Below are 72,089 nucleotides of genomic sequence, written 5' to 3'. Positions count from 1 at the left end.
CTGTCAAAATAACACGAGCGTGCACATATATACACGGGCGTAGGAGAAGCAAACGAAGCAGGACACGGCCGTGTAACATCGCCGTGTGCACCAACACGCCTAAAGAACACAGGCGTGGGCCAAATTTCAGACTCACCCAAATTTGAAAACCACGAAACACACTGGCTGAAATAAGAACACACGGGCCTGCCCCATGGCCGTGTGCCCTAATATCTATATAAACCCCCAGTATTTATCACCCCTTTCCCCAATACCCTAACCCTAGCTGCCGCAATCTCTCCCTCCACCAACCGGCCACCCCTAGCTCTCATTTTCTCTTCCCTTTTCTTCCTCCTCATTCCCCCTTTCCCCTTTTTTTTCCATTTTCTCCCCTCTTCTCACCTTTGCGTGCACCGACTGCGAATTAGACGGCCTCACTTTCCACGCCCGTAGCCGACCCACATCACCATCATCGATGACCGCACCACCTCTAACCAGCGACCCCGTCCACTGCCAACCATTATTTGTGGCTTCCTCTTTTACCCTCAACCATTTTATTTATTTTCATTTTTATTTACTTCTTTGTTATTTCTTGGTTGTTTTTCCATTCTAATTTTAGTTTATTTTTCTTTACTTAGTTCCTTCTAACCTTCATTATTATTGTTTTTTATTTTATGTGTTAGCATTACTTTTATTAATTTTCATATTTTTTATTATCCCTACTTTGTTCTAATTCTCTGTTTTGTTTGCTTTATTTGAGTCTTTGTTATGTTTAATATTAGGGAATTCTCTTTAGGACTATAGTTTTTTTTAGATTCTATTTTTTTGACTCATAGTTCAATATTAGACAATATTTATATTCTATTATTTCGCAGGCACACTATGATATTTATATTCTATTATTTCGCAGGCACACTATGACAAATACTATAGGCAAGAAGACTGCCGTCCTCACCTCAAAGAAGCGAAAATGAGCAGCATTCCTCTTCGGCTCCTATCACCGAGATCCGGTACCTATTCTTCTAATTTCCACCGGGACCCCAGGAGGAACTATTTCAGATACTACTGGTCAGACCCCTAGGTGTGGGTCGTTGCATTGACTGGACCACCCTAGAGCAAATCCAACTCGCTGACGCAGTTCGAGCTCTCCTGACTACTGACCCATGGGGGCTCTACTTCGAGATCGTCGAGCCAACATATCTCGAGCTCACATGAAAACTCTGTTCGACCTTCTACCTTCAAGCTGCTATGATAGAGTTTGATGATCCTGAAATAGTCTAGTTCCGTCTCGGTGGTTTAGTTCACCAGTTGAGCGCGCTTAAGTTCGATGTCGCATTAGGAGTATATACGGAGGAATTTATGGACGACGACGACTTCGACAGTCTTCATCGCCACATCCACTATTCTCCTTCAAATTGCTGGAAGGCCCTAATCTCTACTTCGGCCACTTATGACCCTAGCCGCTCCAAGGCATCAACCCTCGCCCCATCAGTGAGATACTTACACGCCATCCTAGCCCACACCCTGACAGGACAGTGAGAGAGTATCGGCGTCGTCAACACTAACGACATCTATTTTTTATAATGCATGGTGCATGAGCACGTATTCGACCTGGCTTATTTCATCACCCTCGCCATTCACCATCAGACAGAGCGGTATAGGAAGAGAGTTATTTCCATCTGCCCTTATGTGACTCGTCTAGCGCTGTACTTCGGTCTCCTCAATAAGGCGGCGTAATCATCCTCCCTCACCCTCATCGGTCAGATGTCCCCATAGGGCATCTCAAGTAAGCTCCATATGAGGATGATCGAGCGACAACGTGGATTTGATCCTTCTCAGTATCGTCTCGTCCAGTCAGCCGAGCAGAAGGACCCAGAGGACATTACTGATGATGTTCCTCCACCTCACGAGGATCCACCATCTCAGCCACCACCTATTCATCGTCCAGTTTATGCGGCTGCTTCACTATTTGACATCTCTGAGATTCGAGCAGCAATGTTTTCAAGGCTTCGATCACATTGATGCAACCTTACATCAGATTTGTCAGCACCTTCACATCTCATCTCCACCCCCACCTCGCGAACCATCTGGCGATGAGGATTTTTGAAGACTTTTATTTATTATTTTCATTTTTATTTTTACTTTTATCTTTATTTATCTTTTAAAATTACTTTTCATTTTATTTCTCTTTAATACTATTTTTATTTCATCTTTAGGTTTTACAAGTTATATTATGTAATTTATGTTTTCGGCCATTTCTTTACGAGTAATCATGCTAATTTATATTTCCTAAAGAGTTATTGATTCTATCACAGTTATGAAGAGCTCCAAAGCTCACTATTACTTAGGAACGTGCAACTCTACTAGAAAAGGTACTTCACAATTGCCATGCCCTGCTCGACCACGACCATAGCTACCACCAGCTATAATATTCTTTTGGCACAGGACTTGTGGACTAACAACCTCTACCACCACCGGAGTATCCTTCTCCAAATCTCACATTTACCTTAGCCGATTACTTTCCATGACTCCAATTCAAGGATTCCATTTAACATTCAGAAAGTTTCACTTCTCTCCCTATCTTATGATCTTATATCTATATTTTTCAGTAAATCTATCTTTGTACATTGAGGACAATTTACATCTTAAGTGTGGAGGGGTTATTTATATCATTATCTAAAAAATCCCTGAATTTTGTCTTATTCTCACGTGACTCACTCATATCACTATTAGAATGAATTTTGATTAATTTCTGATTTTTATTAATATGTCTTGAATTAAAACATAGGCATTTATGCATTTGTTGTTCAAACTTTAAGTAATTAGAGAATCAAGCATGATAAGTTGATTTTTGAGAATTAAAAATTTTTAGGTTATTTCCCTAAGTTTAGGTATTATCTTGAAGTTGAAATTCACAGAGTTAACATCAAAAAGTCATAATTTTTGTGAGATCTTGAGCCTTTAGAGCACATATTATTTTTTCATGATCACTTTTATTGTTGCTATGAGTGCGTCAATATTGATTTGTTATTCTAAGACTTTCTTCGATTATGCATGCCAAGACCACACCATTTGATTTGATATGTCGAGATGATAAAGGCACTTAGGTTTAACCCACTCACTCCATTAAAGTCTACCTTCATAATTAATCCTTAGTAAACCCCCTTGAGCCTAACAAGCCATTCATTGATTTACCCTCAATATTAATTCGTAACCCATTAGTGTTGAAATCCCCTCAATTAATTTGATCCCTATTTTTGTCGAGGTTTGATTTGAATAAATAACTTAACTATGTTTTATTTTTGATAGTTAGTAAAGTTCTATCTTACTTGATTTGTTCTTAAATATATATATATATACATACATACATACATACATACATACATACATATTAGTAGTAATTCTTTGTTTCTGAGCTTAAGTATTTAATTCCATACTCTGAGAAGAAAAACTCAACTCTAGGATCATCTAATTAGGAATGAAATTTGTCATTTTTAGTATTTTTCTAGTTAGGTAATTTTTCAATTCAATTTCAATTCTAACCTTCTCTTTCAGCTTGTGACCACACCCCCTAACCAAAGCCACGTTACAACCCTTTAAAGACCTTTTGATTGATGTAACATCTCAATATGTAGTAGTGGAGATTTGATTTTCACGCAAGCCTATGGTAATAACTTTTCATATTGACTGTTGAGTGCTAAATTTGTTGTCCTTAAACACCTCGAGTGATTTGAGTGAATATTTAGTGAGGATGTTAAACTCTATGATATTTTGGATCAAAGGTGATTACTTAGATGAGGGAACATACCTAGGTTTTCGTGATAAAATGCTCAACTTGGAATGTTTAAAACTTTAATGTTCTTCTAGTTGAATTCTTAATGTATGTTTACTTATGGATTATTTTGAGATATTATTGATAGGAATTATAAGTTGAGAAAAATGTATTCTTAACTATGAATTGAGGATTTTGCTTGAGGACAAGCAAACGCTTAAGTGTGGGGGTATTTGATAAGTCGTAATTTATACATATTTTTATCCTATGCTTAGCACATTTTTGGATGAATTATCATTAGATTTATGGAATTTGATGCTCCTAATCCTTTAATTTCATGTTTTATACTTAGGTGAGCATAATAGAGTAAAAAGAGCGAGAAACGGGCCAAAAACAGAGAAAATAGGCCAACGTGGGAAATCAACACGGCTTGGACTTCCTCACACGGGTATACCACATGCCCGTTCCTATTTAACAAACTTTAACACGGTTTGAAGCACTGGCACACGGGCGTGGCACACGGTCGTGTCCCTGTCGAGCCCAAGTCTAGTTCTATTCAAAAAAGGGCACTTTAGAGGGTTCTTAGGTATTCTAAAGCCTATATAAACACCCTAGAGGAGGATTAAAGGAAGACACAGAGTAGGGGGCAAGGAATTACTCGAAAAAAGCCGATTGATCCATTTCAGAAGCTGGATTCTCCTTCAAGACTGAAGATCTCCCTTCAATTTCCTTCAGGAGTTTTTGGGATTCTTTATGTTTTGTTATTATTATTCTTCTGAGATGTTTTCTTTTACACATATGAACTAAATCCCCTAAATACCTAAAGGGGATGAAACTTAAGACGGATCTTGTTACTATTTTCTGAATTATATGATAAATACTTGATTTGTTCTTAATTATGTATTCTTAATTCTTGTTTTAATATTCTAGGATATTGATTCAAGTGTTAATGTGCTTATTCAGATGAGCAAAAGTCCCTGTCTAAGAGTAGATCTAGCATAATTAAGCGGAGTTGATTGCACCCCTAGACATAGGGTGACATAAATCTGCCGGATTAGGGTCAAACCTAATAAGGGAATCCATAGATCGGGTTAATGCAACACTAGGGGTTTTAATTAGAAAGAGATTTCAATTAATCAACCTAGGGTTAAACGTTGTTAGTCTCGAGAGAGATAATAATATAAATTAGGGATTTCTACGGATCGAGTCCAGTGAATAAATCGTCTAATTCAGAGTCAAATAACAAGTGAAGTATAGGTGGATTCTTCCTTAGGTATTGTCCAAACAATCAGTTTTCCCAAAAGTATTTCCCCAATTTACTTCCTGTGCATTCTTAGTTTAGTTAATTAGTTTAGATAAAGCAAATCCCTTTATTTTTAGGCTAGATAATAAAAAGAAGGTTAATACTAGTACTTTTAGTTCCTGTGGGTTTGACATTCTGGTCTTGCTATAAGTTATACTACTGTTCGATAGGTGCGCTTGCCTTTATCGTGATAATAGTTAGTCTTCAAGTGTGATCAATCATAATAATAAAACTTATTACGCACATCAATACCATTTTCAAAATTGCATTTCAACCGAACAATTTCCATCTTTTTTTAATTTAATTTTGTTTCCATAAGAACCAAAATTCGAGGATTCATGGCCCTCAATTTATTTTTGAGCCTATTGATAGTCCGTGGCCTCCTTAGTCCATGGACATTCCAACTTAAAAGTTTCATTGCATTCGGCTACTCCGCCCTGTAGAGGTAGCCGCTGTATCATGAAGTCCTCCCTTGATGTCATTCAAAGAGAGTGTCATATTACCCACCACTCGTTGTCATTTCTTGCCTTCCGTAATAAGAAATGGGTTATTTTCCTCATCCAACAACAGATCCATAGGCCCATTTTCACTATTTGTAACAACCCGGTTTTAGCTAAATCAAAATAGTGGTTTCAAAACCACAAATACGAGGTTAAAAAATTATTTTAATATTATTTTTAGTGTTTACAGCATGTGATTATATATGTGTGAAAGTTTTGTGAGCTAATTTTATCATTTAATAGTTCAATTTGAGAAAAAGAACTTAATCGCGTAAAATGAAAAAGTTGCATTCTATATGTTAAATGTGCTTAATTGCCATGGCTTATAAAATGAGAAGTCCTTATGATGAAATTAGACCATAGATAGTGCTAATAGACATAAATGGGCATTTATTAAGGTGTTTAAATGGTTTAATAACAAGGTTAAATTTGTAAATTGGTTATTAAGGTATATTAAATAAAACCAAAATCAAAATCATGTGTTATCATCATCATCTAGCTGAAAATACAAAGAAGAAAAGAAGCCAAATTAGGTTTAAAGCTTTCGGCACTTGCAAGCTTGATTTGGTAAGTGTTTTAGCTCGGTTTTTTTTATGATTTCTATGTTTTTGTGATCGTTGCTTTGAGTACTAGCTAGCCCGTACCCTAATTTCTAAATTTGTTGATGAATTTGTGAGTTGCCATTGCTTGAGCTTTTGAATGTTTGATGATGAATAATGAAAGCTTGGTGTTTGATATACATGTTTTGTAAAGTAATTTTTTGACAAAAATGTCAATTATGGATTAATTTGTGAAAAGTGTAAATTGAGGGGTTGAATTGTGAAATAAATGTGAAATATGGGTTGTTAGGGTCCTATAGAGAATTCGGTCAAGCATGGGTCTTAGTGAATTTTGAGTAATTTGTGTTTTTATGAAATAGGGACTAAATTAATTAAATGAGAAACTTGAGGGGCTAAAGTGAAAAAATGCTCAAATATGTGTTTGTGGACTAAATTGAATGTGTTTATGAATAAAAGAGTTAAATTTGACTGTATCTAGATCAAGAAAAGAGGAACTTAGACTTAGAGGTAAGAGCAAAGTATTCGATTAATCGACTAGTTTCGCCGTTTTTACGTCCGAGGTAAGTTCGTACGTGATAAATATTGTTACAATTATGCTTTTAATGCTTTAATATTGCATAAATTGTATTTATGCGATTACGATTGCATACGATGACAAATAGACTATGTTTGGCACTTAGTGTGCGTTTCGAGATAGCTTCGGCTATATACAACACTTAGTGTGCGAATTGGAATAACTTCACTTTTATGTGGCACTATGTGTGCGATACCGAGATAGCTTCGATTTAATGCGATGGCACTAAGTGTGCGATATCATTATAGCTTCGGCTAAACATTTATGCACTAAGTGTGCGAGTTCTTAGAGCATTGAACGATTTCCGAACGATTTTAACGTATTGAACAAAGAGGTGAGAATGAAATAAATAAATATGGGAAAGTACAGGTACTTATGATACTTATGTGGTAGTTGATACTATGTGTATGAAACTTGATGAATTTGTATATACATGATAAATAGTCATGAATTAGAATTGAATGATGATATGAGAACTACTAAATGTTTATTAATTGATGGTTTGTATAATATGAACTGTTGAGTATTTTTGGTACGAACTTACTAAGCTATGAAGCTTACTGTGTGTTATTTGTCTATGTTTTATAGATTATCGAAGCTAGCTTTGTAACAGTCCGGTTTTATCTAAATTGGAATAGTGGTTTTGAAACCACAAATCTAAGGTCATAAAATTATTTTAATATTATTTTTGGTGTTTACAGTATGTGATTATATATGTGTGAAAGTTTTGTGTGATAGTTTTATCGTTTAAGTGGTTAATTTGACTAAAGAACTAAATCGCGTAAAATGCAAAAGTTGCATTCTACTTGTTAAAGTGCTTTAATTGCTAAGAAATTTAAATGTGTAAGTCCTTATGAGGTAAATAGCCCTATTGTGAATTAGTGGATGATATTTGGTTTGGCATTATTGAAATATTGAATTAATTTAAAGGATAAATTGGTAAATAGTTAATGAACGATATATTAAACAAAACAAAAGCTAACATTTGTTAGATTATCATCTTCATTAGCTGAAACTTGAAGAGAGGAATAGCTTAAGTTAGGTTTTCATTCGGCCAAGCATTTCTAGCTCATTAAGGTACGGTTTTTAATCCGTTTTTGATGAGTTCTACGTTTTTGTGATCGTTACTTTGAGTACTAGCTAGCCCATGCTTCAATTTTTGAAAGTGTTGATGATTTTGGAAGTTTCCATTGATGAATTCATGTGTTTTATGATATTTGATGATGAATTATGAAAGCTCAGTGCTTGATATACCTGTTTTGTAAAGTGATTTTGAGTAAAAATGCATATTAAGGATTAAATTGAGAAAAGTGTAAATTGAGGGGCTAAATTGTAAAATAAATCAAATTTTTGGGTTGCTAGGGGTTCTTAGGAAATTCGACTAGGCTTGGGTGAAATTAAATTGTGTAATTTTTGTTTTTGATAAATAGGGACTAAATTGAATAAATGTGGAACTTTAGGGGCTAAAGTGCAAAAATGCTCAAATATGTGTTTGTGGACTAAATTCTAAGGTTATGTGATTAAATGAGTTGAATTTGTTATAATAAAGATCAAGAAAAAAGGAATCCAGACTTAGATCGAGGCAAGAGCAAAGTACTCGATTAATCGACTAGTTCCTTGTTTTTACATCCGAGGTAAGTTCGTACATGATAAACATTATTACAATTATGTTTTTAATTCTTTAATATTGCATAAATTGTATATATGCGACTACGATTGCATACAACGACAAATCGACTATGTTTGGCACTTAGTTTGCGTTTCGAGATAGCTTCGGCTATATAAAGCACTTAGTGTGCAAATTGGAATAGCTTCGGCTATATATGGCACTTAGTGTGCGAGGTTGAGAAAGATTCGGCTATGAAAGGCACTTAGTGTGCGAGATTATAATAGTTTTGGTTATGCTTTGGCACTTAGTGTGCGAGATATCAAGTATTTCAACAGTATCACGTAAAGGAATGAGTTTGGTATGAATTTGTACAGATATGTACATAAAAAGCACAAATCCAAATGGAAGAAGTAATGAACTTGTTCATAAATACTTGAGTAAGTATGAGGAAAGTTTGTTGGTCATCATGATTTAGATATGAATTAGTTCAAATTGATGATTTGTATGTTATGAACTGTTGAGTATATTTAGTACGAGCTTACTAAGCTTTTAAAGCTTACTTGTGTGTTCTTTTCATGTTTTATAAATTATCGAAGCTAGCAGGGACATCGGGGATCATCGGGAACCATCATCACACTATCGACTACTTGTTGATATTTTTGGATGCTTGTAAATATGGTATATTGTAACGCCCCCTTTACCCGAGACCATCGCCGGAGTCGAGCACGAGGCATTACTAAACTTATTTGAGCACTTAAACAAATTCAAACAATTTATATCACACTTTCGGACAAAGCTGTCCAACAAATTCTGAGACAAAAAAATTTATATCTCGAGTTACAAAACTTGAATTCCAAATCCGTAAATTTTCCCCAAATCTAGGCTCATATATCTACTTACTAATTGTTTTCTAAAATTTTTGGTTGGGCCAATTAGTACAGTTTATTAGTTGAAGTCTCCCTGTTTGAGTTAATTTGCTCGACCCTGTGCACTACGAACCAAATTTCTCCATGTACAGAATTCAAATAACCAAACCGTTTGTTTCTATTAAAACTAGACTCAATAATAAATCCATACATTATAGTATGACTCCTAAATATTTTTGTACAATTTTTAATTATTTTTACAAATCAGAACAGGGGAGTTCAAAATCACTCTGACCTTGTCTCACAAAAATTCAAATATCTCCTGATATGAAAGCCTTTTGCTTACACCGTTTCTTCTATGTGAAACTAGATTCAATAAGATTTAATTTCATATTTTATTCAACCTCTAATGAGATTTTCGTAATTTATGGTGAATTTTCAAAGTCAAACTACTGCTACTAACCAAAAACTATTTTAGTACAAAATGTTGACATCTTTACTTCATTTCATTTAAACTCTATACATGCCATACAAATCTTCAAACATAAAAAAAAAGCTACCGAAATTGATCTGGATAGCGTGCTTTGTTGTGTTGATCCAATCTACCAACTTCACTTCAATTCAATCTACATAAAAATATCAAACACACACAAGTAAGCTTATTGAAGCTTAGTAAGTTCATAGGTTTAAAAGTAATGCTTACCAAACATAATATTTCCAAACGATACCAAAACATTTACTAAAGTTTCCTGCGATTCACAACCATTGTTATAATAATTCACATAGTTGAGCTCAACAGTAACAACTACTCGATCTCTTTCATTTGGATCACTTCTCTTTTATTTCTTATAATCAAATTAGGAAACGGCTTACGAAATTGAGTACGCCATTGTTCAGTGCCACGATTCATAACTCAGTATGGTTTTCCTCATTGAAATACCATACCTACATTTACAACTCGGTATGGCCAATGCCATACCTACATTTCTTAACTCAGTATGGATTTGATAATACCATACCTACATATCACAACTCAGTATGGATGATACCATACCTACATATCACAACTCAGTATGGATGATACCATACCTACATTTCACACTTTGCCATGGAACAATCATGGTCTTATCCATCAATTCATCACATGTCACGATACGAACGTACTCAATCCTGCGTTTTTCCTAATTTGCATTTCCACATTTATTCTTTCATTAACAAAATTTACACAATCCCACAACAAATTCATATATAATAACACATTACTTCAATCATTCACAAATAAACATCTAAATTCAACCATATGAACTTACCGGCTAATTTGTAGAAGATATTGAAATTTTAGGGACATTCTTGCAACTTTTTCTTTTCCTCGTTCTTCTTTGGATTCTTGATCTATAATATAAAATATTTCTACTCATTAGCATTTATTTGATTTCTATTTCACTTCACAATTTATGCTGTTCAAATTTTGAAATTGCACTTTTACCCCAAAATTTCTGATTTTCACAATTTAGTCTCTTTGAATTCACCCATCAATTGAACTAATTTTCTCAATTAACACTTTATTTTATCATTATAAACTATTTCAAAACCTTTTGTATTCTGAATTTCAACAGCAACCTTCAATTCACAACTTTTTCACAATTAGGTCCTAAATATCATTTCCTATCAAAATCACTTAATAAAACCACCTTAATATGAAATTAGAACTTAAATTTCATAATAATTCATCATAAAATTCCCTTATCCATCCATGGTAACTTCCAATTTCACCCATAAAATCAAAAACTAATGAATTCTATAAGTGGACCTAATTGTAAAAGTCATAAAAACATAAAAATTATCAAGAAAAAGCAAGAATTAAACTCACATGATGTAAAAATATGAAAAACCAGCTTTCTACAGACCTTCTATGGCGTTTTGGCTGAGAAAATATGAAGAAATGTCTAGATTTTTCAATTACATCATTATTTAACTATTAACTTTTATGCTATTTCCAATTTTGCCCCTTGTTCACATTGTTTTCTTGCTTATTTCATACCCAAACCGTCCAGCCATTAACCTTTGGGTCTAATTGCTCTTTAAATCCATATTTTTAAATACTTAAGCTATTTACTCACAATTTAACAAATTTTGCACTATTTTCAATTTAGTCCTTTTTAATTAATTAGCCATCCAAACGTTAAAATTTTCTAACGAAACTTTAGTACTAACTCAATGAAACTTCATAAATATTTATAAAAATATTTATAGCTCGATTTTCAATTTTGAGGTCTCGATACCTCGTTTTTGACCCGTTTGACCTAATAAATTCTTTTAATTCACTAATTTCACCATTTCAAAAATTCTTCTAAATCCTTACTTGACTCATAAATATTAAATTACTATCTTGTTCAATCTTATTTGTCGAATTTAGTGATCTCAAATCACCATTTCCGACACCACTAAAAATTAGGTCGTTACATATATGGCATGTATAGGCTAGTGAGTTGATAATATGATTTGAGATTTGATATAGCCATAAGATTTGGCTAGTTTTTGTTGAATATGTTGGTATGTATTTGGTCATTTAAGTTGGCCTAAGTGATGTGCATAATGCATTTTATATATTGGCTTGTTTTAGGTATGTTGGCCTTAGTTGTTGATATAGTTTAATGATTTGTTTTTGTGATATGAAATAGTTGTTCATGTGATAAATTTTAACATAATGATTTGATAGGTTTTGAATGCGGAATTGAGTAGTTGAATTGGTTGATGATAGATGGCATGACATGAGTATGAATTGGCATGTTTTTGGTTGCTTAAAGATGTATTGAAATGGTGCTATTTTGGTTTCTATGTGTGCTTGTGGAAAAGGTGGCAAATTGGCTTTTCAAATGGCCTATGTCTATCCACACGAGTAGAGACACGGGCGTGTGTCTCAGCCGTGTGTGACACACGGTCATGTTACACGGCCGTATGTCTCCTAGGGTACCCTTTCGAATTAAGGCAATATACCCTACAGTTTTGACATGGCCTAGACACACGAGCGTGTCTACTAACCGTGTGAGACACACGGGCTAGCACATGGGCGTGTGGCCGGTCGTGTAACCCAAGTCAGTAACCTCTCTAGTTTTCCCACGACCATGGCACACGGGCGTGTCTCTGGCCGTGTGGTACAAGTCAGTATGTATGCCCTATTTTCATACGGCTCGTGACACGGGCGTGTCGGGTAGCCGTGTGAGGCATATGGCCTATTCACATAGGTGTGTGACCCTGAAATCAAAGAAAATTTTCTAAATTTCCTAAAGTTTGTAGCTATTATCTGTTTAGTCCAGAACTACTTCTAAGCATGTTTTAAGGCCTCTTAGGACCTTATAAAGGACAAAGTGATTGAGATGAATGGATTTTAATTATGATTGCTCAAATGTATGATTTATGTTGTGGTTGATCGAAAATACCTCGTAACCCTATTCTGATGACAGATACGGGTTAGGGATATTACAAGCTTGGACTTAGGGATCGTCAAGAAACGTCATCACACTATCAATCATCTTATTGGTATTTTTGAAACTTGTATATATGGTATATGGCATGTATAGGCTAGTTTCATTTTGGTATGTTTTGAGTTATGATATTAGCCATGAGATTTGGCTTGTAAATGTGATGTATATAATGTCTTATATGTTGGCTTATTGGTATGTTTTCCATAGTTGTGGACATAGCTAAATGGTTGTTCATTTGGTTAGTTGTTAATGCTTGAAATATGATAATGTTGTGGCTTGATTATAAGATGTTGTGATGGAATGTTTTGTGATATTAAAATAGGAGATAAAATGTTGAAAAAGTGCATACAGGAGATAAATGAAATAGTTGGTTTTGACATTATGTTTCAATATGGTTTTGGTCATAGTTTTGAGTATTGAAATGGTTGTGAATAAGATGACATGTTTTGATTGCCTTTGAATGTTTATAAATGATGCAAGTTGTTGTGGTTTAGGTATACTTGAGAAGGGTGAGAAATGTGGCTTAAAATCAAGCCTATTTTCACTCCACACGGCTGAGCACACGGGCGTGTGGCTCAACCGTGTGTGGCACATGGCCGTGTGACCCCTAGAAAATAATTAGAGATTCAAGTCAGTCTTGAGCAAGGCCTAGACATACGGACGTGTCTGGTGGCCGTGTGAGGCATACATCCTTGGCACATGGACGTGTGTGGCCATTTCAAAGGGTACACGGGCTAGACACACGGGCATGTGGTTAGCCGTGTGACCCAAGTCAGTATGTATGCCCTATTTTCACACGGCCTGTAACACAAGCGTGCCTGGTAGCCGTGTGAGGCACACGGCCTATTCACAGGGCGTGTGACCCTTAAATGTAAGAAAATTTTCTAAGTTTTGAAAAAAATTTGTATGTGATCAGTTTAGTTCTGAAATTATTTTAAGCATGTTTTTAGGCCTCGTAGGCCCTCTTAAGGGACGATGTGGTTATATTTGATTGATGTCTATATGGAAATACTTAATGTATGTTAAATGTATGCTTTCATGTTGAGATTGATTGGTAATACCTCGTAGCCCCATTTCGGCGAAGGATACGGGTTAGGGGTGTTACACTACTAGCCCCATTTAAACCCCTACTACCCGTATTTCACCAGTTGTCAAAACCCTTATTTAATGTCTTTTGTCCAGATTCTAAAGGAATAAAATTAGGGTTTAGATAAGATTTCTCCACATCACCCCTACGATTATGCCCAATATCTCTCTCTTCCCCTAAATTTTAGACTCTAGTGCCACTTTCCATGTTCATCATTCTACATTCTGAACCGTCTGCTTCATAGAGCCATTTGCTCACAGTTGCGTTTTGTCATCGTACCATCGCACATAATGAGATATCCCACTTAAAAACTATTTTTGAGGGCTCAATTCTGGTTTGAAATGAGCAAAAACTCTCCCCATGGTCGAGCTTACCGCAAATAAAACAAAATAAACTTAGTTTCTCGTACTGAAAACAAGCACAGACTATCCGATCCTTGCCAATCATAATCTTCTTCTTCCTTTTCAACAGAATTGTCACAGCCAATCGGATCCAAATACGCATAAATTTTTGGATACCCATTGTCAGAATATATGTATCATATTCAAGAAACTGACACAAAAAATCCCCAAATTGTTTTGCCATGGTTTCCGTTATCAAACCTAGAGGCAAATCATGTATTTGGACCCAAAATTCTGATAGGGATAACAAAACTAACAACGAATTTCCCCCCGTTTGAATCGTATGAAGGATTAATAAATGATTTTTGAAAAAACATATAGTTCTAGAAAGCACTATTTGAATATCAATGTCATGGAAAAATTGAAAAAGATATCTTTTTTCTCCCAAATTCGAAATACAAATTCCCTCAATAGGATGCCAAATATCATCCATACTATTATGGAAAGATGGAAAATGAACAACACTATTCGTCAAGCATTGTCCCACCAGACTGAATTGATATTTCTGATCCACCATCGCACCTTCCTCATGAAATGCATCCTCCTCCACATCTATCAAATTCAGATTAGCCAGTTCCTCTTCCATCACTCAAGAACGCAAAAAAAAAAATTCACTCCAAAACTATAAACAAAAACTAAAAGAAAAGGAAAAATCCGTATCAATGGGCAGACAAAACCCGTGTCAATAGACGAAAAAATAATATAAATAATTTTTTTACAAATTACAAATAACAATTATTGGACATGTGTTTAATAATATTAAAATAATATAAATCAAAAATAGGTATTTATTTTTGGGTTATTTAGCACTAAATAACAATTATTTACTTTTTAATTATCTTCATCTATAAATCATGAAAAATAAATGGAATGAGATTTAAAATGGAATTTCAATATTTAATATAAAAGAATCAAAGAATTAAATTTTTTTGCATAAATAATAAATTTGTGTTCTTTATAGTAATATGGTTTTCATGAATATGAAGAGTTACTTGTTGCGCAATTAAAGTCAGTTATTGAAGTTGATGAAGAACATCACGATAAATTAATTTCTCCCTCTTAACATTTTTTTTTTTGTTACGGAACCCCAAGCAATGAAGCATATGTATTTTGTGAGTGTAACCCTAATGGGTAGAAAGAGGAATAATTTATAATAATCCCTTTAATCCAATACATACATCAAGTAGCGAATTAACAAGGTTTAACTTCTATTAAAATAAATAACTAAATCACTTTAAATTGGACTACTTAATTTTAGACTTAATTAATTCTTTGATTTTAAGCTAAAATATTACTTTCTCTTTGAGATTCTTTTATAAACATAAATTTTATACATATGTTTGATTGTTTATAATGTCTTATTTTTTTTATATCAACATAATTATTATTACATATTTCCAAAGAATTTGATGTTAAAATGAGAATATTTGCTTTTATTTTTCATTCTCTCTAAGTTGATGATGGGTCTTGCTTGAAAGGGTGGAATTTTAAATAACTTTGCCAATTATTCCATGCCATATTCATTATATCCAACTTCAGAATGTAGAATACCTATTGATAAAGGGCATAAAATAGTTCCAATAATGGCTAGGCTTTTAGAGAACATTATCCGATGCCATTTTTAGTATTATTTATTTTAAAGGGTTACAATATACTTATTAAAAAAATACAATATTGAAATTAGATCCACTTAACAAATAATAAATAAATTCAAAATTTATAACTATTATATATATTTAAATTCGAATATTAGTAGTTCGATTGACATGGACAGTGTTGTCAATACAAGAGAATCTAGGTTTGAGTGCGTTAAATGTATTATCCTCCTATTTATGAGGTTAGAGAAGAGCTATAGATAATTCTAAATATTATCTTTAAAAGAGTAGATATGATCAGAACTTATAATGAAATTACTAAAAGAATGTCAAATAGGAAAAAAAATCTACCCGGTTGTCTATCTAACATTGAAACTGATTAGGATATTTCTTTAATTTGATTTCATTAGGCATTTGGTTTTTTTCTTCTTAGTTTATCCCAACTACTGAGATGTATACATCATCGGCACACATCGTCCTAAAAATCCACACCATTGGCTCTTTTTTAGCAATAACAAGAGAGATTCCATATGTTGCTTGTGGAGTGAGACCTCCAACCTACATTTCCTATTATCAAATAAACACATACCTATCTAAATTTGTTTTCATCTACAATACTATTAATTTGAGATTTAATGGATTCTTCATTTTGGTTTCACCAATACTTTAAATTCTTTTGTAGTAACAAAAAAATTTGATATTAAATCTTTAGTTAACACACGTTTAATCATTGAATCTGCTTTTTTCTTTTAAAAGATTACAAAATATGAATTAATAAAATAAAATCATGTGTCACGAATAGTGATTCAATTGATGATAAAGAAAAAAATATTATTTCAGTTCTTCACCTTAAGAATAAAAAAAAATTGAGTAAATTCTATCGGTTTTGACTCATTGTAGAATAAAGACATAATTATCTAAAATTGTTTTTATATAAAATTCAATATGAAAAATATTAATTTTAGATTTAATGGACTCTTGGTTTTGATTTTACCAATTAAAATAATTTCAATATTAAATCTTTAATTGATACCAGTTTTGAATTCCATCCTTAAGTCTTGCCTTTTTCTCTTATAAAAAAATAATTTATTGTTATTTTTCTTTTTCTAATTATCATACGATTTTGGGGGAAAGAAACAAAGGAAAAGGAGTTCAACAATCTGGAGGAAATAATTGAATTTTGTTAATAAAATGCTTAAAATTATTTATAATTCATCTAACTCTTAAATAGGAGAATAAATGTGCTTCAGCATACTCGAATCCATGCCCTCTTATATCGATAATGATATCAATACTAATTGAACTAAAACTCAATCGACAGAGAAAAGAATCAAATTACCTTCAAAGATTGTTGAAGGGAAACATAATTAAGCTAGCTAACTAGATTTTTTTATATGTAGGAAAAAAAATTCAAAATTGATGTTTACCAACTTTTTTTTTTCAATGTTCACTAAAAAAAATGGTTATAATTAGAAATATATAACAAAAGTGGAGGCTTAAACCAACCAAAACTTATTCTCAAAAAATAAATATAATTCGTTTTAACATAGTGGTACCTAAATTAGTTTTTATAGTACAATTCGTTTTAACACTTCAGAACTTAAAATTAATTTTTTATAGTATAATTCGTTTTAACAGTTTGGTACCCAAATAAAAATTTCCCAATTGAAGTAGTTAAAATTTTGCTAAGTTAAACAAATAATGAGGTGTTAGAATAGTATCTAAATGACAATGAGACGTGTAACAAAAATAGAAAAGGGATTGTATGAAATTGTGATTCTACGTCATCCCTATTCCGAATAAAAAAATGACAAATCAAATTTTTCACTCCTGATTTTTGGCTTTTTCCTCCTTAAAATTCGTTTAAATCCAATTAAAAATGCTATTGGAAAGGGATAAATCTGATTTGTCGTTCTCCTATTGGAAATGTATAAGGATGATGTAGAATCATAATTTTATACAATCATTTCTCAACAAACAATGAGATATGAATATATGATATAAAACATCTTAAAATTTTTAACTTTTGCCTTATATACTTTTCTCTTTTTTACATAAAATATGTTTTTCACCGTCATCATGTTGAATGTATGTATAGATAATATTGTTGATGATTTAATGTCACAAGTCAACCTAACATATTGCATATATGTTATTATTAGTAGTTTCAAGTTATATCATTTAATAGATGTTATTTTTACCTTTAAAAATAGATGTTATATTTTAACGCTTTACGTGCTTTTTTAAAGTGATTTTCACTTGCATATACAGGTGATAAAATTACTAATTATATTTAAAAGTTTGACTAAATTGATGTCATCTATCAACCAGATCCTAAAGTTAGTAGTAAAATTACCAAAAACCCTCTATTTTTACAAAACAAAAACTAACCTAATCGGATCCAAACCCAAAATATTATAATCTATATAATTTCAATTTTACTATTTCAACCTAAGTAACATTAAATTATTATATCAACTTTTATAAATTTATTACACAATTTATTTATTTGTTAAGAACTCAAGATTCTTAAAATATTGTAACAAGCTTAGAAATAACAAAAGAAAAATGTCAAAAATGATCCTAAAAAAGAAATATTTTTATTGTTTTGTTGAATTCAACCACTTAGTGAGGTGAGGCAGTTAATAAATCTCCAATGCTTATGTTGAGTTTGTTATATTGATCAATTTCTACCATTAGCAAGACATAAAAAGTGGTTTCTTTTGGGTATGTATCACTATCATATATTCCTTAGGGTTTTTCTCAAATGAATATAAAAGAAAAAAAATGTTTGTTTTAGTTAGTTGATTTACAATTTAACAAAAATGTGGCACTAAAAATGGTTAATGGATCCTTAATAATGGAACTCCACATGGTTAAGCAAAACACTCTCTACCTGTATGAGGTTGGTTTAGCCACTTGTTTCCAGAAAATGAAATGTGGTCACCAAACCCATTCCTTCATTAGTTTGGTTTGCATTATTGATTGGGAAAATAAAGAGGATGTTATTTAATTGTTTTTAAGGTAAAGTAGATAAAATTGTTTTAATTTTATTTCTCTAAGAAGTTACTTCTTCTAATTTTTCAAAATTTAATAAAATTTAAAACTTTATCTAATTAAGTAACATTGTTAAATCTTATGGTCAAAATTAACCGTTCAACATCTATAGAAACAAATTAGCAAAGATTAGTAACTCAGGTTCATGTACTTATCAACCATTAGATTAACTTTTCAATTTTTGTAAAGTATAATTAGAATAGAGATAGCGGTTCATAATTCTACTATAATTTTGTACAATAATAAATGCATTTAAAATTTATTAGATCAAAGTTGATTCAAACAGATGTGAAGTAGCGAAGAATTTGGGTTCTAATTATTAGTTTACACCAATTTCAGATTCAATCTTTAAATAATCTTTTTTTTCTTATAAGAAAAATATATTGGATTATAGTTTTTTTAAAAAAAAATTTATTGGATCATATATCAAATTTCTGCTCAGAGAAGCTTACAAGGATAGGTGTGCAAGTGAGAAACACCTTTGATCTTTCCTTTCCCGAACAAGTTTTTGTTTCTATCTTCTATTAGTTAGAACTCAAGTTGCAATTGGAGATGCAATTGACTGCTTTTTCTTTAGACCTTTCAAAAGTTTGTAACACTTGGGCCTAATATGCCTTGAGGCACCACAATAATGACACATAATTCGTTCATTATGCTTATGATGTCTCTCAGTGTGAATAATTTCTGGTCTTTAGGAACTTTCATGTTTATTTTTTTACCCCTTGGTTTTAACAAAGACGGTAGGGGTCATTGCCTTATTCTTTCTTTTTCTCATTGGGTCCTTCATCATTGATGGTAATGACCTTTCTTTTTCCTTTTTTGAAGTTTTGAGCCCCTTTAAAACTTTTCTTCTTCCTTGACACCATCTTAAACGCCTTATTAAAGTTCTTTGCGAGTAGGGCTAATTTTGTCCTACAAAGCCTCCATAATAGTTTCTTCTTCAGTTGCAGTTGATGAAGCAATTTGTAAAACAATATTCTTCTCTATCTTTAACTTCTCTCTTCTTGAATTCCTCGAGATTCATCTTAAACATTTACAGGGACCATATTAGTTCATCAATCCTCATTGTATTGATGTCTTTAGCCTCCTCTATTGCAATCACTTTAATGGAACAACATTCAGTATAATACTCAAAACCTTGCAAACTAACTTGGTATTGGCATACTCCTCTCCAAGAGCAAAAGATTGGTTAGAGATTTCCCGTAATTTTGCATAAAAATTAGATAATGATTTATCTTCAAGCGCTTTGAGAGTTTCAAATTTGGTCATTAATTTATAAAGTTTGAACTGTTTGACAATAAAGGTACTTTTATGTATTTTCTCAAGTATGGTCTAAGCTCACAACTAGTAAGCATTGCTCTCCTCCATGCCATTTTATCTAGAGACTGTAGATACTCTAATTCGCAATTTTAGATAGGAGTAGTTGGAGCCATTAAGCATAGGGGATTTCGAAATCGAGCTACCTTCCATCTTTTAGCAATTCAACAGTAAGATCTTCACTAAATTCTTCTGATGTCTAGCTCTAACGCCAAATGTTAGTGTTGAGTTTTAGGTTGATTATATTGTGGGTTGCAATTGAAGATAATGGACATGAAAATTTGTTATGCAGCTCGAAACCCTTTCTTGCATCTACGAAGCCTTGCCAAGTGAGTAGCTACTATGAATTAATAGTAAAAGATGTGATTTAAGTTCAACTTACTTACCATATTGCAACCTCACTCCTATACCTTCAATTAGATTCACTCTTCCATTAAATCTTTCCCCCTTAAAAGCATAATATCAAACTAAACAAAAACTGTTTGTTTATAAATAATTTGCACTTTAACATGTCCCTATGTTGAACATAGTGCTCTGTCAAATTCATACATAAACCAATAAACAAGTCTTTGATGTATCGGCAATATTGAGCTTATGAATCTTTAGCTAATATGATTGATCAATGCCCCTTCAATTTCTCCCAATTAAGTGCTTTGAAAAACATGAAGTAAAAAGATGTATTTTCTTAATATTTCTTCAAAACCAATTTCTCTTCAAATATGGTAAATAGATCATGCTAATACTCTTTCAAAAACACCTTGCTTGATTAAATAATTTCATCAATCATAGCCTCGTAGATTGCTACTCAAAATATTATTTAAATAAAAAAAGATGTAAGTGAATAATTATGCATGTCAAAAAATGGGATTTTTCTATTTAAATAATACAAAAATAATAATTAATTACGAAAAAGGTATAGAAATAGAATAATTAAGAAAATAGACATTTGTTACAGTATTCTGACAGTGCCGTCTGACATATTGGTGGCATTAGACTAAAACGTGATGGTCTAAAAACTCTAGGGACCTTATATGATACTTTTCCTTTTTAATTGGCAGCTGAAAGACGCTTGAAGGGTGCCGCTCACAGTATGGCGGCACCAAATTTTAAAAGGGTAAATTCCACCCTAAACCCCTTAGTTTTTTATTAATTTTTATTCTCCTTTTAACACTAAAAATAGATTGACCTTTTATTAATTAGTCTAAAATCTTTTTCTACCAAAATGTATTTTTGTAAGTAAGCATATTCCAACTCGAAATAAATTTTATTTAATTTTCAAAAATATTTTTATTGTTCAAATTATGTTTGACATAACGATATTTATAGTAGTTTTCTTTTGCTCTCATTATATTTAGAAACTATAAATTTAACTAAAATTATAATCTATACATAATAATATTTTTCTAAAACTTTTATAATTATAATTATAATTTTATATAGTGCCCGTAATCGAATTGATAATAAAATTATAAATACTTTTTAAAAAAATAAATAAAATTTATTTCCAGTTGGAATCGGCTTACTTACAAAAATACTTTTTGATAGAAAAACTTTTTAGACTAATAGATGAGAGGCCAATCTACTTTTGATGTTAAAAGAGGATTAAAAATAATAATAAATAAGGGGGGTTTAGGGTGCAATTTATCCTTTTAAAGTTTGGTGCGGCTCAAGTGGCAACTTTGAAGTGTTTTTTTAGCACCTAATTAAAACGGAAAATTTCATATAAGGTCCCTAGAGTTTTTAGATCATCACATTTTAGTTTGGTGCTGCCAATATGTCAGGCGGCACCGTCAGAACACTGTAGCAAATGCGTCTTTTTGTAATTATTCTATTTTCTATACCTTTTTCGTAATTATTCTATTTTCTATACCTTTTTTGTAATTAATTTTTTTTATATTATTTGTGTAAAAAACCCCAAAAATTGCCAACAAATAAGGTAAGGTGCATATTGTTAGGTTCAAAGGGGAGTTGCAACTAACGGTCCAACTAGTAACATAAATAGTTTCATTCAATATGATATTAATTTATTACACATGTTCAACAAGTGAATCAAATATTTTTTAAACCGGACCAATGTTCGAATCGGTCAAGTCACGAGTTTGTCAGTTCGAGCAATTCAACTAAAAAATCATTTAAAGAAAAAAACAATTCAACTGGTTTTTAGTCAATTCAATCGATTTATACCGATTTATGATCTAACAGTTTAAAGCCACTCTCCAAACCCCAATTGATTCCGGATTTATTCTCGTTCATACAACACTGAGTGAAATCTAATTACAACAAAATTTGCAGCCATGGGATGGAATTGTCCTCATATATGATAATCATGGTGAAATGTTTGTGGAAAGATAAAGACAAACATGTTTGTTTTTGTCAATTTAAAAATATTTGGTGAAATCAAAACTACATTAATAGTTGTTAAAACTAGTTAAGTGCCAAATTTGAACGGTAAAGCATGTGAATGTAAGTATAACCGTCGATATTGTTTTAATTTGAGTAAAGGCAAGGTTATGAAAATGTCAAAAAAGCGTCCTATTTTCCTGAGAAAATGAAGGGTGTTTTCATTGGGAAAGATTATGGCAAACAGAAAAAAGGAAATGAAAATGTTTTCAAAGATGCTAAGTAAATGGTTAATTTCTTTTGTGCTAATGACCTTTCTCTCCTCATTCATTGGGAACTAAAACGGGAATTAGATACTGACTGTCCACCCACCATTGGCAGGCTGATATGGTTTTTTTCCAGGGGCGGTGGAGCCTTGTTTACGGTTTAGAATCATTATAAAAGCATTTGACTGTCATTAGTTGATTGCTATTATTATTGATATTCACTTTATATTCAATTCTTGGATCATGGATAAAAGAAAATTTATGTAAAGGAACCTTATTCCCCTTCAGTAAGGATGGAGGACAACAGAATTTCTGAACCAGAGGTGGTCCTTTAAAGACATATAAAGATTATTTCATTAATTTTACAGACTTTTTGTAATAATGGAAAGTTTAGTTTAAGGTTGTGTGTGTCATATGGACAACCCACAGCAGTTATATATACTCCACTCCCTTCATTCTTCTTCTTCATTCCTCACCAGCCTATTCTCTTTTCTTCTTTAACTCACCAGCTCCTGCAACACTCTCTTCCTTGCTCTCTATCCATTTGTTGGTTTTTTGTGTCACTTAGCAAAGATGGGAGAGAAGGGTGCTGTCAAAAATCACCTTCACAACAACCTGGTTTTTGACCACCCCATTGGCTTTGATGACGATGGCAGACTCAAGCGAACTGGTAAATTCCACCAAGTTTATGGCAACATCCCTTTGCACCAAACATTTGCTTATGTGATGTCACTGTTCTTTTCATGTGCCAGGAACTGTATGGACGGCAAGTGCTCATATTATTACGGCTGTGATTGGTTCTGGCGTCCTGTCCCTGGCTTGGGCCACTGCCCAGCTTGGATGGATAGCTGGTCCAGCAGTTATATTTTTGTTCTCTTTTGTAACTTACTACACCTCTACTCTTCTTGCTGCTTGTTACCGCTGTGATGACCCTGTTAATGGCAAGAGAAACTATACCTACATGGAAGCTGTCAGAGCAAATCTTGGTAGACTAAAATGAAACTTTCGATTGCATTAACAAAATGGGAGGATTCTTCCTAAACTTGTAAACTTAACCTTTTTGTTTTTTCAGGTGCGTTTGAAGTGAAGATATGTGGGTGGGTTCAATACTTGAACCTTTTTGGAGTTGCCATTGGATACACAATTGCATCATCAATTAGCATGATGTGAGTTCCTGAACACAAGGGTTCCAGCCAGAACATGTTTGCTTCTTCTTTACTTGCGTTTGTTTGGGGGCTAACGGGTATTATAACAGGGCTATAAAAAGGTCTAATTGCTTCCATGCAAGCCGTGGCAAAAATCCATGTCATATGAATAGCAACCCCTATATGATTGGTTTTGGCATTGCTGAAATCATTTTCTCTCAAATTCCTGACTTTGATCAATTATGGTGGCTTTCCATTGTTGCTGCTGTCATGTCCTTCACTTACTCAACAATTGGACTTGGACTTGGAATTGCTAAAGTAGCAGGTATTCACAGCTTTCTTTTACACACTTACAATGCATGCAACCTAATGTTTGGTTAATTTACCAGAGAATGGAAAAATTAGGGGAAGCCTGACTGGTATAAGTGTTGGAACTGTTACTCAAACACAAAAAATATGGAGGAGCTTCCAGGCACTTGGAGACATGGCTTTTGCCTATTCTTATTCCCTCATACTCATTGAAATTCAGGTATGTAACTTCATTTTGTCCAATTTATCTACCTCCAATAACAGTATGATACTTGTATAGGACACACTTAAGGCTCCACCATCCGAATCAAAGACAATGAGCAAGGCAACTTTGTTAAGTGTTGGAGTGACAACACTTTTCTACATGTTGTGTGGTTGCATGGGCTATGCTGCTTTCGGGGACTTGTCCCCCGGGAACCTTCTAACCGGTTTTGGATTCTATAACCCATTCTGGCTCCTTGACATTGCTAATGCTGCCATTGTAATTCACCTTGTTGGTGCATACCAAGTTTACTGCCAACCCCTTTTTGCCTTCATTGAGAAATCAGCAGCTAAAAGGTTTCCAGATAGTGAATTCATAACCAAAGACATCAAGATCCCCATTCCCGGCTTTCGCCCTTACAATCTCAACCTCTTTCGTTTGGTTTGGAGGACAATTTTTGTGATGCTAACAACTTTGATCTCCATGCTTCTTCCCTTCTTTAATGATATTGTTGGACTACTTGGGGCTATTGGATTCTGGCCACTCACAGTTTACTTCCCAGTAGAGATGTACATTTCTCAAAACAAGATAGCAAAATGGAGCACAAGATGGCTTTGCCTCCAGATTCTCAGCATCGCTTGCCTTATTATCACAATAGCTGCTGCTGCTGGTTCTATTGCAGGGGTTATTCTTGATCTCAAGTCATATACGCCCTTCTCCACCGCCTACTAGTTCAAGTTGAATTGAGCTCATACCAGACAACTCATGATTGAACAGTTTAAAAAGCAAGGGAAAATAATCTTTATAGGTTAAAAAAGTTCTACTTCATGTTCATCAAGCCAGATTTGTTGTTGTTACTTACCACTACTGCTAAGCAGTTTCTTCTCTTCTTCTTTTTTTTCCCTGTATTGTTCAACAAAATGGGGTCAATGTTTTACAATTTGAACTTGTAACTTTCCCCATCAGTCATTGCAAAATGAACAACTTTGAGCATAGAATAGAATAGAATAGCATGAACTTTTATCATACAATTAAAGCTAGCAATTTGAAAGTGTTACTCGATGCTTAAATTGTTGAATATCTAGTGGAGACCCTTGAAAAAGCAATTACCAGCCAGAAAGAGCAATAGAACATAGAACAGTTCAATCGGTGAAAATGTCCCCAATTTTGGTGTTATTAAAAACTAAAAACTGGAGAAACTGCTATGTTAACCAGGATTTTTTTTAGGTTGACTAAACTATGGATAAGTTTTCGTTTTGGTTACTTAATTAAAGAAAGTTATAATTTGATTACTGAACTATTTAAAAGTTTTCATTTAAGTAATTGAATTGTTAAAATTGATGCTATATGGCTTTCTTTGTTCACATTCCCTATACCAATCGAAACTCTCTTTCCTTTTCTCTTTTACCGTTCACAAATTTATGAACTAAAATTCAAATAGTTTTTGTTCTCCAATCTCCGACATTAACCATCATCTTAACTTGGATCTAAGGTATGCTCTTCTACCTGTTGATGGATACTAATCCACCGTACCGATCGTCTAATTGTCTCTTAAAGCTTGTTTGGTGAAATATTTTTCTTTTAAAATTAACAATCCAATAACTTAAATAAAAAATTTTAAATAATTTAATAACCAAATTATAATTTTTTTAATTAAATGACCAAAACGAAAATTTATTCATAATTTAATCACTACCTCTATATTTTTTATCATGTAAAAGTTATATTTATTGAAGTAATTATTAGCCAAAACTGATTAGTAAAGTAAACTTGTTAGTGAAAATATTAGCTTCAATCTCAAGGCTAATAAGATTGCTAAAATTGTAGATCAAAATAATTATTATAGAATTAATGTATCATTTCAAGCACTAAGAATCTCTAGTCTACTATTCTTTATTCTTCCACGATGAAAAATATTATATATAAACTAAAAAATTCACAGACCAAACTAAGAATCACAGTGTTATATTATCGATAATGAGAGTAAGAATAATCGCAAAACTATAAGAAAGAAAAAAATATGTAAATTTTAAGTAAAATTTTTATTAAAAAATCACGGATAATTTTTCACTAATGTCTAATAGAAAAATATAATCTTATACGGATTCAACTTGCGACATAATCCTTGATTCTTTGCCCCACAAATTTCTTATTTTGTCCCTCTATTTTAATTTTTTAACAAATTAATTACATATTAAATTCTTCAAATGAAATTAAACTAAATTTGAGTGATACAACTCTAATATAAAAATAGATATTATTATTATTATATGCATAAAAGGTCATAAAAATGTAAATCCGTGATGAGAGATGGAAGTTATGCGGCGGTGGTGACAAGTGAAGGGAGGACAAGCGGAAGGCTTTAGGAGGTCCTCGTGAGTGGTAGGGCCGGGAAGAGTTGTTAGTATAGTAAATTTTGTCTCTCTGCCTAATTTTATGTTCTTTCTTTTATGATCATGATTACTACTCCAGGGTAATTATGGAGTTTTAGAGAGTTGAAAAGTGAGATTTTTAGAGAAGAATCTCCCATAATTGGGGGGATTCCCAATCTCTTATTCTACTATTTTATGTTTTTTCACATCAAGTAATTATTTGTATAAGAAATCAAGTTTAGTAGTGATTTGATTGCTTTCTGACGACATGAACGGATGAAAATCAAGGAATTACCGCAAATCAACAGATGATTCTTTGCATTTAAGCAACCAGTCGATTGCTTTATCAACTTACTAAATTTTTATTCCAGCTTAATCCGATAAAATCTTTTATTTTTATTTCTATTTTTAAAAGAAACCTTAAGCGATTACAAAAATATCAATTCATAAATTAAAATGATTTAGATTTATTATGATCTTCAATTAACAATTCTTTAATCGAATTCAATAGAACTACAAACAAATGGAGCAAAGAATTTTTATGTTAGCACATTTAATCATGTGATTCACAACCCCGTTCTGATCTCCCAAAATATGTCGAACTCATACCTCCCATTTTCGACGCAACAACTTATGCAATAACCTCAATTCCACTAAGCTACTATTGGCTTCTCCACTAGACAAATAAATTCTACCAACAATGCATTATCACTCTTTACTTCAACCTTTTTGAACCTTTTCTCCCAAACTATGAAAAGGCTTGCCAATATCACTCTTGTCTCAACTTTAAAAATTGATTCTTTATCGAAGCTCATCGTATAAGCCTATAACCAGTTTGCATTCGAGTCCCTTAACACTCTTCCAATAGAAACACTTTACCTACTAATTGATACCAGCCCATCAAAGTTGATATTTTGAATTGATATTGTCGAAACTATTTTTTTTTAAAAAAAACAGGGATTGACTTTTAAAGCAAAATGTGGAGTCGTCACCAATCTTTTTGTTAAAGTGTGATTGGATCACCCAATAAATCATTTTATTCCTATTTAAAACAATTTTGGTCCATGTAAATTCAAAAATGGGTTCGGGAACCGGTTACGTACGAGGAAGAGTTAGCACCCTCACTATGCCCAAAAAATTGGTACCAGATTAATTAAATGTTGTCCTTATGTCTAGGATTTTAGAAAAAATTTTGAAATATGGTTCCTTTTTAAAACATTGGGGTGGTTCAAGCTGGTCAAAATTCTCTCGTTTCAAATGTATGCAGTTTCATATCCAGTACGATTGGACACGAACTTTTATACCTTAAAAAATATGATTGATTTTTGACTTTCAAAAACTTTTAGGTTAAAAATTATAAAAGGATATCCAGATATTTAGTTCTACGAAAATTCGTACCCAGCACGGTAGGGCACATTTTCTTGAATTTCTAAATATTGAATATTACCTTGTTTTTAACAAAGAAGTTTAAATAAATGATTGTAGATTATCTCAAAGTCATTTGAAATAAAATAGAATAATGGATTTTAAAAAAGAAAATCATAAGGCAACATTTTGTAAGCCAAAAGAAAAATAATTATCATGGGATAATGTACATGCATAAAAATGTGATACTTGATGATTGAAGATAATATAACTTATTTAATCAACTAACAAAACAAACAATTAAATCCAACCAATCTAAGAAAAATATAGCCAATTTCCCAAGTATGGACGAAGAATAATCAATATAATAGTAATACAAAATGAAAATAATATATAACAATAATATACATAACCTAATACAACACAATCAAATGCAAAATATACAAAACAAAATGAAAATTTAAAATATATATATACATACATATATATATGTATAAGACAAATTTAAAATGATGAACACATAATATATTAAAATGAATTGTTGAATTTGAAATAATTTATGTAAAAAACTAGGGATATATATAATCATTGAAATAAATATTATAGAATAAAATATTTGAATCAAATAATATGCAAAATATTTGAAAACGAAAATTCATTTTAAAAATGACAATATACACAATAACTTAAATAATATTAAAATATGAAAGAATAGTAAAAATACATGATAAGATATAATACACATAATAGATTTTCAAAACATATATATATTTAGAAATAATTATTTATAAAAATAACATTGAAATGCATAAAGAATTAAATTAATTTTGCTATACATGTACAAATATATATAAAAATATTTAAATCAGATAATATATTAAAAGAATATGGTATAAAGAGTTTCAAAAACAATAATTTTATAAACAAAAATATGAATTTTAGAACAATAATTTAACCACTAAAATATTATATGTACAAATATACAAAAAATATTTAAATGAGACATTATATAATATAATAAAACCAACTTCAAAATAATTATATGAATAAAAAACAAAGCAAAATTAATAAAATTGATAAAAATATTAAATGAATTTTAAAATAATAATTATTTCAAATAGAGAGCTTGATTAAAAGATTAGGTGTGCATAAGTATATACATATATAAATGTTTAAATAAAATTTTATACATAATATTAAAATAATATATTATAAACTTCAAAACAATGATTTTTTTAAACAAAGCAAAATTATTAAATGAATTTCCTTTAAACAATGAATTATATAAATAGAAAATTTAATAAAAATAAATTCAAAATGAAAAGGAAATAAAATAACCTAACGGAATTGAAATTATAAGGGCTAAAACTTAAACATACAGCCAATAACCCTAGCCCCTTCTTCTATACTTTAGCCAACCCCTAAATCCCCACTTCAAACCACCGATTCCCATCCCCCAAACAACAATCTGCACATTGAAGCTTAGAGGACGAAATTTTTAGCCTCAAGATCTCCTCCTGACTTCGATTTCAACAAAGTAGAAGAAGACCTACGGCGTATTTACGAGGTAAGCCCCTTTCCCATTTTTCTTTTTCTTGTTTTTCTTTCGAATACAAGAACCACAAATCCAAAAAAATGAAATCAAAGAAAATAAAGCATTTAGAGATCTTGAATCGGAAATCACCTTGTGTATTTCTGTATGCGTAGTGTGCGTAAGTTTTTTGCAGGTACATTCGTCGGCTTTTATAGCCGGATTTACAAAGTAAAATCAAAAAATAAAATTACATTTTATTGCTGTTATTTGCTGTAGATTCTGTCATTCTCCTTCTCGTATGTTCCATTTACAGGAAAGGCCGTACACAAGCACGAGCGGAGACGCGCGCGAGGGGCTGGTGGCGCACGTGTGGTGCTCATCCGAATTACTGGCTGCTGCGCGAGAGGGAGAACCCTTAGAGCTTCTGAAACAATCACCTGGACCAGTCTTTGGGTCATGTATGGAATGGGCTGAGACTTTGGGTTATTAATTAATTGGGTTTAGGATTTATGCAATTGGGTTTTAAAAAATGTATCTGGGCTGGACTGTATATATATATTTTTTGGGTTAAATAACTTGTAAATGGATATTGACTTATTCTGGGCTGTTCATTGTTTTTGTTTTTATTTTTGATTTTTGGTTTTTGGTTTTGTATGGGCCCGGGCGAATTGGGCCTATTACAGATATTTTGATTAGTTCTTTGATATGATTGATCAGTCAATTCTATAAACAACGTAGATTAGACTTAAAATAAATTATTTCAATCTAATTTTAATATATTTTATAAATATCATATAATATATATTATTACAAATACATACTCAAATATGGTAATTTTCTAATGGGAAGGGTTTACATTTTCTTTAATAGACGGCTCGCCAATTATAATATTAAAATAATCAATGAGTCCTATTTTTAACTAATAATGTTTATAATTTTTAACAAAATATAATTTAACATTAAAATTCATTTTAATTCCATGTTTGTCAATAACATAAAAACTTTTTTCCTTTGTTAAATACGCTATCATTTATTAAGAAAGTAAAACTGTAGCCTCTTACTAGAGAAAAGATTAAATTCGGGAGTAAATTAATCCATTTTAGAAGGCATAATGCTAAATTTAGCTTCTAATGTTTATATTTTTAATCAATTTGACTCTTATATATATTTTATTTTAATTAAATTTGACACTCAACTTTTAGAAAGAGTCAAATTGCTTTTTTTTAAGAAAATGTTGATTAAAACATTATTTTTAACAATGTTGACATGATAACTCGCTCGGCAATCTATGTACATTTCATACTAATATGCACATATCAATTCTAATATTAAAAATTTTAAAATAGCTTTCTAATTGTATTTTTAACTACAAAAATACAATGCATATTTTTAAATATATAGATTAAATTTTAATTTTATAAATTTCAGTATTACAAAATTAATTAATTAATTAAAATTACTAAAAAATTAAATGTTGAATATGTTGATATATTTAAATTTGAATATGAAAACATATAAATTACTAAATTATTTTAAAATGCTAAGAAAATTTTGATATATAAATTTGGTATATATGAATTTTCATACAAACTTTGACGGTGTTAGGTGACACGTGACTTAGGAAACAAATCCTAACATGACTAATCTCCTATGAATTGATAAGACTGTCCAAGGAGTATGTATATATACATTCCCACTTACCAAGGAAAGGGACTATCTCCTTCCCCTCTACGATTTTGACACAAAGGGAATTTTTTGTGAACCTTCTTCAATAGCCCTATTCTCAGATCCCTTTTCCCCTCCTACAATTTTACATTAATAATTGGTGCAATAAGCGTGGACCTACTCGCAAACAAACATAACTATCACTAATCACCAATCTTTAAATCAAGAAAACCTTCCAGCTATTACTAATTATCCTCCAGCTAGTAATCAATCTTACAATCTGTCAGACCCATACAATCAAAGGAACCCTCTCCTCGGTGGAAATACTATAGCAACCCCCGGAAAAAACTTCTCCACCAACATCAAGAATTTCACTTTACCCTACACCCGAGGATCAAACTACACCCAACTCATTTCTAACTCCAAGAAAATCATTGAACTCCAAGAAAAATGAAAATAATGCAAGAACAACTGCAACGACAACAAGGACCACACGCAATCTGAAATCTCCTTCAAAATAAAATGGCCCCGGCTGATGAAGAAGTAGCCTCATCTCACCGAGACCATTGTTAGGAGCATCCAATAAATAATCCTGCAAATTGGGTTGTTTCAAAAAGTTTCACTATTGCTGTGTATTAGGTAAGCATATCCATATATGGAATAATCATCTATTCTTTATCCTAGCCTCTTTGTGCATTGATGTTCATGAGGTCACATGTATCGGTATGCACAAGTGCACAAGTTCTTAGAGTTGAGTAGCCTTTTCGTGCCTTTGGGATTAAAAGGCCTATTGGTCATTTTAGCTTCCAAGCAATATTCACATTGTGGAAGATGCATGTTTTTAAGCGTTAAAGTTCTATCTTTCACAAGTTTAATGTTTATTTCTTGGTTAATATATTCAAAATTTAAATTCCATAGATATGTCTCTCGAGAAGTTTTAAGTTTTTTATTGACAAGTTAAGTTTCAAGTAGCGATTGCATCTTGGGTTTGATAAAATAGATATTATTTTTCATCCATTCAAGACAAATAAAAAAACAAAACTTTTCATGTACTAAATAATTTCCTATGATTTAGTAATTTCTTATTTATGAATTACTTAATTACTTCATACATAAAACATTAAAAAGTTTCGAAGAAGAAATTAAGTAACTTACATAAAATGTTACTTAAAATGTTAAAATATTTTTAAAACCAATAACTTATTAAGGAAGTTGTACCTCATACTAAGCTGGTATTAAGAAGAGCTCATACTAGAACCTAATACTAAGAACATGCTCAAGATATAATGGACTTATAATCGCAGCTGTAAGCCCAATTATTGCATGAAAAAAACAGAGACGACGCAATAACAATAGTGACATAATGTTGGGATATTATTACTTTTAGATGCATTACTTCCCAAAGATGAGGTGAAGGACTCATGAGCGAGGGGCAATGGCCTGTCTGGTAACTATATCACCCTCTAACATCTTGAGAGCCTCCACAATTTTCCATGAGCGCAAAGAATCCCAACCCGACCAAACCTTTCCATCACCCCTCTAGGCCCTTTTTTCTCTTATATATTGATTCATCCAAAATTTCTTCCACGCTTCAACAAATATGATGAATTTGACGTGTCAAGTACTTTCTCTCGCTCATGACCAAAGCTACAAGCATCAGTTTTCTCTGTTATTTGTCCACAGTGAGCGTATTCTGGTGCTAAATAACCATGTGTGGCGAGATGAGACTACCCTTACAAACTCTGAGTGGATTTGGTAACTCAAAAATGGAGGTCTCTTTAAGGTGCTGGCTAATTCCAATGCCGAAAAGACTGGTGAGTGTTTGGCAGCACTGAGTTCCTTTCAGGAAGGTGGGAGTCTCCCATGTTGATAATGTCTAAAACAATGGCGTTTGGACATATTGGACCTGATGTTATAAAGGGTTTGGTTGGTTATTGAACTATCTATTTTGGCCGGCGGTGGTCAAACTGCATGTTTTTGCCTTTTTCTAGCTTAAGTTGTTAGCGGTCAAAGTCAATAGTAAAATAAAATATGAAAGAGTTGTTTGTTAATTTGTTTTTCACAGTAGCGGGTAAATTGTGGGTTAAGCCCTCAACCCTATAATTTGTTGTATTTCATACTCTCTACCTATCTTTATAATCTTAATCTTATGATTTTTTTTAACATCGACCCAAATCTAAATTTAGGGCCCCTTTGGATGGACGGAGTGTGTACATGCAAAAGTGTAAAAACAACGGTGGCGGTGAGATTAAATAATGTAGCGTGAAACAAAAAGAAAGTTAAATACACCTTAATCTGGTTGAATTTAATCATAGAAAAATTGATAATTCAAATATGTTCCACTCAAATTTAAAATTAATTGAATAAAAATTTATTCAAATCCAAAATATCTCATTTTTAAAAGGATATTCTAATAAAAATAATTTCTATAACTCGAATTATAAAATTATTTTACTTTAATTTATATATCGTAATTGTTATATTAGTGTTAGTACAAATTTCTGATGAGAAAAATCTCGAACACACGAACGAAACTCGAACAGAAAAAGAAGAAATAGGACAAGGCTCCAAGACGTGTATCAAGCCACTATCTTTAAGGTTATATTCGCCCCCACTTATCTTCGGTGTGCAAATGAGTTCCAAGCAAATTACCAATGAAGCCAATGACTATTTTCGATTTGCACTGATGAGAATAGTCCACTACGCACTGAGCAATGTATAACAAGAAAATTTCTACAAAGGATTTCTGTAGAAATACTTTATAGAATAATCTAATAATATTAGAAAATGAAGGAAGGAAAGAAAGAACATTAGAATTTGTTGGTGTGATTTCAAAATGAAATCCCATTCCTATTTATAGGAATTTTCATGTCTCTTCATAGAGACATCTTTCAATAGGTGTCTTTTGAATAATAATATCTTTAAAATAAACATATAATTATTCATTTAATATTATAAATATTCAAATAATATTATTTAAATAGTTATAATTCTTTTCAAAAATCAAAAATATAAATTTTGATTAATTACACCCATTCATTTATAGTTATTGGAACACTATCAATATTTGAAAATGTTCTAACAATCTCCCCCCATTTTCAAAATATTTTAGATTTTGATATTCTTGGAAATCAATTTGCATAAATGAAGGTATCTTACAATTGAACATTCACTTAGTGAAAACATGTTAAAATTAATTGAAATTGCATGGTAGACTAAGCTTTGAACCAACTATTCCATTTGATTAACTGAACACCTCTCACACAATGATTTCAACATCGGTCAATGCATAGTATCTAAGGACACTGTTATGGCCATGTGTCTGTGTCCTCTTTCATAAGTGCTGCTAGAGCCAAGCCCTTGAGCTCCAAGAAGCGGCTACACTTCCACTCACATAGGTAGATCCCATCAAGAGTGTTCCCGGCCGTAATTATAACACTCTAACATATTTATGTTATGGGTCCATTAAGAGTACATTACTCATCCTTCCTTTATCATTACGGATACCTAGCACTTTAATCTTAGGATGGATTTATTTATAGTGCCAACAGGCACATACTAATGATGTACTTTGTCTCATTGAACTCAAGACTTAACGTTATACTAAGCGTTGAGTCGAGTTTCCATCATGGGTGACTCTAATTAATAGGCTTGAGTCCCACCCTTTTTGAGGTCCTTTTTACTACATCTCTAGAAAGACTTTTTGCCAAATTTTTACTTGACCTCATATAATAAATAGTGATCACTCCATCAGAGATTAATTGTCAGACATAACGATGTCTTAATCCAATGTGTCTAGACTTTCCATTATATACTTGGCTATATGCCTTTACTAGAGTAGCCTCACTATCACAACAGATAAAAATAGGCGAAACTGGCTTAGGCCATAAAGGTACATCATAAAGCAAATTTTTTAACCATTCTGCTTCTTTAAATACAACGGCTAATGCAATAAATTTTATTGCCATGGTGGAATCAGTAATACATGGTTGTTTCTTGGAACCTCAAGAAATGGCTCCTCCACTAAGAATAAAGATCCATCCACTAGTAGATACATGATCTTCCAAACTTGTAATCCAACTAGCATCCGAATACCCTTCTAAAACTGGAGAATATCCATTATAACACAATACATAGTTAATAGTTTTCTTTACGTACCTAAGTACGCTATTCAAAGCTTGCCAATGCAAACTACTTGGATTACTTGTGTACCTACTCAATTTCCCAACAACATCTGTAATATTTAGTCTTGTACAAGTCATTATATACATAAGACAACCAATTAGACTTGTATATTTCAATTGATCAATTTTCCTACCAGTATTAGATACTAATTTTATTTGAGGATCCATGGGTGTAGATGCTGGTATACAGTTGAAAAGATAAAACTTTTTAAGCACCTTTTCAATGTAATGTGATTTTGATAAAGCTATAGTGCTTTCATCTCGGGTTATTTTAATCCCAAGAATAACATATGCTACACTCATATCCTTCATAGCAAAGTTGTTTGACAAGAATTTTTTCATGTTTTCTATTTGTTCTAAATCTGTGCCAAAAATGAGCATGTTATATACATATAAGCAAATTATGACATATTTTTCATTTTCAAATTTGCTATATATGCACTTATTGGATTCATTTATTTTACAGCCATTAGCTAAAACAACCTTGTCAAACTTTTGGTGCTATTGTTTTGGTGCTTGTTTAAGTCCATATAAAGATTTAACAAGCTTACATACCTTATGCTCTTGTCCTGGAACAATACATCCTTCTGGTTGTTCCATGTACACTTCCTCTTCCAATTCACCATTTAAAAATGCAGCTTTAACATGCATTTGGTGAACAACCAAATTATATATAAAGGTGAGTGATATTAAGAGTCCAATTGTAGCAACTCTTGCTACTGGAGCATAGGTATCAAAGTAATCAATACCTTGTTTTTGTGTAAAACCTTTGGCTACCAACATTGCTTTAAATTTATCAATGGTTCCATCGACCTTCATTTTCTTTTTGAAGATCCATTTACAACCTATTGGTTTGGAACCCGATGAAAGATCAACTAAGTTCCAAGTTTGATTTCTCATTATTGAATTCATCTCATCATTTATTGCTTCTTTCCAAAAAGTAAAGTCTTGAGATTTCATTGTCTCTTCAAATGTAATAGGATCAGATTTCGTATTATAACAATAAGGCATCTTATTGCATATACTTTCACCTTTTCCTTCTACAAGAAACATAAAGAAATCTAGTCCAAAATCTTTGACCATTTTAAACCTCTTGCTTCTTCTTAATTCTTGACAAGATTCATCATTATTATCGATTTGTTCCAATGGAATCTCATTCTCATTTGAAGAATGAACCAATTGTTGTGGCTGTAATTATCCTGAAATAAAATTAAATCTATTTTCATAAAAAATAGCATCTCTTGATTCAGCAACATATTAATTTAAATTGAATCATTTGGTTCAATTAACATGAACCTATATGCCTTGCTATTATGTGCATATCCTATAAATATGAATCTAATTCCTCTTTCGTTTAGGTGTTGGAACTTTGACAATAACTCTACAACCCCAAACTTTTAAATAATTAAGGTTTGGTTTTCTTTTCTTTCATTGTTCATAGGGGGTTATTTTAGTTTTCTTATTAGGAACTCTATTCAATATATGACAACCTGTTAGAACGGCTTCTCCCCAAAAACCTTGTCCAAGACATGAATATGATAACATTGAATTTACCATTTCAGTCAAGATCTATTTTTTTTTTCAACTACACCATTTTGTTGTGGTGTGTAAGAGGTTGACACTTGATGGACAATTCCAATGGATTCAAAATAACTTAGATTATAATATTCTCCACCTCTATCTGATCTTAAGCACTTGATAAATGATTCACACTGAAGTTCAACTTCAGATTTATAAACTTTAAATTTATCAAAGTGCTTCATCTTTTGAATGCAATAAATATAAATAACAATATCTAGAACAATCATCAATAAAAGTAACAAAGTATTATGCATGTCACATAAATCACTATGTATCAATACAAGCAATTTTATTTTCCTTTTAACCTTAGGGAAAGGGTTTCTCGTAATTTTAGTCAATATACATATATTGCATTTTCAATATTATTATTAAAAATAAGAATTAAATCTAACTTATACATGTCATTCAATTTTCTATAATTCAAATGACCTAATCTATAAAGCCATAAACAAAAAGATTCAACCATATAACCGAAATAGTATTTTTATTCTTATTAATAATATTAAGTTTGAACATACTCTCATACATATACCATTTACATACAAAAATTCCTCTATTAAACAAAATAAACTTATCTACCTCAAAAACAAGTTTGAAACCAAACTTGTTCAATAAACTTCCAGACACTAAATTCTTCTTAACTTCTGGTACATAATATACATCATTTAAGGTTAAAATCTTTCTAGAAGTGAATTGTAGTTCAACAGACCATTTGCCTTCGATTGCTGCGGTGGAAGAATTTCTCATGTACAAGACACTGTCATTGTCACATTGTGTGAACTTAGTTAACATGCTTTTGTCTTTACACACATATTTGGTTGCTCTGGTACCAATCCACCATGTATTATCATCTTGTGCCATATTAATTGCAGATATCATTGCAATGAATTTTTGTTATTATTAGCCCTAGAAGATGATTTCTTCTTTAAAAATCGACATTCATTCTTGAAATTTCCCGGCTTACCACAGTGATAACATTAACCCTTTTGTTTCTTTTTGAACTTAGGTGCTCTATCAGTTTGTTTGAACTTTTTCTTGAATGATTTAGTAGTCTATACATCCTCCGTAACATGTACTTTGGCATTTTCAGAATTTAGGTTTTGATCTTGGTTTTGATATTCTTCTTCAATACCAAGATGATTTACCAATGCCTCAAGAGATATTTCCCTTTCTTATGTTTTGGACTTCTTTTAAAGTATTTCCAAGATGAAGGAAGTTTGTCTATTATGAAGGATACAACAATCATTTCATCCATTTTCATATCATATTGTTTGAATTGATTTAGCATCTTTCAATATCACGAAATTATTCCATAACAGAATGACCATTAACCATTTGATAATTATTGAAACGACTAACAATAAATTTCTTACTTGTAACATCTTCGATCATGTATCTTGTCTCCAATTTGTCCCATAATTCTTTAGTGGTGACCTTGTTTTGGTAGGTGTTGAACAAACCATCAGATAAACCATTCAATATGTGGCCCATGCATATGTAATCAGCATTGTCCCATTTTTGTCTTTCTCGGGTTGCAGCAACAGATTTGTTTTCATTCCCTTCAAGTCTTAGAGTATTCAAAACATAAGCAATCTTCAAAGTTGATAATATGAAGTACATCTTTTTCTGCCATCATCAAAAATTGTCACCATCAAACCCATCAAGTTTGACAAAGTTGGAAGCCAACTCCCTTAGTGTTCCACTTTCATGTGTTGTGGTAGTCATCATGAAATATAAACTTAAAATTGTTAGTACAAATCTCCGGTGAGGAAAATCTCAAACATACGAACAGAACTCGAACAGAAAAAAAGAAATAGGACAAGACTCCAAGGCATGTATCAAGCCACTATCTTTAAGGTTGTATTCACCCCCACCTATCTTTAGTGTGCAAATGAGTTCCAAGCAATTAACCTCGAGTATACAATGGAGCCAATGACTATTTTCGTTTTGCACTGACGAGAATAGTCCACTATGCACTAAGCAATGTATAACAAGAAACTCAATTTCTACAAAGGATTTCTGTAGTAATACTTTATAGAATAATCTAATAATATTGGAAAATAAAGGAATGAAAGAAAGAATATTAGAATTTGTTGGTGTGATTTCCAAATAAAATTCATTTCTATTTATAGGAATTTTCATGTCTCTTCATAGAGATATCTTTCAATAGGTGTCTTTCTAAATAATAATGTCCTTAAAATAAATATATAATTATTCATTTAATATTATAACTAGTCAAATAATATTATTTAAATAGTTATAACTCTTTTCATAAAATCAAATAATATAACTTTTAATTAATTACACCCATTCATTTATAATTATTGAAACACTATAAATATTTGAAAATATTCCAACAATTAGAAAGTGACAGAATTTGCAATTATAATTTAGCATATATTTGGAAGGTCATACACAACAATGGATAGGTTGGAATTCAACGTTCTTCATTTTCACAAATTTATAATGTATTATATTTAAAATTTTTATATTTGTACTTTATCTAAATATATAATAATATAATGTAACTATTGGAAAATGAAAAATAATTTATATTAGAATCATTTTAAAGATAAAAATATTATTATAATTCGTCTCTATTAAATTTTTTATACTTTTCATATCTGTTTTAATTTAGGTCTATAATCAAAATTCGTAACAAAGTTAAGACCCTAGTCTCACCACGTGGATTTCAGTCCCATGTGTAGTTTGTTCATATAAATATTTAATATTATCTCTAATTTAATTTAAATTTAATTTAATTATTTTAATTAAGTTTTAATCCATGCCGAAATATTTTATTTACTGCAATTACCTTTAATAATAATTATTCATATTAAATTTAATTTAAATATCATTTTGCGTGTCAAACAAAGCCATCCTACAAAATTCTTTGTTGTTCCCTTCTCCTCGTTGTTTACCTACAAGCCTGGTCTAAATTTCCATTTTCAAAAACCCTAACCCTAAACGCTTTCCTTAACCTATTACTATATTACTAGCTGTAGTCTCATGGAGGCTCATACAGACCAATGGTTAACAAGGTTAAACCTAAACTCACAAAAGATCGATATTTCTTTTCAACAAAAGAAAAAAAAAATATATAGCAGATTTGTATTTGTTTTTTAAAGGCAAATGGCTTGGCCTTATCAATAACCCTGAAACAAATATGTCCCTACTATCACACTTCGAAAGTTCCCTGTCCTCCAAACCTGAAATAGAATGTTTCCCTGTTACTTTTTACTCTTTATGACTTGTCTCTCTTCAAACCTCATTTTCTGCACCAACCAAAAAAAAAAAAAGAAGAAAAAGAAAGATGGGGAGGGGGAAGATTGAGATCAAGAGGATTGAGAACTCAAGTAACAGGCAGGTTACTTATTCAAAGAGAAGGAATGGGATTATGAAGAAAGCTAAAGAGATTACTATACTGTGTGATGCTAAAGTTTCTCTTATTATCTTTGGTAGTTCTGGCAAGATGCACGAGTATTGCAGCCCTTCTACTAAGTATAGTATATCAACCTTTATTTCCTCCTTGCTTTTTCTCACCCTTTTTCTGTACTTTCTTCTTGATTGGTTTTCTGTTTTTTGAAAAAAATAAAAATCCTAATATGGTGAAGTTTGGTCGATATTTTGGACCAATATCAGAAGACTTCAGGGAAGAAGTTATGGGATGCTAAACATGAGGCAAGTTTGTTTCTTTTCTTTGTTTTTTCTGAGTTTTCTTCCATATGAACTATGAATTCCTTAAATGGATCCACAAGTGGGATAATATATATATATATATTTATTTTCTTTCTCAATAAAGTGGGATGATCTAGTAATTTAGACCTTTATCTCTCATGCATATATATATATATGTATATATATAACATCTATGAACAGATCTAGTACTAAATGTTATTCTCCACCTTCCTTTCCTTTGTAAAAATTAAAGTAACTATATGGGAGTTAGTTTGAAGGCACAAAACAATAATGGATGTAACAGATCTCAATGTAAGATCTACCTAGTTCATGATGGTAGCTCTAGGGTTTCTTGGTCTAAACCACAAATTTAACCAACATATTTATTATAAGCTCATATCTAAATATGATTTTTCTTGTGATTTGTGAGAGATAGTTTTTCTTCTCTTAAAACAAAAACTCTGCAGAATCTCAGCAATGAAATTGATAGAATCAAGAAAGAGAACGATAACATGCAGATTGAACTGAGGTATATATGTCTACACTTGTCCATCTATGATATGTTTCTTTGGGATCTATGTTTTTTTGTGTCTTAGTTGTTGAAGTATTTTTCTACAGGCATTTGAAAGGGGAGGATATCACCTCTTTGCCTTACAAGGAGCTGATGGCCATAGAGGATGCCCTTGAAAATGGGCTTACCTATGTTCGTGGCAAACAGGATAGTAGATTTTGCCTTAATTACTTACATAACAGTACTCTATTTTTCCTTCAACATCACTAAATACACACACATATATATATATCTTCTTTTTTTTTTGAAGGAATATATATATATATATCTTTGAGTTAAAGCTTATCAATCTCTCTTTTCTTTTTCTTTCGTACAGATGGATGTCCTTGATAAGACATGGAAAAATGTATGTATACAGTATTAATTACAAGTAGCTTACAGTTTTTCTTTCCGTTTTTTGATTATTGGTTCTTAATAGATGATATAATATTAGAATTACTTTTGATTTGCTTATTCGACACGCACAAATATGTATTCTTAAGTAGCATATGTGAAGTGAAGCTTTTATTTGCCTAACTTTATTGTGTGCTTCTCTTAGACCAAATTCCTGGAGGAGGACTACAAGCAGCTCAGTTTCATTCTGGTATTCATTCTCTTACAAAGCATCTTTAGCTATTCAAATTTTCATATACAGATTAATTCTCATTGTAGACGCTGTACTTCAAGAAAACTATTGATGCAAGGTCTGATAATGAAGTTACAGGTGATTTACATTGTGATAATACCGAGAGCCACTAACGAAGTATCCATAGAGTATAGATAATAATGAGTGCTTGGTTTTTGGCGGAGGAGACCCTAAGGTTTTGGGGTCTTCTGTGGGGGGCCTTTTTGGATCCGTTGAATAGAGAACTTACTTTTAAGCCCTAAGAATAGGGTCATGGTTGATTAGATTTATAGGTGTCTGAATTGATTTAATGTAACTAGTCAAGGCATAGTTTTGTGTTGAGGAGTTGGTATTGGAAAATGATGAACACAAGTGCTGGTCTTATTAAGAAAATTGTTTTAAGATTTGATGGCCTTCCTTATTAAGTTTTGTTTTTCTTTGGCGAGGGTTGCTTGGTAAGATCTTTATAGGGTATAACAATTGCTAACGATTGCCAATAATTGGCCTTCTCTAAAGTTCTTAGAACGAAGTAGGTTGTGGAGAGAAGAAATCATAGAGACGGAGGTTGAAGTCATGTTAGCGTTGAGGATACCAAGTTTCCTTATTACAAGTAGGACAAGTTGAGTGATGCTTCGACAGATGAGAACTAGTTTTTCCTTCCTCTTTACTCATTTGAAGTAGAGTTTGATTTGTTGTTTCTGTTGTGCTATCAAACAGAGTGTGTGCTATTAGATTACGAGATTGTTCTAGGTCAATTAGTATTGTGTTTGACTTTAAGTCATTATTAGAGGTTCTGTTTGAATGAAAGAATTTTGAATTACGTGGGAGCAGATGATCTTCCTTATTTCAAGTAGCATTTTGATTTACACTTGTGACTTAGCTCTACGGAGGGAGGTGGTTAGGATCTTTTGGCAAAAATGATGCTTGGCGAAATCGTCGAACATGCAAACTTTGTTCGAAATTATATGACCTTATCTAAAATGAATGGTTTGGCAACGTAGGATTGATGACTTTGTCAAGCAACATTTTAAGCTATAGGATCCTGATCACCTATTAGCCACTACTTTCTAAGGCTAAATCATGAGATAAGTTCATTTGCTATCACGTCATTCAAACTTCTTTTGTTCAAATATAACCTCCAAAAATGACCATGATCAAGAGATCGCTCAACTTGTGACAAACTCTTGAGCATCCATAACAGGAGTATAAGAACAATCCTTGTAGGAAGTAGGAAAAGGAAACTCATCTCCTAACTGGTCCATATGTAAGTTGCCTCAACCTAAACCCAAAAGTGAATTACCTCACATCACAGAGCAACATATTTCTCAACTTTTCTTCTCATTGGAAATTTTGAGAGTAAATAAAATTTTAAAATTACTAGCATGAGGTGATTCACACTTATTATAATTTAAAAAGAAAGCCATCAAAAGATGCCAAGCACACCCCGCCAATTGACCTGGAGCAATCTCCTAGTCTGATGGCACAACAACAAGCCAAGGATTCAACTATAGATGAAACCTTGCTTAAAATAAGTAAAGGGGAAAGAAAAAGTGTCTGCCGAAGCATTACTAACTTGTGAGAACTATATTATAAAATCATACTTGTAATGTGGTAACTTGATACTGACAACCTCCACCACCTTCGATCTGGCACAACACTCACAAACACTGCTTTCTATCAAAACATCAGGATCCTCGAAGGAGGGTTTGTGTCAATCGGTGGAACAACTATAAAACAAGAAAGCAAAAACAAAAAATAGAAGAAATAAGAAAAAAAAGGCTTTAAAACTTGTAGTTATCTAGGTAGGAAAACCAAGTGACAAAAAGCTCATCAGTTGTTATAACAAGCATGTAGCTATCAAAACACATTAAATACATCACTAACTGCACCAGTCAACAAATGCCACGTCAAAAGCTGACAAAACTCACTAAAACATCAAGTGGAAATTCAGGAAATGACCATAAAAAAACCAAATGTTGCTATGATTTCTTCTCGGCACAACATACATCGCTACAACAACCTAACCAATTAGTAGCCTCGGAGAAGGCCACTTCATAACGTTAAGTTCCTTGCCAGGTGACCAGTGCTTGTCCGTCCATCATTTCCTAATACCATCTACTAGTCATATCAAGTCAACTTAGGCACCCGTCAATCTGACCAACTGCCACTTAACTTCTAGGCTTAGACGGTATTGTCTTTATTCAAAGGACACACAAGAGGGCTCAAAACCTTATATAAAAGCTCCTCTTCTCCACCGAAAGAGGGCCAAGCACTCATTATTACTGATATTCTGCGCATACTTCACCAAATACTTAAAAAACCCCTCAATGGCTTTCAATACCACCACGATAGCCCTCCTCATCCTCTATCATAAAGTCTTGTATCAACAAAAAAAGCATATAGTATGTATTAATGGAGTGGGAAGAAAACAGTGATCATAACTTGAAAGTTTTGGCTTTATTTTTTGCATGTAACTAAAGAAGCTATAAAAAAAAAAGGCAAGAAGTAATATATAGGAATATCTCAAATAGCATGTAGATTTTTTTAAGATTTATTCTGGTTTTGGATCAAATATATCATGATTATTGGTCCAACAGTTCATTCTAGTATAATAAGTTACTGATTGAGGAGGGCAGAAATGTTATGTCATCCCGCTCAATCAGCCAATTTGGTTATAGCTAGGGTGGTCTATATTTACTAGTCGACCTATGCTAATTTTCATGAAGCATTAAATCTCAAACTTACACATCAATTTTGATTCATTTGCAATATAATATATAAATTTTAATTTAATGAATTATATACATAAAGCTTTAGTTTTGATTCAATTGTGTTTTTATTTTCGCTTAAGAAAAAGTTAATAATATATTTTCAGTTTGTTTTTTCAAGTCAATTGTAAACCTTTATAAATAAAGATATTTTCATTTATTTTTATATTGAGTAAATATAATTGTTTATCTATACAACAAATAAATTTAAAATGTATCTCATTGATAAGAGTGTAAGTGATTTATGAAAATTGAACTAAAACCAAATTTTCATGTATACAATTGCACAAAATCAAAGTTCATGCATAACATTACATATTCAATCAAAGTTCATGTATAATTTATCCATGAATAATAACGGAAAAAAAGTGGTCTTGGTTCCCATATGTTGGGACTACTCAATGCTATATCAATTTAGCTTTTAGGGTGTGTTTAGTTGGGTGAAAAAGTGACGGGATGGAAGGAATGAATGGAAAAATGAAAAAATAACTAAAATTTGAGTTTCCTTGGTAGGAAAGAAAAGTGAGAGGAAAGAAATAGGAAAGATTGTTTTCTATCCTGATTCATAAAAATCAATCCTTCCAAATAGGAGAGATATGTTAGTTTAAAATTATGCATTTTTTAAATGTTTTATTCTTTCTTTTTATTTTTCAACTTTTTCAAGCAATGAATTAAAAAAAATTATCTTTTCTTTTAATTTTTTATCTTTCTTATCAGGCACAGAAAAATTATATTCTTCATATTTCTATTTTCCCTCCCTTTCAATTTTCGATCTTTCTAATTTTCTTTCCACCCAGCCAAGTATGCTGTAGCAAAAGAACTAAAAAAGCACAATGCATATGGCAGAACCTTGTTGAGTTGACATAACCCTAAGGGGAGCATACAAAAGGGAAAACTTTTCTCCTTTAACCATTGAAAGCCCTTAAGGCTAGCAAGGATCTTTGGTAGATCAGTGATTTCCTCTATTCTATCCCTGTATTGTAATAAATAATAATGTAAATGTTGCTAGTCCTAGATAATAGTATATAAATATAAACATGCATGCATATTCCAATATAATGTTATTCATGTTTTGGTCTGAAACTCATCATCATCATCAATATAGTCTGATTCCATAAAGCACTTGTATAATCTCTCTTTTAATTAATATTTTGCAGAATCAACAACAAATGGCTTACGAAAGTGCAAGAGAGCAGATGGATCATGGATACCAGCGAGCCCGGGACTACAACTCACAGATGTCTTCCACCTTCCAAGTGCAGCCAATGCAGCCAAACTTACAAGAGAGAATGTAATAACACTGTGAATTGGGGCATATGCTGAAGCCTGAAATTCTCTCAAGCTTGCTTTCTGGTGATACTATGATAACATTTTATCTGAATATTTAATTCCAGGGATGTGATATGATCTTAAACTCATGCATATTTACCTCTTGTAATAATTTCTAAGTTGTATTGCAGTCCCAACCATGAACTTGTTTTATATTGCTGTATCTATTCTCAGTGTCTTTATGAAACTATAGACTGGTATTTCTGCTTGCTAGCAAATCAATCCTTTACTTTGATTTTCAATATTGTTTCTATTTTTATTTTTATCTTACAAATTTCTTTTGATTTTAAATGGGATAATGTCCTTTAGAGTGTTAAGGAAGTTCTTAACAGGATAGTTTTAAAAAATCTGGTGAAGTATTAAAATTCTGCCTTAATATCAATGGAGTCTAAGCTTAGTATCCGCATTATTGATAATGTAGGAGCATATGAATTTGAGTGCACTGAAGTGAATTATCCTCAAATTTATGAGTTGGAAGGACTATGGGTAGTTTTAGACATTATGTAAAAAAGAACAAGATATGAAAATCACACAATTTTTATTGTATTTTCAACCACATTTAGAATGAATTTGGATATCTATTTATTCAGCTTTATTTTTACTAGCATTTTTTTAATATTTTAAATAAATTTTATTATTTTATTTTTTAGATATATGCTAACGTGCTTTTTTATTTAAAAATACAAACAATGTATTAGCTTCTTATTGCTTTCATTAGTCATGTCAACATTTGTTAACAATCAAATTGGTCAACGATAATTTTTGTCAATGAAAGAGTTTAATTGAGTTTTTGTCACTAAAGGCTCAAGTAAACACATTTTTATAAAGACTTAATTTATTTCTTTACTAAGGATTTCTTTAACCTTAAAAATCAATTTAATATTTATATCAAGGCCTAATATAATATTTAGTATCCGAACTTGACATATTTTCTTAATTTGACATTTAAACTTTTTGGTCTAATTTTGTACCTTATAATATTCTCACTTTAAAAAAATATATTTATGATAAAAGTCCTTAAATAAGTGATCTATAAATAAATAGTAGAAAAATAAATTGTGATAGTTTTTAGAGGAAACTGTCATACATGAAAACATAGAGAATTATTAATAGGAATATGTGGTTAAGTTAAAAATTCGATATTGAGTTCGAGACTAAATTGAATAAGTTAAGAAAGTATAGAGACTATAAATTACAATTATCCTAAAGATTTAATGAAAATTTTACCATTACCGTTTCATGATTGCTTTTAAACAATATTTTTATTAAATACATATTATTTAATATTTTATTTAAAATATCATTATTTTATTTATTTACTTTACTTTATTATTCACTAAAGTTGAGGAAGAAAAAATTATTTCATCATTTTCCTTTAAAATCAAGCATAAAGTATGGTTTTTCTTCAAATTTTAATAGATTTTGAATCTTTGAAGCTTGTTTTTATATATATATATATATATATATATATATATATATATATACCAATAGTTTTATTTTATTTTATCAAGTATATTGAAAGTTGTCATTAAATGACATTGATGGAAGTTTAGAAAACTTAAGTGAAATAGGTATATTTTTTGATAGAAAGTGATTAGAAGATGAATTCTAGCTTGTTAAAAATGTGAGGAAGAAATAAAAATGGATGGAAAGTTTACTTGGTACATTTGGCCATGGGGAAGGGGAAGTAGAGAACCTTGGCCACTTTGTGTAATATTGGAGCTAAATGATAACTTGTGAACCAGTGAGTATTCTGGTGAAAAAGGAATTGAAAATGGATAATCTAGTCGAAAGATATACGAATTTTGGACTAGGAAACTTAAGTTATCAACTTAATTAACCATGCATATTTAAGTTTATTTTTATTAGTTTTAGTATTAGAATGAATAAATGACATTATTTCGTATTGAATTGCTCCTATTGTAGCTAAAAACGAAGCGAGCATCGTAAAAGAGAAAGGCAAAGAGAAGGAGCAAAGTGATTGAAACTTCGGTTTGTGCTAATATATTATTTTCATTACATAAAGCTTTAGAACATTTAGTTTACTATGACTAGTTATATTTATTTTATTTTTATGAGTTTTGGATGAGTTTGAATGATTTAGTTAATATTTATAAAATTATATTTTGAGATGAAGACTACGTTTTTCAAATGATTGAATTAGGAAATTCATGGTTATAATTTGAATTTGAGTATTATGATTTTATACTACAGGAAAATAGGGCTTTAGCGGCGTTTTTTGTTAAAACGCCGCTAAAAATAGAGCAATAGCGGCGTTTTACCAAAAACGCCGCTAAAAATCAAACATAGCGGCGCTTTTGGTAAAACGCCGCTAAAAACCAGAGCATTAGCGGCGCTTTCGATAAAACATCGCTAAAAGTCATATAATCCCTAAAACACTAGACCCCAAAAAAATAATAAACACTAATCTATAACCCTTAAAACACTAAACCCCTAAATCTTAAAAACCCTTAAAAACTAAACTATAACCCCTAAAACCCTAAACTCTAAAAAACATCATATGCATGTTGATGTGTATATACATAGATATTAATGTAAAAGCTTATGTTCATAATAAATTATGGAATTAAAACTGAATGGGGTTTGAAACGATATCACATACAATTAAAGAATTTCAATTTGAAAGAGTGTAGCTTAAAACTTAGTGGGGTTTGAAAGGGAAGAAAAAGGTCTAAACCTTTGAAACATGAACTACAATTGAACAACATTGGTGTGTTGGCATACAAATTAGATGACATGTTTGATGGTATTGGGATGTCACCCAACTATTGACTGAGTCTTAGCAATTAACATTCAACGCCAATTGTGAATTGTGAATTTATTTAAATTTTCATTTATGGATGTAATTTAATTATGATTTTAGGGTTGTTTTAGCAAAAATTAATAACTAATATTATTATCTAAACATGAATTATCATCAAATTAACTCTAAAATCCTAAACTCTTAAACCCCTAAACCTAATAAAACCCTAAACACTAATCTATAACCTTTAAAACCTTAAACCCCAAAAAACATCATATGGATGTTGATGTGTATATACATAGATATTAATGTAAAAGCTTATGTTCATAATAAATTACGGAAGCAATACTTAATATTGATTAAATTTATTTTTGGGTTTAGGGTTTAATATTTAAGATTTAAGGTCTATGATTTAGGGTTTTATGGTTTAAGGTTTAATGGCCATGGGTAGTATGTTAATCTCAAGTGAATCATATTCAATTAAATCTTAAATCCTATAATTAATATATATTTAGGGGCATAAGTAGGGGGTTGAAAGGGTCTTTGCCCTTCTAAAATGAAAAATTTTCCATTTCGATTTTTTGAAATTTTTAAAAATTCTAAAGGTAAAATTGCACTTCATCCCTTTGAATAATGGAAAATTTTTGATTTAATCGTTTCAAAATTATAAAAATATATGCTAAAATTTAATCGTTTAAAGTTTAGATGATAGGGGGTAAGAGTTAAAGGTTAATGGGTAAAAGTTTAGGGTTTATGTTTTATGACTTAAGGTTAAGGGTTAAGATTAATGCTTTTATTTTCAAAAATATTTAATCTAAATCATTTGATATATTTAAATATTAGATTTAAAAAAACATTGATAAATAAATAAAATTTTGATAATAAATAAAAATAAAATATAAAAATAAAATATATAAAATAGAGATTAGTGGCATTTATATAAAAACGCCACAAAAATAAGCAATAGTGGCGTTTTTTAAAAAAACGCCACAAACGATCATTTTACTTAAAAAAAAATAGCGTCTTTTTATTTCCAAATTCTCTCTCCTTTCGAAACCCTAATATTTTCCCCTAAAATTAGTATCCTCAAAACTCCCTTTTCACACACGCCGTTTTCATCGGTTTACCTTGGAACCCATACGATCCCTTCCCCTTTCCCTTTCCCTTTCCCTTTCCCTTTCCCTTTAGTTTTGAAAAAACCCATACGATACCTTGGAACCAAATGCAGCAATTAATCACAGGGGATAACTTGTTTAGCATAGTAAAAAATATGGTAATCGAAGTTTTGGATCCTTATTTAGGAAGGCTACAGAACCAAAAGCTCACAAATCCTGTTAGTATTCATGGAGATCCTGAATCTAGCAGAGGAGCTGAGATTTGCAACAACATACAAGTAATGAGGTTTTAAGGGCTCTATTGTCTCCTCAATCTAAGGTATTTTCTTTTATCATATTCAAAAGTTATATCTTTATGGGGTTTGATTTCTCTTTCATTTCTTTGGACTTTAATTCTTTTGTTAATGGAGTTTCTAGTCACATAAAGCTTCAAAGGTTGAATCCGTTCTTCTTTCAATTGGGTTATTTGATGCTGAATAAAAGATTTTTGTTCTTCTTCTTTTTTTTTTTTACGAGTGGAAAATTTTTTTAATCTTCTCTAAACGTTATTGATGCTTAAGGAAACAAAGACTTGACATTGTTTCTTAGTATTGGTCTTGTTCTGTTGTTTTTAACGTATTTTGTATAGTTCTTTGCCAGTGTTATCTCATATGTAAGTTCTCTTTTCAGCCCAATTTTCTGTTTCTGCTTTTCTTTTTTTGTTTCGACCGTTGAAGTTTTAGTTTTTGTTAATTACACCATGTTGGTGTTGGTTTAGGTGTCAGGAGGAAGGTATTTTCGTCCTGGTATGGTGGCTTTACCACAGGATTCCCTGAATGTGCCCCAGAATGCAAAGCCTACAACCAATGGTTTGTACATCATTTTTAGCCTTTTTAGGATTTTATTAAAATCATTCGTATATTTATGGACAAGAATTTCCTCAAGTTTTTGTCTTGCTAGAGTCTTTATAACTCTGGTATTTGATTTAACACTATTTGGTAACTTAAGAGATTGTGGTAGAAATTAGATTATACTCTTTGCTCGTGTTTTGAATACACTTATTTTATGTCATTCAATGACTTGATGCACTGCGCTGGTTCTTGAATCCTTGTTTTTGTGTTTGAAAACTCTCTAAATAATCAATCCAAACTTGTCAGGTAATCATTCTAAAGGGCATGCAGGTAAAGTTCGAAGTGCAGAAAATGGAAGAGTGGGTTTCATCTATCAGGAGCAAATAGAACCATGTCATCTAAGTTCATCGATCTACTATGGTGGCCAAGACATATACATTCGGTCCTGTAGTGACCAGGACTCTGGATTGGTGAGTACCTCAAAAAACCTCTGGAGTATTCCTTCTGCATTTAAATTTTGATTTACCAATCTACTAACATGTTTTTCATAACTTTCTAGAACGATGATAGTGAAGGAGATCAATCGGGGTATGCATCAATAGGAAATTAGTGGGAAGGTGTGGTTGTCTAATGGGGTCTTTATATTATGAGAAGCATAGCATATAACTTTTTTAACTCAGGTTGATATCTTTGTTTTTTGTTTTTCTTCTTTTTCTGCAGGACCTGTCTATTATTGAGAGTTCACTTGCCAATCTACGTGCATATCAAGGTTAGATATTCACTGGAATTTCCAATCAATATGCTTATATAAGGTGTTGTTGTTGGTACTGCATTAAACCCATTTCTCTATTAATCATCACTTAATAGGTAAGACCTTTAAAACCTGAACCAATTCTTCGACAACTGGTAGTTAAGAGTGTTAACCCTGCTTGGTCTAACCACCATCACTACTAAACTGATATTTAACTGTATTGTTTAACCTTTAAGTAAAGTAATTTGAAGGTGTATAAGCGAATTCTTAATGCTCTCCATGCGCAATTATGTTTCTCTCTTCATTTTTTCTTTAGATACAAATGGCTGGCGAGTAACTCATTGTATTTTCATTGTTTTTCTGATACACTTGCATATTCTTCCTTAACAGGTACATTAGGAAGATACAGATAGTAGTTCGATCTGTTTCTAGCTACATACATGGAACTGGACTACAGTAATCAGACATTGCGGATAGCACTATAGTTATTTGGCTCCCTTCTTCGACTTGAAGGATGAGACTTGTTCTTTTCTTTTCTTTCTTTTAATTCTGTTAAGCATATCTACTTAAGTGACTTCTTGATATACTTTGGCTTACAGGTGCATACTTTGGCTTTGAAGGTCGTATAAGTGTTTAATAAAGAGAAAACCATTTTATGTGTTAAATGCTAAAAATTTAGGTGTTAAATGCTGCAATTTATGGTGTCTGAAAGTTGTGATTTATGATATTCGAATGATGTATTTTAAGTTGTTTGAATGTGTTAAAGAGTTGATTTAATATAATGCTTAATGGTTGTTTATTGTTGTTCAAAGCATGATGAAATAAACATGTTACTATGCTTAATGTATTTTAAGACTGTTACTATGTTTCTTCTGGCTATTACAAGTCTGATTCAAATTCTCAGGGTCGTAGCAGCATAGTGCAGTCTTGGAGACTGCTGCTACTGCAGGACCGTTATGTTTCATCTCACTGACCTGTTTATGTCGCTTTGAGCCTTTAGCATTGCTTGATTTCTGTCCTATTGTTCTTGAGACTAAAGGGAGAGGAATTTGAGTCTTCTATATATATCTGATGCAATGTTTTATGCTGTTTATCTTGTCTCATTTGTTATGTCCTATGTGCAGCTTTGCATATTCTCATAGAAATTTGTTTGGAAGAAACCAAAAGCTTAATATTTCCTTAGAAAGGGGCCAAATCGACTCTATATTCCACATTAACTATACAGACCCATGGACTGAAGGAGATGATAAGAGGACATCTAGAACAATAATTATCCAGGTGGGTTTTGCTTTTACTTTTTAAATAATTGGAAGGTTGATTTCTACATTGAGCTCTCTCTCTCTTTTTTTTAAAGAATTCAAGAACCCTAGGGACACTTGTGCATGGTAACCAACATGACAATAGCAGTCTGAGCATTGGCCGTGTAACAGCTGGTATTGAGTTTAGTCAAGCACTGAGGCCAAAATTATTTCCATAGCTGTCGTTCTGAGGCACTACAGCTTCAGGTGCTTTTTACTTCTTTACTTTTCTTCAGTATTGAAGAGTCTTCTTATATTCTCTGTTTTCAAACTTCTTTCTCATCCTCGCTGAAAACTATCCCAAGCTCTTCTAGTTCCTTAAACTTGTATGCTTCATGTTCTACCAACAAACATATGCATGCTTAAACATGAACAAAATGATGTATGAGTACATAATTGGCTTATCTGTTTGATGCATTTTTGATAACCTAAAACATGTTGATGTAACAACGTTTGATTGCTAATCACATGATTTTCACTTTTGTTTTTTCTTCAATAATGATTGATTGCTAATGTAACAATGTTTTTATCTTGATGAGTCCCGAGTTTATCCATTACCAGTTTGATTTTGACATGAGTCCCTTAAACATGAAACTGGACTTATGCTTGTCACTTATTTACAGCTACAGTAGCATTTACGATTAGCCTAGCATCAGTTTTTTTATTATGGGTTTACTTTTTACTGATTTCACTTTCATTACAGTAGATGGTATAGCTAATTTCCTTATTTTGCTCAGTCAGGTGACCGAGATTCCGTTTAACAATTTTCTTTATTGCTGGAACAGGTCTTAACCAAGATCAAGATCAAAGAACTTCACTAAGTTATATATGCAGGCATTGCAATGAGAGGTGATGATGATTTGGCATTATATTCTCACCAGGATGAATTTTATTTTAAAAATTGTAATACTTTGTGTGTTTTTTTATGTATTAAATTACATATTGAATCAATGTTATGTATTAAATTTAAATTCATTAATTTTTATATTTAGTTTTGAAGTTTAAATTTTAATGGAAAATTTAATTTAATTAATATTTTTATTTATCCTTAAAATTTTAAATTTGTTTAAAGTTTAAATTTCAAAAATTAAACATAATATAATATTTAACATAGAAATAAATATTATTTAATTAAAATAAAATAATTTTTTGAAGTTCATGATTTTTAGCGGCGTTTGTGAGAAAAGCGTCGCTAAAGGTCATGATTTTTAGCGGCATTTGTGAGAAAAGCGCCGTTAAAGGTCATGATTTTAGCGGCATTTTTGGGAAAAGCGCCGCTAAAAGTCATGATCTTTAGCTGTGTTTTTTGGAAAAGCGCCGCTAAAGGTTATGGTCTTTAACGGCGTTGTAAAAAAAGCGTCGCTAAAAGTCATGGTCTTTAGCGGCGTTTTTTTAAATAAACGCCACAAATTTTTGCTGCGCCTGTTATAGAGGCGTTTTTTTGGCGCTTGTGAAAACGCCGCTAAAGACAAAAAAAACGCCGCTAAAATTCTGTTCTCCTGTAGAATTTAGATTATTGAACAAGAAAATGTTTAATATGTTTTGAATTGGAAGTCTAATTTTACATTAGGTGATATATGATTTGAATGTGAAATGAAACTAAAATGAAATTGAATTGAAACGGATCATGAAACTTGGTTTTTACCTCGCTACACTAAGTTAGACTAAATCAGATATAGTTGGCATGTCATAGAGTCTTTATATAAGAGGATTTAGATCTCCCTAATTCCCAGAGGGTCAAGGGAGAAAAGGCCAAATTGGGAAGTTTTTATTATTGCTAGCCCCAATTCCTAGGTGGTCGTGGGCAGTCTCAATTCTTAGAGAGCAGTGGACTACTTTGATAGCCACCATTGTTGAATAACTCGAGGTGGCGGATTCGTATATCTGGTTATGAATCTAAACTTTAATAAGGGGTCTAAATTAAAAAAAAAAGCAAAAAAAATTAAATTTATTTGAATTTTCATATTGTGCAAATTAAATTAATTACATGATTTTGAATTTGATTAAAAAACCTATTTTTACTCGGTTTGTCAATATCGTAATATTAAAGTTTATTAATATTAGAATTTTATTTTATTGTGATGTTATTAATGATATTTATAATCATATTTTGATTTCTTGCTATCAAGTAATTTATATTCAATACTCATGTAATGATTTATACGATATTAGCACCACTGAGTATAATTACTCAGCGTATAGTTTGTCTATTTTTCTGTGCACAGGTGGTTATGTTTGTTAGGTAGTTTTAGTAGCATCCCAAGATCAGTTCAAACAATGTTGATGAAAAGTTTACTTTATAATTTATATAAATGGCACGTACCTAGGCTTGTATATATATAATATTGTGTCGTAAACTGAATTTAAACATTTTTCCCTATGTTTTCTTTGCTATGCACCTAGGCTTGTACTTTATAACTAATGTTTTGATGAAATAGCAAAGCGTAGAAATCTAGTTTATTGGTATGTTTTGAGAAATCGAAGTGTTGAGAATTGATCAGAGAAATGATTTAAATGTGGATATATTGTGAAATCTAAATTTTTACAGGGGGTTTTTACGTCAAATAGGCAGAAGTGCCGCCGGAATTTTTATAAAATAATTTTACCACTACATTTCCATTTTGATAAAGTAAGATAGAAAAGTAAGTTGCTTCGGCAACAAAATGTGACATTTTATATTTGGATCCAACAACCGGGTCGGGTATAAGATGTCACATACCTAAACTTGACACTTTATCCCAATTTGGTACCTAAATTTTTTTTTTGTCCAATTTGATACGTTAACTTGACACTTTTTCCTAATTTCACACATGAGATTTTTTGTCTAATTTGTTATCTAAACTTCTCAAATGTCATACAAATTACTCCAAAATATCAACGATGTTAGTTTTTCATGAGGAAACAAAAATTGCTAATATATGACCAACATGGCAATATGTGATAGATGATATGAAATATAATGGTAGGAATGATTATATTATTATTTGGAGTTTTCTCTAATTCACTAAACAATATGCTCAAATTTCAAATTTCATATGGCTTGATATTACTTTGACCGTTAGTGGTAGGGACGATTCAAGAGGGACCTCGTGTTTAAAGCACGACTTGATCTTCGTGAAGCCCTCAATTCTGAAAAAATACCATCAGTAGTAGAAGAAATTTGTGTTTAAATTTTCTTTCTTTGAGCTGTGCTTAATAAATGGATATTGAAGAAGAAAATAAGAGTTTTAAACCCCAAAAAATCATTATGTTAAATTAAACTAAAATTAATTAATTAAACTAAAGGCAATTGAATATTTAAAACATAAAAAGATAATCCATCTTTTTTGTCACATGTAGATCATAAATTTATTATTTTTGCTACTTCATAAAAAAATTGTTAATATATTAGAGTAGTTTATATAACATTTGAGAAGCTTAGGTACAAAATTGAATAAGAAAAAACTTAGGTATCAAATTAAGAAAAAATGACAAATTCAAGTACTAAATTAAAAATGCATCAAGTATACACAAATTAAATAAATAAGTAAAACTTCAGTATCAAATTAAGAAAAATATTAAATTTAAATATGTTTATTCAGAAAAATATTTTCAATAATTATTTAGTACATTAAAATTTTGATAAATATCTTATTTATTTAATTTTAATTTTAATACAATTGAAAAATACATTATAAAATATCAACTTTGATTGAAGAAATCTCACTTGTTTTTATTATAGTAAATTTATTTTAAAAAAACTCGTTTTTATTTTATTTTTTCCGTGTGGAATTTGATGTTTCCATCATAATATTCTTCAAAATATTAAATCCATTAATTAATAGATGAAAAACCGACCGTAGCCGGAAAAATTAAATGTTGCGTGGTGTAGACACGTGTTTCATCCTTTTTTCTGCTGAAGACACGTGTTTCATTTTGGAATATTAATTAATATTTCAATATTTTCCCCCAATATTTTTTTTAAGAATCTTATTATAAGTTTTAATTATATCTATTTTTTTAACATAAGATTTAGAACTATTCACAATCCCTTCCCAACTTATAAATAAGAAGATAATATGCTTTATCGAACTCAAATTTACCTTCTCTTATATTGACAACAATACTTATGTAGTGGTGAAGTCAAAAATTCTTTTGAAGGCCAAAATTAAATTTATATTTTTATAATAATAAAATATAATTTCATTATTTTAATAATCTATATATTTATAAATTTTAAAAGTTAAATCAAATTTTATAATGTTTAAATAATTAAAATATAATTTTATCATTATTAATTAAAAATTTTATATATTATAAAAATTAAATTAAAATCTATCATTTTAAATCATAACCCTAAACCTCTTAATAGTTACGTCATTATATTTATGTCAATTATGTCGAAACCATCTTTTGAAAACGGGGATCGACTTTGTTTGAAAGTGAAAATTAAAACGGGAGTCGCCACCAATCTTTTATCAGGTGTGATCGGATCACCTTTGTTTTAATAAATCAATTTTAGTTTACTAAAACAGGGCCTTTGGTCTACGAAACTTGAGAGAATGAGTTCGGGAGTCGGTTACGTGCGAGGAATGATTAGCACCCTCGACACGCCCAAAAAATTGGTACCGAATTGATTAGTTAGTGTCTTAATGTCGAAAATTAAAAATCGGAAAAGGACTTGAAATACGATATTTTCTATTAATACTGATTTAAAAATTTTTGAATTGGCTTAAATCGATTTGTTTAAAGATTTCCTTATCTCGAGATATCAGAGTATCACATCCCGTAAGTTAGGACACAATACCATGAATTCCCGAGCACAAGGTCGTCTTTTAATTTAAATTGAAAATCCGTGCATTTCAAAACTCAAAAGAATATTTAGCTATTTAGAACCAACAAGAGAACCAAAACCCCGTAAGTTAGGGCACAATTCTTCGATGTTCCAAAATGCGAAACATTACCTTATTTATTGAAATTAGTAAAACATGAATAAAAATCTTTAAAGTAATGAACAACAGAATGATATAAAATAGAAGGAGACAAAAATAAACGAGTTGGAAATACATTGAAACAAATAAAAAATATGACAATAATATTAAAACAATAACAATGCATGCGATATATTAAACGTAATAATAGTATCCAATGTGAAATAAAAACAACGAATATATGCATAATAAAGATATTAAGAGTATGTACGTAATATATATATATATATATATATATATATTTATAAATAGTAATAGTGTTAGAAATATACTATATATAGTGTTTGAAGTATATACATAAAATAGTGAAAATATAACTAGTAATGTTAGGATATATATAATATATACATATGTATAAAATAGATATAAAAAAATATGTACATAATATATAGTAAAAAATACATACATAATATAATTAAAATATATACATAAGATAACATGTAGAAAAAATATATATAAATAATATAGTATTAAAGATATATACATAAAATAGTATAATATATATATATATACGTAATATAGAATTTAGAATATACCTAATATATTAAAAGAATATATACATAATATAATATTAAGAAATATAATAATAACAAAAAAAAAGAGAGGGAGAGAGTGGGTGATTCTCGGCCACAAGGCCGGCCACCGTCCGGTCACCGGACCGCCGCTGGCCACCGTCAGTGCCACCGTACACGGCAGCCGGACCTCAAAAAAAACTTTTTCGGTAAAAATGGGAAAACTTCCTCCTTTTATTTTTACTTTCGTATAAAAGAAACAAAATAAAACTGAAAAGAAAACAATAAGCAAACAAAGAACTTGAAACGAGAATAGACCAAAAAACCTCTTTTGCTTTGATATTTGATTAATCTCCAAAAAAAAAACTAGCCTCTCCAAAAACTAGCCTTTACAATAATTCTTCTCCTTGATTACTCTCAAAAAACCTCTCAAAAATCCTTTACAATAACTTTCTCCCCCAAAAACTTCTTCCTCCTCTAAATACAAAATATGAGAAGGCTTATATAGTCATTTACAAAATATTTTTTATTGTTTATGTCTTCATTTGTAGGTACAAGTGGTGGTGGAGCAAGTGTGGCTAGTGGAGTTGGTGGTGGAGCAAGTGTGGCTAGTAGAGTTGGTGGTGGCAAAGGCTAGGATTTAGTTGAGAAAAGTTTAGGTTGTGGGCTAGGGTTTTTTTATTTTAATTTGGGCTTAAGGTTTGGGTCATTGGGGTTTTGATGTAAATTGGGCTTTGGGTAGTTAAGATTTTGGGTTTTGGGTTTAATTTTAGTTGATTAGGTAAGGTTAAATTGGGTTTTGATATAAATGGGTTAAAATTAACCTACAACAAATTAAATTAAAACTCAATTGGTCTACAATATTTTTTTTTATACAAATAATTATGTCCATAGTAATCTAATAAACGTTACAACATGTTCAAGACAAATCCCTTTTGGTACAGTATTTGTACTACATACAATGATGAACGATACTACGTTGCTGTCAGATAGTCAATATTCAGCCATACTTATCTCTCCTCCAATCAATCAATAAATATAAGGGTAAATTATTTCATTAGTGATTCGTTATTACCATATTTTTATTTTGGTCATCAAATTATAAAAATTTTCATTTTATTTATTTATTTTTTCATCATTTCATTTTGGTCATGGTTGTTAAATTGTTAATTTAAATAAAGATGTTGTCTTTTTAATTGATATAGCAAAACATATATTCTATCATTTATGTTTTAATTATCTCTGTAAAATTATTAATTAGTAACATTTTAATAAATTATTTTTAATGTCAATTTAGTAATATAATGAACACAATAGAAAAATATTCTTGTTAGTTCAAAAATTATTCAAACTTGTGGTTTTATATATTATTTGAATTTTGACTACCTCAAGATTATCTGATTGGATGAATACCTTATTATGTCCTTGCTTCTGAAGCAAGAACAAACCATCCAAGATTCCCCATAGTTCAGCAATAAAGGCCGAACACTTCTCCAAAAACCGATTATATCCTAAAATCCATCTCCCCATTGATGAGGGACAATAACTCAACTAAATTGTAAATATATAGTAGGCATAGATAGATAAAAATAAATATTTTTTTCTCATTTCTAGCCTTAATAATGAATTTACTTCCTTATAAAATTCGATATGATTTTTATTTCCAAATATGAGTTAAACTCAAAAGGTAATATACACCAAACTTATCTCCAACAATTTTTTTAAAATGAATTTCTAGTATAAAAACAAATATATGATATTTGTAGAAGATCCAAAATTTGGGACTAGAATTTTCTCCCATTAATGACAAATGTTTCAGCCAGTAGCAAAATAAAGACAATGAAAAGGACTTAGATGAATGAAGACCACACTTAAAAGAAAAATGAAAATTCAACTTATCAGGAAATATATATATCTTTCCTTCCATAATTTTCCTTGGGAAACTTCTTGCAAGCTTCGTTACCCAATAATTTGCATTATAAATAGCAACACACCCGTCACTCTGCTTTCATCATAACTGGTTGATACACAGAAATACCAAGCTTCAAGCATTTCATATTAATGGTGATATTCCCTTTGACAACATGTCTCCCCTTAGCAAGAACGACTTGCGACGGATTTTCGAGAAGCTTGACAAGAATGGGGATGGCTTGGTTAGCCTGAAGGAGCTTAATTGGTTGCTTGAGAGAATCGGAGTCCAGTTTAGCCTTGAAGAATTGGAGTCCTTAGTGGGAAAACCTTGTCTTGGCTTTGAAGAATTCTTGTTCTTCTATGATTCCATCTCCAACCACAGCACCAAGATTGAGGCAGCCATTGATGATGAGGAGGAAGAAGAAATAATGATGGTTCATGGTGGCGGTGATGATGATGATGGTGGTCATGGAGACTGTGACCTTGCCAAGGCATTCAAGGTGTTTGACTTGAATGGTGATGGCTTCATTTCATGTGAGGAGCTTCAAAGCGTGTTGGTAAGACTTGGCTTATGGGATGAAAAGAAAGGCAAAGATTGCAGGAACATGATTTGCTTCTATGACACCAACTTGGATGGCATGATTGATTTTGAAGAATTCAAAAACATGATGCTACGTACCGTTTCTTAATTCCAAGGGTTTCATCAATGTCATGATCACAATTATCAGCCTTGTTTCCCCAATTGAGTTATCCCTTCCGCAATATAAGCTGTATTAAGCAAAAAATAAAATTTTATATCTATGGTGTTTTTCAGATCCTACTACAACCTTGTAATATTTTATTATCTAGTTTGATATTTACAATGCATATGTTGTTTGTGTTGATTGTTGGTTGCAATTAAATTTTTATATATTTTTTTAATTTTTATGAAGAATATTAGAAACAAGCTTGTAAAAGTGTTTCTTAGTTCGAGCTCAATGGTTTCTGATATAATTATTCTATGGATCGAGATGTTCGTTCAAGTTTGAAAGTTTATCTAAAATTTGAAAAGTTTAAGATAAAAATATTAGATTCAGAAAATGAGTTCAGGTAAAATAAATATTAAATCTCTATTAAATTTGAATGGAACTCGAACTCTAATACTTTGAACTAAAACTTGACCCGACCCTATCTTAACTCATTTTCAAGTTTTTAATATATTACTTTTCTTTTCTTTTATATATTATGTAATGCATATGACATGAAAATTAAATTATACAGAAAATTATACCCAAAGTCATTATTTTATTAATAAATTTATGTTTTGATAATTTAACTTTTAAAAATTGCAAAATGATCAGAAAAATTCCGAATAACAATTACTATGGGTTAGTATCCATAGATGTAGCGACGTGAAAATTTTAGTTTCGCTTGGGGTCGCTAATTGTGGCGATCTAGTGAAAAAGTTTGAAAACTGAAGTTCGATTTTGAAATAAAAAGGAGTCGCCACAGATCCTTTTTTATAGGTGTGATCGGACACCTATTAGATCTATTTTTAAAACAAAAGAAGGCTAAGTTCGGGTCTACGTCGAAATCCAGAGAAAAAATAGGGCTCGGGAGTCGGTTACGTGCGAGGAAGGTATTAGCACCCTCGCGACGCCCAAAATTGGTATCTCATAAACACGTGTTGTCTTGATTTTCAAAAATACGAGTTCAATGTAACACTTAGTTGTGATCCGATTGAAAAGACGAGAAATTTTAGTTTTTGATTTTTGAGAAGGATATACCATTTTAACACGAGCCGACAAATTCCATCCAACATAGCGATGAAATTTACGACTTAATGTTAAATCGATATATTGCCTCGATTAGTAATTAAAACATAAAAGATATTCATGAAATAAGAATTTAAAATAAATCAAAGATGCAAACAATGACATTATCAATGAAAAATGTTAACATAATACTAGAGCAGTAGCAAAACAGTAATAATAATATTTAAAAGAGAAATAAAACCAAACATGAACAAATATAAAGTACATTTAGTAATAATAATATAAGGTAACATATAAATATACAAAAATATAATATATGACATATATACATGATGTATGAAAATATAATGCCTAATAGACATATATGTGCAATATTACTAAATATATACGTACTAGATACAAGTACACATAGTATAATTAAACATATACAATAATATTAGGAATACTATGGACAAGGAAAATACATTTATACTAATAATAGTAAAAGATGTATGTACACCAAATAATAATATAATAAGTAGCAATAGGGAAAATAATAAATACAAAATCAATAATACAACATACACTAATGATACAAATAAGGAAGGTGTATATATACGTATGATAAAATAAATGTATTAAAATTAATAAAAAAATACAATATGGGTAAAAATAAATATATACATGATATATACGTAATGTGGTACTAAGAAAATATATATGTATATATACAATATAGTATTTAAAATATATACATAAGATGGTATAGAAATATGTACTTGGAAATGTATAAGAACTATATATAACTAGTAATATTAAAATATATAGAACATATATAGAACATATACAATACATGCATACCTTAGAAGTGGTAATAATAATAAGAAAACTATTTTGTACACTATACACATACTTATACACATATATATATATATATATATATATAAATAATAGTATTAGAAATCATATAGTATAAAGATATATAACTGATAATATTAAAATATATACATGAAGAATATACATAATACTAAAATATTTAGGTAATATATACGTATTAAAAAACTAGTAATAATATTACCTAGGTATATACAAATATATTAAGTATATATACGTATTATAAATATATAAATATATAACAAAGCATAAACTAATAATAATAATAATAATAATAATGATAACATTGGAATATAAAAGAAACAAACATGACATTAATAAAATATTAAAATAAAGTGAAATAAAAATATTAAATATGAAAATATATATATGTATACACGTACATAATAAAAAATATATTAATACATAATAATAATAATAGTAATAGTAATAATACTAATAATATAAAAATAACAAGGATATTTAATAAAGATATAAAAATAAACAAAAAAAGGACTAAAATTAAATTAAAAACAAAGTTGTGGGGCCAATTTGAAATGAAAACAAAGAAAAGGGACTTAATTGTACGCGCGTGAAACGTTGGGGGGACCGAAACAGCAATATTTCCACTCCTTCTAAACGCAGCGCATTAACAGGACTAATTTGATAACCTCAAAAAATCATGGGGCCGAATTGAAAACCATAAAAAACTTAATTGCGAAGCATCAGAAAAGCGGAAGGACTGCGCGCATAAATATCCCATTCAAACGAAAACACGCGGATCCGCTAGCGGGTCGGGTCGGATGGGTCGGGCATGGCCAAAACGACGTCGTTTTGGGGCTTAAGTGTAGCCCCCAAAATGACGTCGTTTTGGAGGGCTATATAAGGCCTAAAATAACTAAAAAAATCATTTGGGGAGAGGGAAAGAAAAAAAAAGAGAGAGGAAGAGAGAAGGAGGGAATCGGCCAGGGGTAAATCACGGACGACCACGGAGGCTTCGACGCAGCGTGATGGCGGAAAAGGTAAAAATTTTCTACTTTTATTTTATTTTTGTATTCTTTTTTGTACTATATTTTATGTTTATATTAAATAAAAAAATAAAGAAATATGTATATATATATGTATGTAAAAATCGAAAGAAATAAAGAAAAAAATGCATCCTTTTCGTTTACTCCTCGTTTGTTTGAATAACCACTATTGTCTGTTTATTGAAGTCTATAAATTCATTTCGATGTTTACAAAGAATAAAGGAAGAAAGGGAAAAAAGGAACCCCATTTCAGTTTTTTATTCGGCTTTTATAGCCTATTTTGTTACATACTTTATTATTATTTTTGCTATTCTTGCTTCTGTTTTGCTTGTCTGTTGTTTTTGCGGGGCATGGCCGGTGCTGGTGGTGGGAGTGTCAGACGGTATGGGCAATGCCAGGTCTCGGGCAGAGGCATGCCCAGCATGCGGCTGAAGAGGGGCTAGGTTTTTTTCTTTGCTGGAAAATGTTTAGTGATGGTGGGCTAGGGTTAGTGGGTTAGTTTAGGTGGGCTGTTAGTTTAGATTGGGTTTGATGATGTTGGGCTGATGAAATTGGGGTGGGTATTAGGTTGGATTGGGTTGTAGTGGGCCATTCGGGTTTGGGTTAGATATTGGGCTGTTTTGTATTGGGTTTTAAGGGGTTTGGGTAATTGGGTTATATTTGGACCAAAATTGGCCTACAACAATAGACAAGCACTATCCATCCAATTTATAACCAGAGGTTAAGGCTATAATCCGAAAAAGAGCAGCCCAACCAAAATTGCTCTTTACATGTTGGTCCTTTATTTGACTTTTTGTTTTCATAGAATTTTTAGGTTTTTTAAAAAAAATTGGTTTATGTATTAATTAAGAAATAAATATATAATATTTCTTTACATAATAAATATATAAAATTTATTTTCTTATAACTTCAAAAATATATAATAATTGAATATGTATTTTTATTATAAACGTATAAATAATAAAAATAAATATTACATGAATAATAAAAATATTAATAAAATAATTATTCAATATATAATTTAATTATTTATGAATTTTATAAATAAAAATAAATTATTTTTTTATTATATACGTTTTAATTTAATGTTTTTAATAGTTATTTTATTTTTTACTCTAAATTATCTCTCGCCACCGTTTTGATTGAATCTAAATATATATCTCACCACTAATTTTAATTTCACCGTTTTACCTTAGGCATTTTACAAATATGAGCATACTTATAAATACTTTGATTTAATTGCACTAGACATCTCCAACTATGACTCTCATTTTAAATTGGCCCCTAAACTTCAAAACATTCTAATTACACTTCAAAACCATCAATATTATATCAATCAAGTCCTTTCATTATTAAAATAGTTAATTTAACCATTAACGGTAGGAATGAATATATTTATTTGGAGTTTCCTCTATTTCACTAAACAATATGCTCAAATTTTACTTTTCATATGAGTTGATATTACTTTGACCGTTAGTGGCAGGGGCGATTCAAGAGGGCCTCATGCTTAAAGCACGACTTGATCTTCACGAAGCCCTCAATTCTACAAAAATATCATCAGTACTAAAGAAAATTTGTGTTTAAATTTTTTTCTTTGAGCTGTGCTTAATAAATGGATGTTGAAGAAGAAGACAAGAGTTTTAAACCCTTCCCTCCGGAAAAATCATTATGTTAAATTAAATTAAAATAAATTAGTTAAACTAAAAGCAGTTGAATATTTAAAACATAAAAAAGAAAATCCATCTTTTCTGTCACATGTGGATCATAAATTTTTTATTTTTGCTACTTTGTGCAAAAAAACATTGTTAATGTAGTTTATATAACATTTGATAAGCTTAGGTACCAAATTAAACAAAAAAAATTAGGTATCAAATTAAGAAAAATGATAAGTTCATGTACTAAATTAAAAATAATAATTGTCAAATTAAAAATGCGTGAAGTACACACAAAATAAAAAAAAGTTTAAGTAAAAAGTATTAAATTTAAATATGTTTATTCAGATAAAATATTTTGGGTAATTATTTAGTACATAACATAATTAAAATTTTGATATATATCTTATTTATTTATTTTCAATTTTAATACAATTGAAAGATAAAATTATAAAATATCAACTTTGGTTGAAGAAATCACACTTGTTTTTATTATAATAGATTTTTTTAAAAAATGTTCGTTTTTATTTTTATTTTTATTTTTCTGTGTGGAATTTGATGTTTCCATCATATTAATAGATGACAAACCGACCATAGCCGGAATAATTAAATGTTGCGTGGTGTAGACACGTGTTTCAACCATTTCCTTTTGTTGAAGACACGTGTTTCATCTTAGAACCTATAAACCAATCATATTGCAATATTTTTCACCAATATTTCTCTGAACAAATAATATGTATTTGATTTTTTAAAATATATTTTTAGTAATTTTATTATAAATTTTAATTATATTTGTTTTTTCATATAATGTTTAAAATTATTTATAATTTTTCTTTAATTGATAAATAGGAAGGTAATACTCTTTAATACATTTAAACTTGCATAATCTTATATTGACAATAATATTCATACAATCAAATTTAAACCCAGTCGGTATTTAATATTTTTTATACAAATAATATGTTCACCCTTCAATTTGCCATTACTGTTAATCTAATAAACGTTACAACATGTTGAAGACAAAATATCCTTTTTGGTACATTATTTGTACCACATATAATGCTGAACGTAGTTGTCAGAGAGTCAATATTCAACCATACTTATCTCTCCTCCAATCAATCAATAAATATAAGGGTAAATTTTTCATTAGTGATTCAATTATTACCATATTTCTAGTTTAGTCATCAAGTTATAAAAAATTCAGTTTTGTTTTGAGTTAAATTGTTAACGTAAATGACAATGTTACCTTTTTATATATATATATATATATATATATATGACAAAACATGTATTCTATCATTTCTGTTTTGGTTATTTCCATAAAATTATTAACTAGTAACATTTTATTAAATTATTTTTAATGTGAATTTAGTAATATTTTGTTAGTTCAAAAATTATTCTGAAAACTTGTGGTTTTATGTATTATATATAGATTAATTCAACATTGATATATTATCACAATAATTAATATTTACTTAATATTACTTTTGTTATTACCACATAATAGCAATTTTATTTTAAAAATTGATGTAAAACTCAAATATAATTTTAATTGAAATGGTAAAATTGAGATAGTAAAACTTATGATGTCTTAGATTTATATCTTATCATTCTTATCATGTGTATGTCTTTTCTAGATTCATGAAAATATAAGACATAAATATCCTCCTAATAATTTTTTGTTTTGAAAAAGAAATACACTTTTAATAATTTCGCAACTGAATTGAGATTTAGGTAGTGTTCGAAAAGCTACCTAGTAATTGAATTTGAATGTAATTGTTTGTAATTATACGGAAGTCACATGTTTGGATAATCATTGTAATTAGTGGATCTCGTTGAATTTGGTGTAATTGAAGCACCCTAATTACATTTTCCAATTCTTAGGAGAAAGGTGAAATTTGGAATAATTACATGGGTAATTACACTCAAATCCTTTTACCCTATGGCTTTCCAAACATATATACATGATTTAACTTTAAAAAATTGTTTTTATACAAGTTTAAGTTATAAAATTATATTATAAACATAAACTCATATAAGTGTTCGAGATGGTTATGATCAAAATTTTAAAGTTATATTATAATTCCTAAAAATTATTATAAACAATAGTTTGTGTGCATTTTATAATACTATAGCAAAAAAAATTATTTAAATCTGAAAAAAATCTAAAGTTATTGTCAAAAAGTATATTATAGAAAATAATTTACGTGTTATAAAAGAAAAAAGTTATGACAAAAAAAAAGTAAGGATATAACTTATTTACATGTCTATGTTATATATTATTAAAATAATATACTTATTAATAAAAATTAACATTCTAAAGTTACGATGAAAAATTATATTATTTATAAGAAGTGTTATAGAAGTTATTGTACCTTTTATAAAAGTAATATATTATAAAATTTATATTATTTCTAACCTAATTTACATATTATAAAAAAGGTTATAATCTAGTATAAGTCTTTTTCAAATTAAATTTATACAAGTGTTTTTTATTTTTTTAGTATACTTATACAAGTTTTTATAATCAATGCTACTGATTGTTTACATCATGAACTTAAATATTATATAGTAGATGCTAGTTATGTAAATACAAAAAGTTTTGTTGCACCATATTATGGTATATGATACCATTTGAGATAATAAAGCCAGACGCAAGCACCGGAAATGACTTGCAAACTCTTTAATTTGAGACATAAAGCTTCGAAATGAGATTGAGAAGACATTTGTTATTCTAAAAAAGATTTCTCATACTAATAACATCACTTCAATATAGCATAAAAAATAATGTTAGATCGTACTGCATGTTGAATACTTCATAACTTCATTCATAGGTAATATTAGGATGATTTATACTTTAAAGAGTATATGGAAAAAGGAAAACTTGATAATATTAAGGTTAAAATATGCCACAAGTCTGACACTCTTTGTAAATTTGAAATTTAGTGCTTGTACTTTTATTTCTAAGAACTCAGTCCATCTACTTTTCAAATTTCAAAATTTAGGTCAACTGTTAGCACTTTTAAAATTATGTTGTTAAATTCAGGTTCATTACAATGCCATTTTTTAACTTGAATTTAAGCTAATATTGTCAATGTGACATTTTTTAGTCCATTTTTTAAATTATGTTGTTAAATTTAGGTCAACTCGTCCTCATTCGCAAAAACCATTTTAGCTAATGCATCCACTGCATGATTATTCTCTCTAGAAGAATACCGCACGAATCACTTGTCTTCATAACATAAATTTTGTCAGATTCTTCTAACAAGTAAAATATTTGCTCCAGCTAAATGACGATTGCAAAAAACTTTGCCTACCTCGAAATTATCTAATTGGATGAAGACCTATTATGTCCTTGCTTCTGAAGCAAGAGCAAACCATCCAAAATTCCCCATAGCTCAGTAACAAAGACCGAACACTTCCCTAAAAGTTGATTATATCCTAAAATCTACTTCCCCATTGATGTGCGACAACAACTCAACTAAATTGTAAATATATAGTTGGTATAGATAGATAAAATAAATATTATTTTCTCATTTCTAGCCTTAATAAGGATACGAAATAAAGATTTTTACTTCCTTATATGATTCGATATGATTTTTATTTCCAAATATGTTAAACTCAAAAGGTAATATACAGCAAACTTATCTCCAACAATTTTATTTTAAAATGAATTTCTAGTATAAAAATAAGGGTAAACTATAAAAATAGTCATTTTTGTTTACTTCAAATTATATTTTAGTCACTTATGTTTGAAATGTTACGTTTTAGTCACTCTGCCGTTAAGCTCCATTACCTCCCTAAAGACAATCTTATGTGGCAGTCCAAATGGGTTTTAAATACCAACTTAGATGTCCAACTAGGATGAGAATAGTTTTTTTAGTCAAAACGGAAAAGAAAACTAAAAAAAAAAAAGAGACGAACATTTATTCTTTTCCAGTTCAAGGTATAAATAATTTAAAATTTTTAATTAATTAAATTTATTTAATTAAAAACCTATTGTCATCCCAGTTGGATATCTAAGTTGGTATTTAAAACCCATTTGGATTGCCATGTAGTATTGCCGTTAGGGAGATAACGGAACTTAATGATAGAGTGACCACTTCGTAACAAAACGATAATATAAGTGACTAAAACGTAACATTTCAAACATAAGTGATTATTTTTGTAGTTTACCCTAAAAACAAATATATGATATTTGTACAAGATCCAAAATTTGGGACTAGAATTTTCTCCCATTAATGACGAGTGTTTCAGCCAGCAGCAAAATAAAGACAATGAAAAGGACTTAGATGAATGAAGACCACATTTAAAAGAAAAATGAAAATACAATTTATCAGGAAATATATATATATATATATATATATATACACATATATCTATCTTTCCTTCCATAATTTTCCATAGGAAACTTCTTGCAAGCTTCGTTACCCAATAATTTGCATTATAAATAGCAAAACACCCGTCACTCTGCTTTCATCATAACTGGTTGATACACAGAAGTACCAAGCTTCAAGCATTTCATGTTAATGGTGATATTCCCTTTGACAACATGTCTCCCCTTAGCAAGAACGACTTGCGACGGATTTTCGAGAAGCTTGACAAGAATGGGGATGGCTTGGTTAGCCTGGAGGAGCTTAATTGGTTGCTTGAGAGAATCGAAGTCCAGTTTAACCTTGAAGAATTGGAGTCCTTAGTGGGAAAACCTTGTCTTGGCTTTGAAGAATTCTTGTTCTTCTATGATTCCATCTCCAACCACAACATCAAGATTGAGGCAGCCATTGATGATGAGGAGGAGGAAGAGGAAATAATGATGGTCCATGGTGGCGGTGATGATGATGATGATCATGGAGACAGTGACCTTGCCAAGGCATTCAAGGTGTTTGACTTGAATGGTGATGGCTTCATTTCATGTGAGGAGCTTCAAAGCGTGTTGGTAAGACTTGGTTTATGGGATGAAAAGCAAGGCAAAGATTGCAGGAACATGATTTGCTTCTATGACACCAACTTGGATGGCATGATTGATTTTGAAGAATTCAAAAACATGATGCTACGTACAGTTTCTTAATTCCAAGGGTTCATCAATGTCATGAACACAATTATCAGCCTTGTTTCCCCAATTGAGTTATCCCTTCCTCAATAAAAGTGTTTTCGTTTGAGAACTAATTGCTGGCAGCTCTACTGTATTAAGCAAAAAATAAAATTTTATATCTATGGTGTTTTTCAGATCCTACTACAACCTTGTAATATTTTTTTATCTAGTTTGATATTTACAATGCATATGTTCGTTTGTGTTGGTTGTTGGTTGCAATTAAAATTTTATATACTTTTATTTTTATGAAAAATATTAGAAACAAATTTTGATATAATTATCTATGGATAGAAATATTCGTTCAAGTTTGAAAATTCCTCTAAAATTTGACAAGATTAAGATAAAAATACTAGACTTAGAAAATGAGTTTAGGTAATAAAAAAACTCTTTATAAAATTTGAATGGCACTGGAACTCTAATTCTTAAAACTAAAAATTTGACCCGGCCCTATCTTAACTCATTTTCTAGTTTTAATATATTACTTTTTCTTTTCTTTTATATATTATGTAATGCATATGACATGAAAATTAAATATATAAAGATATAATATAAAAATTAAAAATATATTAAATTATTTAATTTTAAAATTTTAATAAATCAAAAAAGTATATATGATGGTTAAGATATCTATAATTATTAGATATTAAATTAAAAGGTTATATTTTAAAAATACATATAAAATAATAATATCAACAACCTTAAATGAGTTAAAGGTAAAAAAGGTAAATTACACTCAAGGTCACTATTTTATTAGTAAATTTATATTTTGATTATTCAACTTTAAAAATTATAAAATGATGATTAAATTATAATGACAGTTACAAGTAACAATTACCATGGATTACTATCCACAGACCAGCACTGTCCATCCAATTTATAACCAGGGTCAAGGGTACAATCAGAAAAAGAGCAGCCCAATCAAAATTCCTATTTATATGTTGGTCCTTTATTTGATTTTTGTTTTTCATACAACTTTTAGTTTTTTTCAAAAAAATTGGTTTATGTATTAATTAAGAAATAAAAATATAATATTTTTACACAGTAAATATATAAAATTTAGTTTCTTATAACTTAAAATATATATAATAATTAAATACGTATTTTTATTATAAAATTATCAATAATAAAAACAAAATATTACATAAATAATAAAAATCATTTAATAAAATAATTATTTAATATATAATTTAATTATTTATTAATTTTACAAATAACAAATAAATTATTTTTATTATATACATTTTAATTTAATGTTTTAATAATTTTTTTTTACTCTAAATTATCTCTCGCTACCGTTTTGATTGAATCCAAATATATATCTCACCACTAATTTTAATCTCTCCATTTTACCTTAGGCATTTTACAAATATGAGCATACTTATAAATATTTTAATTTAATTGCACTAGACATCTCCAACTATGTCTCTCATTCTAAATTGGCCCCTAAACTTCAAAACATTTTAATTATACTTCAAAATTATCAATATTATATCAATCAAGTCCTTTCATTATTAAAATAGTTAATTTAACCATTAAATGACA

General features: G+C 30.5%; 5 protein-coding genes and 1 long non-coding RNA gene across 6 annotated transcripts; all 6 read left to right on the top strand.

Moving 5' to 3' along the window:
• The first annotated feature begins 22,819 nt into the window (after positions 1 to 22,819).
• LOC108461455 (amino acid permease 3-like) lies at positions 22,820 to 25,403 on the top strand. The gene is made up of 6 exons (XM_017761307.2): positions 22,820 to 23,381; positions 23,464 to 23,697; positions 23,784 to 23,877; positions 23,967 to 24,181; positions 24,246 to 24,385; positions 24,446 to 25,403. The coding sequence occupies exons 1-6, from the start codon at positions 23,285 to 23,287 to the stop codon at positions 25,097 to 25,099; spliced, it is 1,434 nt and encodes a 477-aa protein (XP_017616796.1). The 5' UTR covers positions 22,820 to 23,284; the 3' UTR covers positions 25,100 to 25,403.
• Positions 25,404 to 29,347: 3,944 nt separating this feature from the next.
• On the top strand, positions 29,348 to 30,393 carry LOC108466480 (uncharacterized). Its single transcript, XR_001868638.2, has 2 exons — positions 29,348 to 29,671; positions 29,952 to 30,393. It is a non-coding gene; the product is annotated as an uncharacterized LOC108466480 (long non-coding RNA).
• A 9,926-nt stretch (positions 30,394 to 40,319) lies between these two features.
• LOC108466797 (agamous-like MADS-box protein MADS9) lies at positions 40,320 to 46,240 on the top strand. The gene is made up of 7 exons (XM_017767160.2): positions 40,320 to 40,569; positions 40,683 to 40,749; positions 41,214 to 41,275; positions 41,365 to 41,464; positions 41,634 to 41,663; positions 41,856 to 41,900; positions 45,847 to 46,240. Exons 1-7 carry the CDS (start codon positions 40,382 to 40,384, stop codon positions 45,982 to 45,984), a joined length of 630 nt encoding a protein of 209 aa, XP_017622649.1. The 5' UTR covers positions 40,320 to 40,381; the 3' UTR covers positions 45,985 to 46,240.
• A 3,537-nt stretch (positions 46,241 to 49,777) lies between these two features.
• Positions 49,778 to 52,717, top strand: LOC108466265 (uncharacterized). Its single transcript, XM_053025144.1, has 6 exons — positions 49,778 to 50,216; positions 50,655 to 50,745; positions 51,034 to 51,197; positions 51,287 to 51,315; positions 51,448 to 51,496; positions 52,603 to 52,717. The coding sequence occupies exons 2-6, from the start codon at positions 50,685 to 50,687 to the stop codon at positions 52,618 to 52,620; spliced, it is 321 nt and encodes a 106-aa protein (XP_052881104.1). The 5' UTR covers positions 49,778 to 50,216; positions 50,655 to 50,684; the 3' UTR covers positions 52,621 to 52,717.
• Positions 52,718 to 60,200: 7,483 nt separating this feature from the next.
• Positions 60,201 to 61,090, top strand: LOC108466758 (probable calcium-binding protein CML44). Its single transcript, XM_017767126.2, has one exon. The coding sequence runs from the start codon at positions 60,343 to 60,345 to the stop codon at positions 60,856 to 60,858; it is 516 nt and encodes a 171-aa protein (XP_017622615.1). The 5' UTR covers positions 60,201 to 60,342; the 3' UTR covers positions 60,859 to 61,090.
• Positions 61,091 to 69,853: 8,763 nt separating this feature from the next.
• On the top strand, positions 69,854 to 70,772 carry LOC108456305 (probable calcium-binding protein CML44). The gene has a single exon (XM_017754904.2). It carries the CDS (start codon positions 70,008 to 70,010, stop codon positions 70,521 to 70,523), a length of 516 nt encoding a protein of 171 aa, XP_017610393.1. The 5' UTR covers positions 69,854 to 70,007; the 3' UTR covers positions 70,524 to 70,772.
• Positions 70,773 to 72,089: the final 1,317 nt, after the last annotated feature.

Source organism: Gossypium arboreum, chromosome 2 (assembly GCF_025698485.1).
Source record: "Gossypium arboreum isolate Shixiya-1 chromosome 2, ASM2569848v2, whole genome shotgun sequence".
NCBI classification, from domain to species: domain Eukaryota; kingdom Viridiplantae; phylum Streptophyta; class Magnoliopsida; order Malvales; family Malvaceae; genus Gossypium; species Gossypium arboreum.
This window is presented reverse-complemented; position numbering and strand designations above follow the sequence as displayed.

Excerpts from the sequence above, each read along its gene's own strand:
- LOC108456305 (XM_017754904.2), top strand. The coding sequence starts at position 70,008 with ATGTCTCCCCTTAGCAAGAACGACTTGCGACGGATTTTCGAGAAGCTT.
- LOC108466797 (XM_017767160.2), top strand. The coding sequence starts at position 40,382 with ATGGGGAGGGGGAAGATTGAGATCAAGAGGATTGAGAACTCAAGTAAC. Across the intron at positions 40,570-40,682 it reads TATTGCAGCCCTTCTACTAA|TTTGGTCGATATTTTGGACC; the intron begins GTATAGTATATC and ends AATATGGTGAAG. Across the intron at positions 41,276-41,364 it reads AACATGCAGATTGAACTGAG|GCATTTGAAAGGGGAGGATA; the intron begins GTATATATGTCT and ends ATTTTTCTACAG.
- LOC108461455 (XM_017761307.2), top strand. The coding sequence starts at position 23,285 with ATGGGAGAGAAGGGTGCTGTCAAAAATCACCTTCACAACAACCTGGTT. Across the intron at positions 23,698-23,783 it reads AGCTGTCAGAGCAAATCTTG|GTGCGTTTGAAGTGAAGATA; the intron begins GTAGACTAAAAT and ends TTGTTTTTTCAG. Across the intron at positions 24,182-24,245 it reads TGGAATTGCTAAAGTAGCAG|AGAATGGAAAAATTAGGGGA; the intron begins GTATTCACAGCT and ends TTAATTTACCAG.
- LOC108466758 (XM_017767126.2), top strand. The coding sequence starts at position 60,343 with ATGTCTCCCCTTAGCAAGAACGACTTGCGACGGATTTTCGAGAAGCTT.
- LOC108466265 (XM_053025144.1), top strand. The coding sequence starts at position 50,685 with ATGGTGGCTTTACCACAGGATTCCCTGAATGTGCCCCAGAATGCAAAG. Across the intron at positions 51,198-51,286 it reads GTGACCAGGACTCTGGATTG|AACGATGATAGTGAAGGAGA; the intron begins GTGAGTACCTCA and ends ATAACTTTCTAG. Across the intron at positions 51,316-51,447 it reads AGTGAAGGAGATCAATCGGG|GACCTGTCTATTATTGAGAG; the intron begins GTATGCATCAAT and ends CTTTTTCTGCAG.